The 72,089-nt window shown below is 43.4% G+C and overlaps 1 protein-coding gene across 2 annotated transcripts; it reads left to right on the forward strand.

Annotated features, from left to right (window-relative positions):
- Positions 1-310: 310 nt before the first annotated feature.
- Positions 311-58,214, forward strand: MTG1 (mitochondrial ribosome associated GTPase 1). 2 transcript variants are annotated; one of them, XR_011024271.1, is made up of 12 exons: positions 311-461; positions 10,616-10,680; positions 12,319-12,423; positions 15,214-15,294; positions 19,206-19,262; positions 19,388-19,478; positions 19,623-19,684; positions 26,656-26,752; positions 33,476-33,557; positions 41,021-41,133; positions 48,540-48,641; positions 57,768-57,846. XR_011024271.1 is itself a non-coding variant. In XM_068255327.1 (11 exons), exons 1-11 carry the CDS (start codon positions 377-379, stop codon positions 57,863-57,865), a joined length of 936 nt encoding a protein of 311 aa, XP_068111428.1. In that variant the 5' UTR covers positions 311-376; the 3' UTR covers positions 57,866-58,214. The 2 variants fall into 2 exon arrangements, 1 of the variants encoding a protein (XP_068111428.1); XM_068255327.1 differs by lacking the exon at positions 48,540-48,641 and having other exon boundaries at positions 57,768-58,214.
- Positions 58,215-72,089: the final 13,875 nt, after the last annotated feature.

Consider the following 72,089-nt stretch of genomic DNA (forward strand, 5'->3'; position numbering starts at 1 on the left):
GGATGCAAGTGGTCCTTTTTTATTAAGCTGAATAAATCTATATGATTCTGTATTAGCTCAAAATTATTTGCATATCATTGACCATCCCTACACCTGTTATTAGATTGTATATATAGCCATAAAGTGTATTATTACATCTAAATTAAGTAAAATATAATGTATAAGGTCAAGAACATTTGAAAATAGGAGAGTAAAATTACACATAACACTTTCTGCAGCCACAGCGAGAGACGTCATTTTCAGGTCACGTGGATGACGTTCTCGAACACGGAACCAAAGATTGTACTCTTTTTGCGCACGGACCATTTATCTTTGCGGACATTGCGTTACGTTTGTTCTTTCCCCTCTAGTACATACGCAAAACAGTTTTTTTGCGATGAGACTTTATCGTCTCCTTCGCTTTCCTTATGATTTCGGGGGAAGGGATGTAGCGAATTGGTTTCCTGGACATATGGCTAAAGGTGAGGCTGAATAACCCTCACACAGCATGATTATATGCTGCCTTATAATGATGTCACCTAATAAAACGTGGCTCTATATAGATATATGGTGTGACAAATAGAGCTGTTTATTAATAGCAGTACCCAGAAGAGCAGTGCCCACCCAGGTAGTAAAGACATAGTGATACTAATTAGAATAATTATGTTATATGACATTTTAGTTGCTCTGGGCAACTGCTTACAGTAATTTCTGCTCCAATTTTGTGTCCACCTGCTTCGATATTTAAAATACTTTTGCGTAACAATATTTGTTATAAAGGAAGGGATGTTTATAATGTGTTTCTTTCCATTTAGTGACATTCTGCTCATTTTAATTATCAGATATACTATCCATTAGAATAAATAGAAAATCTCCTCATAGCTAAAGCCGCCAAGTAAATATATGTTTAGCTTAGTGTAAAGCTAGATGTGTGTCACCCAAAATAATTATTCTCTGGGTGACAGTTTACCAATAATCACTGTATAGACAATTTTGTCCCTATTCACCTGAGTTTTCACCCAGTATATATATATATATATATATATTTATACATATACATATATATACTATTTTTTTCAGGGTTCTTTTCCGTTAGCCGGGCGCATCCACTAGGTGGCGATAAAACTCCACCAGAATTACATCTTTCCCTACTATCCTTGGCGGCCTGCAGGGGGAATAGTAATTAACGCCACCTAGTGGTTGCGCCCGGCTAACGGAAAAGTACCTTTTCCAGATCTTGGCAATGGAAAAAGTACAAAAAATCCATAAAAATAGTATTACAGTTATTTTGACTATTTTCTTTGCTGCTAGAGGCAGCGGAGGTATTTTATCGATAAGGTGTGAAGACATTGCTGGGTCTACTTGAGGTGACCCAGCAAGAACCGTTAAAGGGAAAAGTTCTCTAATCAAAGCCCTCTCTAGAACGCAAAGCGTTGTAAATGGCCTAATAGTGTGGGTGTAATTATTACAACAACCTATACAAAACCTAAAGGTTTGAGAGGGTGCTGTCCAGCCAATCACGTAGCCGAATTTCCATATGAGGTTTTCTGCTGGGTCCCCTTAAGTAGAGTATCACCGAAACATCTCCTGTGAGAAAACTGAGGAGGATAGGCAGTTGAATCCCAGACATGATGATGAAGACTAGCTGGACTCATCCTGTTGCAAGCCAGCTAGAAAACTTAGCGTTAACGGACACCTGAAGGAAGAGGGATATGGAGGCTTTCCTATTTATTTCTTTTTAAGCAATACCAGTTGCCTTTCTGGTGTGATTCAGACACTACTTTGTAATGAGGAGAAGAAAAATGCGTGCACCTTCCGTCCATAAACATCCTTGTTTATTTCAGCAGTGACAGTAAAATTTCACATGGGATCCTTCATAACAGTTAGATTAATAACATACCGACTTGTGAGGAGATGGTGGTGAAGGAGGTGGGTGGCGGGTAGGAGCGGTAGAGAGCGACGGCCGGTTCGTGTCACAGAGACACTTGGTCACGCTGCGTTCCACCGGTGGAACGCAGCGTGACCAAGTGTCTCTGTGACATGAAACGGCCGTCGCTCTCTACCGCTCCTACCCGCCACCCACCTCCTTCACCACCATCTCCTCACAAGTCGGTATGTTATTAATCTAACTGTTATGAAGGATCCCATGTGAAATTTTACTGTCACTGCTGAAATAAACACGGATGTTTATGGACGGAAGGTGCACGCATTTTTCTTCTCCTCATTACAAAGATTGACTACCTCTGTTCCTGTTACATGGCGGAGCACACGTCCTAACGGTGATCGACAGCAAGGTTTCAGCTGGAAGTGGTGAGAGTGGTTTTTGCTTTTTATTCCTTCCACTGTCTATTTGAATGGGAGTGCTGCACCATTTTCTTTCTAGTACAACAAGTTGATTCAGACACTACTGCAACCAAATAGATCAGCAGGGCTGCCAGGCAACTGGTATTCTTTAAAAGTAAATACATGTGGCAGCCTTCATATACTTATCACCCTTTAATCGGCCATGTATTTTACAGTTTTTTGAAGAGAATTGTGTCAACATCATGGCGCACTTATATGAATAGTATATAGAGTTTCACAAAAGATTATTTAGGATGATGGCAGTGTACCATGGCTTCAATCAGGGCCGAATTTCCCATAAGGGACTGTAGGCACGTGGCTACAGGCGCCTTAAAGGGGCAAAGGCGGACCCTAAATGTCCCCCAACCCTCCCGAAGCGCAATGCAACGTGTCCCCATATGGCTAGTGCCATGATGGGACCCATGCCTGTCACTCCTTGTCTGTCTGCCACCGCCGCTGGCTCTGTAGTAAGGATACCAGAAGCGACCGGTTCTGGTAAAAATGATAGCTGCCAGTGGCGTAGCAATAGGGGTTGCAGATGTAGCGACCGCATCAGGGCCCTTGAGTCAGAGGGGCCCTCTCTCTAGCACAATGTTAGCTCTCTATTGGCCCTGTGTTGGTAATAATCACTTCTATAGATGCTTTAAAAAGAAGTAATCATTAACAAACTGTTTCCCATCCCCTACTTGCACCTCTCACACTGTTGTCCTTTGCAGGTTTTGGTGCGCCGTATCAATTGTTATGTATAGAGTGCTTGGGGGGCCTCATGTAAAACTTGCACCGGGGTCCATAGCTCCTTAGCTACGCCACTGATAGCTGCACTGTGTAGGGTGTAAACAGCACATACCAACCCGTCCTCCTGTCCCCCTCCGTCTGCCGCCGTTCTTAGTGTATACATGCCGGTGTCCAGCGACCTGGACATACTGCACCCTGTGTGCGCAGTATGTCCTTCCCTCTTCACTTCTGGCTGGCGCATCGTGCGAGGCTCAGAAGCACGCTGACCCCTCCGTGCTGCATGTGCGCTCCACTAAACCAAGCGTCATGCTAATGACCCCTCTGGTCAGTGTGCTTCTGAGCCTCGCACTATGCGCCAGCCAGAAGTGAAGAGGAAAGGACATACTGCGCACACAGGGTGCAGTATGTCCAGGTCAAAGTTCAACAAAGTCGCTGGACACCGGTATGTATACACTAAGAACGGCGGCAGACGGAGCGCCTTAAAGCATATATATATATATATTATTAGTGCAATACAGAACGGTTTACAAGAGGTACAATGGGCAAAACAATAGAATACATGAGATTAAAATCTTAGTGAATTGTCATGCAGTTTATTGGTAAATTACCGAACTATTACCGCATGTGGGAAAATCTTAGTGAATTTGGGAGGAAAAAAGTCTAAAATACCGCATGAGATAAATTACAGAACATTACATTTTTACCAAACATGTCTTGGTGAATTGAAACCTGTTTGTAAAAAGCCAATTTTTAATGTAAGATCTGTAGAAAGCAGATATCCTATTTATGTACACAGTTTTGTGTGCGCCTTGTAAAATAAATCTTTTTCATTTCTTCTTGCAGTTCTTAATGTTTTGCTTGTAGCTTGGCCTTTTCAAGTTATTTACTATCACTGGATATGCTTACACTTACCTTTGAAGTTCTCTTTACCACACTTAGTAGGGATGATCAATGATATGCAGATACTTCTGAGTTTATGCAAATGTATGTACATTTTTATGCAAATATATGCAGCTTGAAAATAGACCAATCAAGTCCCACCTGGTTTAAATTGTTTGCTCCATTTGAAACTGCATATATTTGCATACAAAATGTACATCAATTTGCATAAACTTAGAAAAATGTTCATATTATTGATCATCCCTAGTGCTTAGCTCTCTATTCAATAGGGCTACTTTGTGTTCAGCTCTCCATTCCATGGCCCATGTTGGCTCATACACAAAATTACCTCAGCGCAAAACGCAATCACTTATCTCCCAGGCAGAACCTGCCCGTAGACAGTGTTGATAGGTCCAGCAATACAGTACCTTATCCTGCAGCTCTATTTGGATGATCAGTGCTCAAACCGCACTTCTGTGGTGTCGCAAACTTTTTTTAAACTTCCTGTAATCCCGACATCCCAGGGTAAAAACAGTGGCAGATCTCCGCTTAGCGGTGAGACAGCCCGGCTCAGCTCCCCAAGTGCTCTGATCACATGACTTCCCGACTTCCAGTCTCGCCTGCTATGCATTCCAGCGTGGTTGCGTGCTCAACGCTAGGAACAAGCGGCTGCAGCCTCCTGATAAGAAAAATAGTACAATAGCGCAGACTGCTGGAATAAAGGGGGGACACACGGGGGTTCACACTTACAAGGAAGCTTCTTTGTTTATTGCACATCAAAGAAAGTAGCCTCCACTTCCCGACTCGAGTTTCGGCCAATGCCTTCATCAGGGGGTGATGAAGGCATTGGCCCCCTGATGAAGGCATTGGCCGAAACTCGAGTCGGGAAGTGGAGGCTACTTTCTTTGATGTGCAATAAACAAAGAAGCTTCCTTGTAAGTGTGAACCTCCGTGTGTGGCCCCTTCTTTCCAGCAGTCTGCGCTATTGTACTACTTTTCTTATCAGGAGGCTGCAGCCGCTCGTTCCTAGCGTTGCGCACGCAACCACGCTGGAACGCATGGCAGGCGATACTAGAAGTCGGGAAGTCACTTGATCAAAGCACTTGGGGAGCTGAGCCGGGCTGTCTCGCCGCTAAGCGGAGATCTGCCGCTGTTTTTACCCTGGGATGTCGGGATTACAGAAAGTTTAAAGAAAGTTTGCGACACTACAGAAGTGTGGTTTGATCATCCAAATAGAGCTGCAGGATAAGGTCCACGGGCAGGCTCTGCCTGGGAGATAACTGATTGCTTTTTGCGCTGAGGTAATTTTGTGTACTTTGTCTTCCCTTTGGGCTTGGAGTCAGCCCCACCTAGTAGCTGCACTCATCCAGCTTGGTTTGCGCTACTCTTAGGGCCCGTTTCCACTATCGCGGTTTCCGCCGCGATTCCTCAGAGTTTCCCCGCACATGAATCGCACGGGGAAACTCTGCCATAGGGGATAACGGCGCCGCGGCCGAATCGCTTATATTCGGCCGCAATAGCAGCATAGGGGGCGATATACAGGCTGGGAACGCGAACAATCACTCGCGTTCCCATGCCTGTCGGCCGGTGACGGCCAAACCGGAAGTGCTCGCCGGCGGGTCCTGGAGCGTCAGAGCGGGGCTGCGAGGGCACTGATTGGCTGCAGGGGGCTGAGGGAAGCCCCAGGTGAGTTAATCTCATTTTTTTCCCCCGGCTTTAGGTTCACTTTAAACAAAACTGATCTTGGAGTAATTCCTTAGTAACCACTTACTCCATAAGTACTCTGCTGAAGGCTTTTTTTTTTTTTTTTTTAATTCATCAGACTTAAAGTATATCTGGAAAGTATTCACAGTGCATCACTTTTCCACATTTGGTTATGTTGCAGCTTTATTCCAAAATGGATTATATTAGTTTTTTCCCCCTCATAATTCTACACACAACAACCCATAATGACAACATAAAAAAAGTTTACTTGAGGTTTTGGTAAATTTATTAAAAATAAAAAAAAATTGAGAAAACACAGGTACATAAGTATTCCTAGTCTTTACCATGAAGTTCAGATTTGAGCTCAGGTGCATCCCGTTACCGCGATCATCCTTCACATGTTTCTGCAGCTTAATTGGAGTAAATTCAGTTGATTGGACATGATTTAGAAAGGCACACCTGTGTCTATATAATGTCCCACAGTTGACAGTTCATGTCAGAGCACAAACCAGTTATGAAGTCAAAGGTATTGTCTGTAGATCTCCGAGACAGGATTGTCTCGAGGCACAAATCTGGATAAGGTCACAGAAAAATTTCTGCTACTATGAAAGTCCCAATAAGCACAGTGGCCTCTATCATCCGTAAGGGAAGAAGTTCAAAATCACCAGGACTCTTCCTGGAGCTGGCTCGGCCATCTAAATTGAGTGATTGGGGGAGAAGGGTCTTAGACAGGGAGGTAACCGAGAACTCGATGGTCTCTCTATCAGAGCTCCAAAGGTCCTTTGTGGAGAGAGTAAAACCTTCCAGGACAATAACCATCTCTGCAGTAATCTACCAATCAGGCCTGTATGGTAGAGTGGCCAGACAGAAGCCACTACTTAGTAAAAGGCACATGGCAGCCCACTTGGAGTTTGCCAAATGGCACCTAAAGGAATCTCAGAGAAACAAAATTATCTGGTCTGATGAGACAAAGATTGAACTCTTTAGTGTGAATGCCAGGCGTCACTTTCGAAGGAAACCAGGCACCGCTCATCACCAGGCCAATTCCATCCCTACAGTGAAGCATGGCGGTGGAATTATTATGCTTTGTGGATGATTTTCAGTGGCAGAAACTGGGAGACTAATCAGGATAAAGGGAAAGATGACTGCAGCAATGTATAGACATCCTGGCTGAAGACCTGCTCCAGAGTGCTCTTGAACTCAGACTGGGGCGACGGTTCATCTTTCAGCAGGACAATGACCCTAAGCACACAGCCAAGATATCAAAGGAGTCGCTTCGGGGACAACTCTGTGGGTGTTCTTGAGTGGCCCAGACAGAGCCCAGACTTGAATCCGATTGAACATCTCTGGAGAGATCTTAAAATGGCTGGTCACTGATATTTCCCATCCAACCTGATGGAGCTTGAGAGGCGCTTTATAGAGGAATGGGTGAAACTGGCCAAGGATAGTTGTGGCATAATATTCAAAAAGACTTGAGGCTGTAATTGCTGCTAAAGGTGCATCAACAGGTAGTAGAAGTATTGAGCAAAGGCTGTGAATACTCATGTACATGTACTTGGGATTTCTCTGTTTCTATTTTTAATACATTTGCCTCAAGTAAACTATTCTCATGTTGTCATTATGGGGCATTGTGTGTAGAATTCTGAGGAAAAAAATGAATTTAATCCATATTGAAATAAGGCTGTAACATAACAAAGTGTGGAAAAAGTGATGTGCTGTGAATACTTTCCGGAAGCTCACCGTATGCCGTTTTTGTATAAAGCCGAGTTTTGATTGCCAACCAAAAAGTAGTATTTTTCAGAATATATTTAGCCCCCTACCTAAACATGTAGTCTCATGTTTAATCCAGGCACTCTCCTACCATATTGCTGAATTCAAACTTATTCCTGAATCAATTTGTTAAAACAAACTTGAATTCAAATGAAGACATAGTGAGAGATCATTGATTCCTTTAAAAATGCTACATTCTTGACTGTAGTGCTTAATCTTTGACACCACCACCAGGCATAGTACTTATCCAGATATTAGGTGCTGCTGAGTTTAGCTTTTTCTAGTACTAAGGGACATGTGATTCCTGGTCCTAGCATGGCATTCTGGGATTGAAGTGGATCCTGGCAGGAGTGTCCTGACTGGCAGTTTTGACCCTAGGACAAAGCATCACAAGCAGAAAGCAGAGCAGAATTCACAAGAGTGTGAATAAGATAGTAAGCAATTTAATAAACATGGAAATGTCTGGCAAAAACAATATACACTAGCCATGGCTCTTTGGGCACTACTGTGCACCTATATAGTCGCCTATTTCTGGTGAAGGGTAATAGAAATGAAAAGTCACAGTATAGTTTCTTGAATGCATCCTGGTTCCTAAAGCTTTTTTGAAATTTCAGATCAAAAGTTAGTGCATGCTAATTTGGTTTTTACTTTATATGTTTCATTCTCAACAAAACTTTGGCATAGGCAGTAAAGAGTGAGGCCTTACCTTGAGGCTCTTTTCACACTTGATCTGTTGCATTGCATATCTACAGAAATAGAATAGTACCACGATGATGTGATAAAGTTGCATCACACATTTTCAGATGTGGCATGTACAGAGCAGCATACAGTTGATAAACTTATACTTGCACCTGGTAATGCACTGCAGGCAGTGCATTGCTGCGGCAGGAAGTTCCCATTGAAATACATGTGCCGTGCATTTTGATGCTTTTATTTTTTTTATTCTTTGAACCACAATGCAACGAAAATAGACCCTTATTCAATTAGCTTTTTCTTGCAGGAGATGTTTCATCTTATCTATTATTATTATTATTATTTATATAGCGCCAACATATTACGCAGCGCTGTACAGTGTATATATATATATATATATATATATATATATATATATATATATATATATATATATATATATATATATGTATATATATCTTGTCACTAACTGTCCCTCAAAGGAGCTCACAATCTAATCCCTACCATTGCCATAGGTCTATATTATGTAGTGTAAGTACTGTAGTCTAGGGCCAACTTTTTTTTTTAGGGGAAGCCAATTAACTTATCCGTATGTTTTTGGAATGTCGGAGGAACCCACGCAGACACGGAGAGAACATACAAACTCTTTGCAAATAGTGCCCTGGCTGGGATTCGAACCAGGGACCCAGCAAGGCAAGGCGAGAGAGCTAACCACTACGCCACCGTGCTGCCCATCTAAATAATAACTTTTCAGCACTTAGCAATTGCATTGTTGGAGCTTTAAAGAGAATCCAAGGTGGGTTTTACAAATCCTAATTGCATACAGAGGCTGGGTGTGCATATAATGCCCAGCCTCTGTTGCTTTATTATCTCCCCCCAGGCCCCCCTGCGCTCAGCTATGCCCCCCAGATTAAACCGCCAAGCTAGCGACACACAGCGTGTCACCAGCAGGCTGTGTACATGTACACTGTCACTCTCTCCGCTCCCCCGCCTCCTCTGTGTCGCTGCTCCCCGCCCGCGTCTGTTCCTTCCCCGCTGATTGGAGGGAAGGGACGCGGACGGGGAACAGAGAAATAGAGAAGGCGGGGGAGTGGCGGAGAGTGACAGTGTACATGTAAACAGCCTGCTGGCGACACGCTGTGTGTCGCTAGCATGGCAGTTTACTTTGGGGGGCAGCCTCTGTATGCAATTAGGATTTGTAAACCCCACCTCGGGTTCTCTTTAACTGTAAGGAGCAAAAAAACTCACCACCAGTGTGAAACTGAAAGCAGGTTTGTCAGAGAAAAAAAGCTGAAAAGGTGAAATCTCTCCCACTCAGTGGCGTTAGTTCTAGGCCTAATTAAAATTCAGCCATGGATACACAGCCTTATGGGTAATGACAGTCACTCTGATTTTTATAATGCTGACATTTAAGCCCCAATACCTGATACCTCCTACACATTCCAAACTACCTCCTACACATTCCAAACTACCTTTGTGCAAAATTGCAGCCCTTCAGCCTGGTACACAAGATAGCTTTAATATACCCTATCTCAGGATGGGGGGCTGCGATTTGGCACAAAGGTAGGTCAGGGGGCACCTCCCCTACCATCAATATTTGGATATTTAGGAAGTATCAGTGCTGAGATATGGTGGCTTAAATATCAGTAGCATAATATAATACTATAGAAAATTTTAACAGATGCAAGATCAGACAATGCTCCGGCATAGCAGCCTAGTGGAGAGCAGAAAAATAGCAGGCAGAAATAGCAAAAGATTGCACATACTGAAAATTATCACAAAATTTTGCTGCAATTGCGTTTGCATTTCTCATTCAGGGAACGAGCATTGCTCCCTGAATGAGAATTGCAAAGGGAATTGCAGCAAAATAGCTGTGATTTTCAATGTGAAACAGTAGAAAAGTTAATAGGATGAGACCAGTTTCACACTGTATTTTGGCGTTGCGGCCAACATTTTTAAAATACCTGCACTGCCATAGACTTACATGACTTCCAGTCCGACACACGTTGATGCAGATATGAGTGCTAATGTAGTTATGGAGGCACATCAGATTAAGGACTTCCAGCGCATTGCACCGCAGGTAATCTGAAAGCACCCATAGACTTTCATTACCCTGCGGTAGCAGTGCGGTAAATTGCCACAATGCACTGCCACATTGTGAAAGGGCCCTAAAGGCCATAGTGCGAAAGGGGCCTTACTGCTACAGTGGCTTTTAATCCCAAAGCCAAGACTCCACTTTTCTTTGTTGCAGTCCTGTATGTGCAACTAGCTGACATTAGTTTCTGGGACCTAGTACTACCAAAAATAGAATCAGCGCTGCAATTTTATTTCCAGAAGTGAAGGTTGCTTCTGTGACCTCACCCTCCCTGTCTATAGAAACAAAGATCTGTGAGGGCGAGACGTATGGCAATGCTAAACTAGTCTGCTGTAGCTTAGTTCTACATTTCAACTTTAGATAACTTTAAATACTGTGTTGATTTATTCTTTTAACAGTGTTACTTTTTTCTTGCAGGACTTAAACAGATGAGGGCTAAACTGGCCCGGGTGGACTGTATTGTGGAAGTACATGATGCAAGAATATCCTTTTACTATATACTGCTACTGTTTTCCCACTAGCTTTTAAAGTGTACCCGAGGAAGAGTTGGCAGAGCAATTGGGAGAGAAGGAGCGCTCTTTGCAACAGAGGGACGCTCTCTCCAGCATCAAAAACGCCGCTTCCCCACCCATTGATAGCCTCTCCTCGCCCCTTCCCTTTCAGGTGATTGATTTAATGAGCAATATAGCCAGATGATCAGCATTGCCAGTGGTAATTTACCACCAGCCATAGTTGTCTCATAAAATATGTACCTAAAATGGTATGACACTCGGCATTTCTTCTTTGCTCTAAGACACGTGTCGAACTCCAGGCCTGGAGGGCCAGATCCATGCCAGTGTTTAGGATGGACTGAAAAAGAAAGGAATGTGTTCTACCTGATGGACCACACCTATCCTGATTCAGACCCATCAAATCATTCGAGCTGTATCAAAAATGTGTGAGGATCTTGGCCCTCGTAGGACCGGTGTGACATACCTGCTCTAAGATATTCTTTACAGCAAAAAAAGGTACTACCATAAAAAACACTGGTAGCAGAACAGCATTCAAACAGTAAAGCCTCGTATACACACCTGACTTAAGTCGGTTTAGGCAGCTCACAACATGTGTATGGCAGCGGCACCCGCCAACCTGCAAGTGATTTGCCAAGCGGATCTACTAAACCCTCGCCGATCCCATTGTTTGCGCTGCTCCCTCAGCCACCGCATAATGTTACGCAAGCGCCACCCCCACCCAGGCATAGCAACTCAGCGCATCATCAACTACACAGCTGACACACGTGTGTGCAGCCCAGCGAAGTTGCCCAAGGGGATTAGGTCCTGATCTCCAACAGGCGACATCAGTTGGAAATGTGTACGTGACTTTAAACACGGCACTTTCTTTTTCAGTGGGAAGCTTAGTTCCATTGCCAAACATGAGGGAATGTTACAATAGTAGCATAAAAAAAACAAACAAGATAATTTAAACACTGCTAGCAGTGTCGCAGCTGAATACAAGCCAAAAGTGCACGCAGGAGAAGACACATTCTCACTGAATACATTGTAATGTATAAATACAGCAGCTATGCAATACATTACAATGACAGCTTTCAGTGCAGATAAACTGTAGTTTGGGAACGATTAATTTGTAAACAGACAATAATTTTTGTGCGCAAAAGCAAATATAACTGTATGGGTAATAAAAAGTAGGAAATCGTGTTTTTCCTGAATGTTAAGAGAGAGCTTAGTTCCTCTTCAGGGTTTGCTAAATATCCACCATGTTGGATCTTTATACAGTGTCAGGTATTCACTGTACACACATTATTCTCACTTATTATGGATTCTTTGGTGAGACTGCCATTATCACCTGCCCACGATTAAAACGTTTAAACTAGTGTGTGGACATAGCTTTACTGTTGGTGAGATTAACCTACTTCATGCAAGGGCAGCAATGTAGGGAATTTCTCAAGGATGAGTTCACAGGAAGCAATAAAATCCTCAAAGATATTCAAATCTCTTTTCACAATGCCATAAAGTTATATAAATATGTTGCATGGAAATGGACTTTGACGCTGCACAAGCTTGCTTTTTTTGTATTTTACATTTTTCCTCCTTTTTAGGACTTACTGTCCTTAACTAAAATACATCCCTTTATCTGGCCGAAATCCTCTGTTTAAAGAATACCTTGGCATCAAACCTCACCTGCTTATACTAAACAAAATGGACCTATCAGATTCTTCCCAGCAAAATGTAATGTTTAAATAATATTGATAGAAGTTCAGTGTTCTTCCCAGAATGTTTTTCAAGCCGGGTGGCATGAAAACGTAGCCGGGTGGGTTGCAAGGGGGGAATGCAGAGGTGGTGCAACTCTGCTTAGAGCTGAGGATGAGGAGGTGAGCTGATGACAGTCAGGTGCTCGCCAAAATTAGCCGAGTGGAGCACCCGGCTAAAAGAGCCTGGGGAGAACACTGTTCCAGTTTTGGGTTTCACATTGAAGCAGAGTTTATGCATTGAACATTTTCAAGGTACAGTATTAGTTACATTCACCAGCAAAATGAATTGAATAGTATATGCTTTTTATTATGTATAAGGACTTTGAAAAGGTATGAGGTTTTGCTTTGGTGCCCAAGAACTATGCTGGCTGATCAGATGAACAGAAAATATCTTTCATGCAAGCCTCCACTAACACGGGCCCATCTATACAATTTGCCTAAGTGATATTTTCACACCTTGTCATAAAAGACCTTTGAAACCACCAACAAGCAAGAAAATACTCAAAAAAATTTTGATAGTACGTTTTCTCCAACTTTTGGGTATTTTTTCAATGGAAAAATGCTTAAAAGTTATTTTAAAGAGAATATGAAAAGTATCTTCTATGAGAAATCTCAGGAGAAAAAGTGAATTGCATATGGGCCCTGGGGCCTTATTCAATACACTTTTTCTTCAAAATTTTCGTAGGTGAAAGAGTACTGTCAAAATTATTCTATTTTCTTGCTTGCTGGTGGTTTAAAAGGCTTTTTATTGATAAGGTGTAAAAACATCACTGAGAAGAAAAAATGCATTGCATATGGGCCATAAGTTGTTGTTAGCCATGCTTGCAAAAAGAAAGCCACCAGTAGATTGTCAGTTTGAGGTTTGTGTTTGCTAGCCCATCTTCCTGCTTCAGTGGAGATTTGTATGTTAGGAGAACGTTTCCAGAAATCATTATCAGCCAGTATACTTTTATAAATGGCCATCATTTCAAAGCCATGTGATTTTACATGTGTCTGTTTAATCATGTATTGTTACAAATTTGAATTAAAAGATTCATTTTAATACAGTTATAAAGTAGTTTTAGACATTTTTTAAATGCATTTCTGTTTTCGTTTTAAAATGTGCTTTGGCCACCTTGGCCTATATGCAATTCATTTTTTTTCCTGAGTGATATGTTCACAACTTGATAATAAAATGCCCTTTAAACCACCAGCAAGCAAGGAAATACTCCAAATAATTTTTGTAGTACTTTTTCTGAAGTGCTGAAAAGTTATTTTAAAGAGAAGGTGAAAATGATATAGGAGAAAACTCAGGAGAAAAAGTGAACTGCATATGGGCCCATAAGCCATATGGAATTAACTTTTCTCCTGAGTTTTCTCCTAGGAGAAAATGTTTCATCTTCGATTTATAATAAGTTTTCAGCACTTTGTAACAAAGTGGCTGGATAGTGAACTGTTTAAAGAGAAACTAAAGTGAAAAGAATGTAATAAAAAAGTGCTTTATTTTTACAATAATCATGTATAAATGATTTAGTCAGAGTTTGCCCATTGTAAAATCTTTCCTCATTTACATTCTGACATTTACCACATGGTGACATTTTTACTGCTGGCAGGTAATGTCAGTGGAAGGAGATGCTGCTTGCTTTTTTGGCAGTTGGAAACGGCTGTAAACAGCTGTTATTTTCCACAATGCAACAAGACTCTCACAGTGTGATGTCAGAACCATGGTCCTGACATCACACTGTGGGAGGGGTTTCACCACAATATCAGCCATACAGAGCCCCCTGATGATTCGTTTGTGAAAAGGAAAAGATTTATCACAGGAAAAGGGGTATCAGCTACTGATTGGGATGAAGTTCAATTCTTGGTTACAGTTTCTCTTTAAGGGCCCGCTGACACAGGAGACCAGGGTTCAAATCTCGGCTCTTCCTGTTCAGTAAGCCAGCACCTATTCAGTGAAGATACCTTGGGCAAGACTCCCTAACACTGCTACTGCCTATAGAGCACGCCCTAGTGGCTGCAGCTCTGGCGCTTTGAGTCCCCCAGGAGAAAAGCGCAATATAAATGTTTTGTATCTTGTCTTTTAATTGAAAAAGTACCACAAAGGGCTCTATTCATAAAACATTTGAGTCGGAAAAAATCGTGGAGGTAAAATACCGCAGCGGTATTTTAGACTTCTGGGTGGTCATTCATAAAAATCTTGCCAGCTGCGATGCAAGTGCGGAGATCTCCCGCTGAAGGCTGGCGGTAAGCTGGCGGAAGGCATGCGGAAACACTTAAGCCGGCAGAGTCCCTCCGTGCGCTGCTCTCTCTGGGAGGTCTGTCCCATTCACTTGTATGTAATCCGCAGGCTTCTCGCTAAATCAGAGGAAGCGGTATTTCCCGTCCACATACCGCTTCCTCTAATCTTTATGAATGGCCATTTTATTACTTTTTTCTAGATAAATCTAGAAAAACACTGCAGAAGGCGGAAATTTCTCGCTCTGCTGGGGGATTGTAGATTTTCATGTGGGAACAGGTTTTATGAATGCCCACTTTGCTAAATGGTCGGGAAAGTCCGCTGTTTTGAGCGGAAAACTTGCGGTAAAGTTTTATGAATAGAGCCCAAAGTAGGAGAAAAAGAACTATCAAAAATATTTTGAGTATTTTTTATTTTTATTTTTTGCTTGCTAGTGGTTTAAAAGCATTTTATCGACAAGGTTGAAAACATCTCCTAGGGGAAAACCCAGGAAAGAATGTAATTGCATATGGGCCCCATGTGTCATATGTTTTCTTCCGTCTCTTGCAGAGGATTGTGAAAGAGCTAAAAAATCAGGGTCTGCAAAATGTTATCTATACAGATTGCATAAGGGACGTAAATATCAGACAGGTGAGTTCTCAGTTTGTTTCTGCAGAGATGAACATATTTATGGATCATTGACTTGGTAAATGTTTACTCAGGCTTCAATTCACTAAGACCTGTTTGGTAAAAAAAAATAATAGGTCGGTAAAATACTGTATTTTAGCTTTTTCCGAATTCACTGAGATTGTCACACGTGGTAATAGTTTGGTATTTTACCAAAAAACATTAAAGAGGAAACATAGTGACTTATGGTAGAATGTAATTAGTTATATCAAAAGCAAATGAATATTTCCTTTTAACCCATTCTCGTTCCGTCGTTTTCACTTGAGAAATGTTCACCTCCCATTCATTAGCCTATAACTTTATCACTACTTATCACAATGAACTGATCTATATCTTGTTTTTTCCGCCACCAATTAGGCTTTCTTTGGGGGGTACATTTTGCTAAGAGCCACTTTACTGTAAATGCATTTTAACAGGAAGAAAAAGAAAAAAACGGAAAAAATCATTATTTCTCAGTTTTCAGCCATTATAGTTTTAAAATAATACATGCCTCCATAATTAAAACTCACGTATTGTATTTGCCCATATGTCCCGGTTATTACACCGTTAAAATTATGTCCCTATCACAATGTATGGCAACAATATTTTATTTGGAAATAAAGGTGCATTTTTTCCGTTTTGCATCTATCACTATTTACAAGTTTAAAATAAAAAAAATAGAAATATATCATCTTTACATTGATATTTAAAAAGTTTAGACCCTTATGTAAATATTTACATGTTTTTTTTTTATTGTAATGTTTTTTTTTTATATTAAACATTTTATTTGGGTAGTTTTGGGAGGGTGGGATGTAAACTATAGGTTTATAATGTAAATGTGTGTTGATTTATTTATTTTTTTACTTTTAGTTGTAGTTTTACTTTTTGGCCACAAGATGGCGGCCATGTGTTTGTTTACATGACGTCACTCTAAGCGTAACATACGCTTAGAGCGACCCATGGGGGAGGTAACAGCCAGAAAAGGCGCAGCTTCCGAGAGAAGCTGTCACTTTTTCAGCGGCGGAGAGGAATCAGTGATCGGGCACCATAGCCCCATTCACTGATTGCCTGGCTAACGAACCGCGGGCCGGGAGCGCGCGTGATCGGCCGCGGGAGCGCGCATGGTTCCTGGTTTCTACGTCCAGGAACCAAAATAGGTTAAATATGGTGCCTTCAAATTCCCTATCACCATTACTATAAAAAGAATAGTTTTGGCCAGAGCCGGATTATCCACCAGGCAACAGAGGCAGTTGCTTTCATCTAGTGAAAGGTCAGGGGCCCCCGGCAGCCCCAATAAAGATGTATTGCCCCTGTTGATGTAACTCTTTATGGTCCGTTAAAAACAAAGTCTTCAGGAATGCTCTCCGATAATAAGACACATACAGACAGTGTTTCATCCTGAATTCCCCCCCCCCCCCCCCTCCTTAGTTTAGCTGCCAGACACAGGCTAATGTTATTTGTGTGATCTCTGTCCAGCCTCTCCACTAATAAAAATGTTTTGTAAACAGCAGAAACTACTTACTAGCCAAGGCTACAGGTACATATGTAGTTAACTTTTCTTCCATGATAGCATCATCATTTACCCTTAGTTTTATCACCCGAGTTATACCTGAGCGTGGCCACAGCCATGCTCAGACATGAATCCTGTTAGTTTGACACACTGTGGCATTACCTGGCAGCAAAAAAGATGCAATTTGCAGAGTGTGAGCAGAGGGGATCAAAGTATCTATTACAGGGGGGAAGGGGGTGATTTCCCCCAGACCACCTTTCATTCAGTGATTTAGGGCTTGTCCAGCTCTGGTGTATTCAGGTTTGTTGTTGTAAGGCATTGTGAAACACTAGACTAGCTGATAAAAGTGCAATTAGAGGGCAGGCAAGCTGGTAAATATACACAGCATGATGCAGAGCTTGCCTGGAGGGTCTGTGGGCAAATCTGTCTGGTCTCTTCCCTATAATGACTGCATGTGTGGATAAGGTGTTAAATAAGTTGAAAAGTTTTTGACAGTCCCTAGACTCTAGGAGGGCTGCTTTCTGACTTGTGTGAGAGACTGGCACGGACAGGAGTCCTATTACAGGCAAGTAGCCTCTGTGTGATGTGGGACTGCAATACAGATATGCTCTCTGCTCCATCTCAATCTATTCTCAGTGTCTCTCCATCCTCCTCTTTCTGGGCTAGTGCACGCCAAAATCACAATAGCAATCGCTAGCAATTTGCAAGTGCGATTTTGTGAAGCGATTTTCAAAGCAATTTTTGAATGAATTGCTCCAAAAAATGCTTACATGCAGCATGTTTGCGATTTTGAAAAAAAAAACACAATGCTGCTGTGGGAACACTCTCATAGGGTAACATTAGCCAAGCGCTTTTCAAATCACTCTTGGTGTGCACCGGCCCTCCCTCATTCACCTTTGCTTCCTCATTTCCCCTAGTGCTGGTTGTGTCTACTTGTGTCATACAGGAAAGCTAAATAAAAGTGCAATCCTGTTGAGGCAAATACCTTCTTCCCTCTCTTTCAGCTTTTCTCTCCTCATCGTTTCTCCCCTTCACTGCATAAGGGCTGCATAAGGGCTCAGACACACTATAAGCACTTTTCTGAGCGATTTTACCATGATTTTAATGTAAGTCAATTTGAGCGTTTTTTAAAAAGCTCTCAGAAAGCTCTGATGGCTAAAATCGCTCAGAAAATCGCTTATAGTGTGTCTGAGCCCTTCGTTTTGCTGCTATGGGGCTCATGGTTTAGGAACCGGTACTGAGTGCCGTGCACCAAAACCACCTGCTTTGACTTCTCTCTCCAGTCTTATTAGAAACCATAACCTAAAGCTGGCCATACATGCATCAATTGCAGATTCTTTCACTATGATCGAATCATAATGGCTTTTCCACCTCTCAGTGCGGAGTATGGAAGTGGCCTATAGGGTTTCATACTATAGTAAAGTGAGTTGTGTGCAGACAGTGATGCCACTGACCACCAAAAAGGCACGGATGTTGAGCAGGGATGGGGTAGGGAAAACAGTGATGGAAGGAGGGGTACCGAAACTTCAGAAATTAGCATTAGCAAGGCAGGGTGGGAGGTCACTAAAGATGTGTGACCTGACAGAGGGAGATGGTGGCAAAGAGGAGGACATAAGTGAGTGAGGGGAGGAATGAGCTTCGGAGAATTAAAGTGGCCATACATCTGTTGACATCTGGCTACCTATACTGGGGGGTGACAGCTGGCTATATATAATGAGGGTCATCTGGCTATATATAGTGTGGGGGGGGGTCACTTGGCTACCTATACTGGGGGAACATCTGGCTACCTTTACTGGGGGGTTGTCTTGCCTTCTATTCTGGGGGACATCTGGCCACTACCTATAGTAGTGGGACATGCAACTTCCTATACTGCAGGGACATCCGGTCACCTATACTGGGTGGGGGAGCATCCTTTCAACAGGGTGGCTGAGGAGGGGGGCCCTAAATTTATTGCTCTGCTTGGGGCCCTGTGTGGTCTTAATCCGGCTCTGGTTTTTGCACTAGGACTGCTATGGTCTTGCATGACCCAGAATAAAGCATACTGTTGGACTGCTTGTTAGCAGTGTTCCAGTGATTTCAGAGACTTTTTGAATTTGAATTTGATTTGTAGTTCTCCAAGTCTGGGCTCAGACTCGCTTTTACTGCAATTTACAGGTAGCAGAAGTACAGTTCTCCATTTCACCTCAAATGCACTTTGCCCAGAATATATTGTATTGGATTTCAACTGTATGTGACTTCTTTATTTACTGTATTATATGAATTGGTATGCTGTTGTATAAAGATAGTCCCATTTGCTGTCTGTTCAGGTAAAATGAATTGTAGACTTTCCAGTTCAATTCTGTTATAAAATAAGTCACTTTTCTCCTCATTTCTGTGTATTGCATAGGTTGTTCCCGCCATTACTGAACACATTGAAGGTAGTCCTCGATTCCACAGAACAGAGGTTAGCTGCTACATACTAAAAGCTAATATTGCAATGAACTATATGTCAATAATGCATAATGTTTGTTTCTAACTGTATAGACTATATGTTGAAATTGTCCTTTTTTGTTATTCTGAATCTTGTAGAACCCAGAAATCTGCATTATGGTGATAGGAATTCCCAATGTTGGAAAATCTTCTCTAATTAACTGTCTGCGTAGAATTCATCTAAGGAAAGGTACGATCCCAATGTTAAGGTTATATCTTATTTTGCCTGTTACCACACTTCCCCTAATGCATATGTATGGAATCAATCATTGTTATTGCTGTGACAGAAGAGCACTTGTGCACTCCTTTTTTTATTGTAACTCTTTGTATTTAGGGAAAGCCTCTAAAGTAGGTGGAGAACCTGGAATCACACGCTCAGTGCTTTTCAGAATACAGGTGAGTAGATAACTGGATGATATGAGTAAGTCATAAGCTAAGTATACTCTGTAGGTATTCCTTGACCTTCCTGATTCTTTCATCCAGAAATCAAAATTGTGCAAAGATATCACTGTCATCCTCTTCTGTGATCCACCAAGATAGATTGTCTTGCCTGGGGCCTCTTTTGTACTGCAGGAACTGCAAAGCAAGTTTCTGCAGCTTGGTGCTGCTTGTTCTTACTCCCTCCTTCTGACTTCATAGAAAAGGGCATACCACTTGGCCAGGAGCTGAGCAGTATGTCTGTACAGCAGTCATCCCAAAACTATATAGTATTATTTTGGGCAACCAAAGTTTAAAGTGTCTAACAAGCATTAGTGCCAAATGTACATGGGTGGTTGAATATCCATGCACAATAATAATAATACATTTTCACATTTCTGCTGGGCTCATAACATCCCACTGCTAAGATTTTTGTCATTACCATGTTTGCTTTTCAATTATTGTTTCCCTGTAATTATTGTTCCACAGTAAGCTTGAAATCACTAAATTATTTTCTGTATATTTGGATTTGTTTTGTACGTATAGAGCATCTTGGATCACTTGTATGTATATAGATAGATGTATGGTGGTATAAATATAGAATAACTCACTGAAATCCCACATTCTGAAACTTTGAAGGTATTTTTTTTTATAAAAGTTTTTTTTGCTGTCTGCGTTTTACCTCGGTGTGCACAAACTCATATTATCAACACATTTGGGCAGTCCAAATTGGTGCAGCAGTGTATAGATGTGAAAAGAAAGGAGAGTATCTAATAAAGGTATTACACACTTAAAGGACATCTGAGGTGAAAATAAACTGATGAGAAAAACAATTGTATCTATCTTCCTTCTCCTAAAAATGACATTTTTAGATATCCCACAGTTTAATTTTATATTTGAATCTAGTTTTTAATGTTTCATTGTCTCTACTCAATAACACTTTCACTGAAGTATGCCAGCGGTGAAATCTATGAATTATAGCCATTTACTGACAGGAATGTAGTTTATGGCTGTAATTACTTATCAGTGAGGGTTATGCTACCCTCTGACCCAACCCGACCTGGTCCCGACCCGGACAGAAACTGTGACTTGCATACCTGATGTTTAACCTCCCTGGCGGTAACCCCGACCTGAGCTCAGGGTAGGAAAAAAGTACGGCGAGCGGTAAGCCCGAGCTCAGGTCGGGGTAGGGAATTACCTTGTTTGCATGCTGTTTAGGAGTCCCGCATGCGATTGGCGCTGCGCAGTGGGACTCCAGCCTCTGTCCACAGCTGTCTGCAGCCTCTTCTGGCCAACGGGATCACCAGATCCTCGCTCTTGTTCCAGGGACCCGGCGGCCAATCATTGCTGCGGAGCGGCGGTGGCGGCATGACGTCGGCGGGGCTAAATTTAAAGCGGACATTAAATTTTTTGTATGCGCAGGAAAAGTGTATTTTATGTATATACGTGTATACATGTATATGCGTGTATGCGTGTATATACGTGTACACATGTGAATACGTATATACATATGTATACATGTATATACAGTGTGATGCAAAAGTTTGGGCAACCTTGTTAATCATCATGATTTTCTTGTATAAATCATTGGTTGTTACGATAAAACATGTCAGTTAAGTATATCATATAGGAGACACACAGTGATATTTGAGAAGTGAAATTAAGTTTATTGGATTTACAGAAAGTGTGCAATAACAGTTTTAAATAAAATTAGGCAGGTGCATAAATTTGGGCACTGTTGTCATTTTATTGATTCCAAAATCTTTAGAACTAATTCTTAGAACTCAAATTTGCTTGGTAACCTCAGTGACCCCTGACCTACATACACAGGTGAATCCAATTATGAGAAAGAATATTTAAGGTGGTCAATTGTAAGTTTCCCTCTTCTTTTAATTTTCCCTGAAGAGTAGCAACATGGGGGTCGCAAAACAACTCTCAAAGGACCTGAAGACAAAGATTGTTCATCATGGTTTAGGGGAAGGACACAGAAAGTTGTCTCAGAGATTTCAGCTGTCTATTTCCACAGATAGGAACATATTGAGGAAATGAAAAACCACAGGCTCAGTTCAAGTTAAGGCTCGAAGTGGCAGACCAAGACAAATCTCGGGTAAACAGAAGCGACGAATGGTGAGAACAGTCAGAGTCAACCTACAGACCAGCACCAAAGACCTACAACATCATCTTGCTGCAGATGGAGTCACTGTGCATTGTTCAACCATTCGGCACACTTTACACAAAAAGATGCTGTATGCAAAAGTGATGCAGAGTAAGGCCTTGTTTCCATCTATCTGCTTCTGTCTACTTTTTATCAGCACATCAATGTTACAGATTGATACATGTTGCTGAAAAGCGGACAGAAGCACATAGATGGAAACGAGGCCTAAGCCTTTTCTCCCCCACAGTACAAACAGAGCCGCTTGAGGTATGCTAAAGCACATTTGGACAAGCCAGCTTCATTTTGGAATAAGGTGCTGTGGACTGATAAAACTAAAATTGAGTTATTTGGGCATAACGACGGGCGTTATGCATGGATGAAACACTACACAGCATTCCAAGAAAAACACCTGCTACCTACAGTAAAATATGGTGGTGGTTCCATCATGCTGTGTGGCCAGTGCAGGGACTCAGAATCTTGTTAAAGTTGATGGACGCATGGATTCCACTCAGTATCAGCAGATTCTAGAGACCAATGTCCAGGAATCAGTGACAAAGCTAAAGCTACACCGGGCCTGGGTCATTCAACAAGGCAACAACCATAAACACTGCTCAAAATCCAATAAGGCTTTCATGCAGAGGAACAAGTACAATGTTCTGGAATGGCCATCTCAGTCCCCAGACCTGAATATAATTTAAAATCTGTGGTGTTCGTTAAAGAGAGCTGTCCGTGCTCGGAAGCCATCAAACCTGAATGAACTAGAGATGTTTTGTAAAGAGGAATGGTCCAAAATACCTTCAGCCAAAATCCAGACTCTCATTGGAACATACAGGAAGCGTTTAGGCTGTAATTTCTGCAATAGGACTATTTACTAAATATTGATTTCATTCCTTTTTTGTGGTGCCCAAATGTATGCACCTGCCTAATTTTGTTTAAACAATTATTGCACACTTTTTGTAAATCCCAAAAACTTCATTTCGTTTCTCAAATATCACTGTGTGTGTCTCCTATATGATATATTTAACTGACATTTTTTATTGTAACAACCACGATTTATACAGGAAAATCATGACAATTAACAAGGTTGCCTAAACTTTCGCATCCCACTGTATGTATATACATGTATACATGTTGCCGCCTGCACTGAATTCTGGATTTTGACTACTCTCTTCTTGCTGCCTGCACTGATGTCTGCCTGGATTTTGATTACTCTGCCTGCCGTCTGCACCAACGCCTGCCTGGATTTTGACTACTCTCGGCTTGCCAACTGCATTTATGTCTGCCTGGATTTTGACTACTCTCTGCTTGCCGTCTGCACCGACTTCTGCCTGAATTTTGACTACTCTCTGCCTGCTGCCTGCACTGACTTCTGCCTGGATTTTGACTACTCTCTCCCTGCCTTATTTGTACAATTAACATTTTTTTAAGTTTATTCATAAATTTAATTCAACAAATTCGTGTTCTATTCTTTTATTTATATGCAGAATGTCTACCAGGCTTTTATTCTGGCATATTTTGGTGAGTTATAACGTAAGAATTGGAGGCCTACAATTCTTGAAAAACAATGTACCGCTATTGACTCCTAATTCCAGACAGAAATGCACTACCAGGGAGGTTAACTCTTTCAGGCAGAGAAAGGAAAAAAAGGAACACAGCCTAGTTATGCTCTCACATGGTTATCTTCCTACCTCTCTGGAAGGTCCTTCAGTCTCCTACTCAGATCAGATCTCTTCTCCTCATGCTTTGTATGTCGGGGTTCCTCAAGGCTCTGTCCTTGGTCCCCTCCTCTTTTCCATCTACATGCACGGTCTTGGTGACTTAATCAACTCATTCAGGTTTCAATACCACCTGTGTGCAGACGATACGCAACTGTACCTCTCGGACCCAGACCGTAACTCCCTCCTCAAACGTGTTCCTGACTGCTTGTCTGCTATATCCTCCTTCATGTCCTCTCGCTTCCTAAAACTTAATATGAGTAAAACGGAACTAATAATTTTTCCACCGTCTCTGGCCACCTCTCTGCCTGAAGTAACTATAAATGTTAATAACACTCCCATAACTTCAGTTCCCAAAGCACGGTGCTTGGGGGTAATATTCGACTCTTCTCTCTCTTTTATTCCTCATCTTAACTCCATAACCAGCTCCTGCCATCTTCAACTCAAAAATATATTTCGCATCCGTCCCTTTCTCATTCAAGACACAACCAAAATGTTAATACATGCTCTTATAATTTCTCGTCTGGACTACTGCAATGTACTACTTTGTGGACTACCTTCTAACAAACTGGCCCCGTTCCAGTCGGTACTGAACTCAGCTGCTCGTCTCATTCATCTTTCTTCTCGATCTTCCTCTGCTGACCCTCTCTGTCAAGCTCTTCACTGGCTGCCAATTAACCAGAGGATACAGTTCAAACTCCTAACCCTAATCTACAAAGCTCTCCATAATCTCTTTCCCCGGTACATATCCTCACTAATTTCCAGATACAAACCCAATCGCAATCTCAGATCTGCACACGATCTTCTGTTGTCTTCCTCTAGAATCACCTCCTCACATTCACGCTTACAAGATTTTGCACGCACTTCACCCCTTCTCTGGAATCCCCTCCCACAACACATCCGTCACTCGCCAACCTTTGTCACTTTTAAACGCTCTCTAAAAACTCATTTGTTCCGACAAGCATATGCGCTACCTTAAGCCACTTCCCTTTGTCCTAAGACTAAATTGCACTCCTCCTAGGTATCCTAAAACACTGCCTCTATATATTTTATCGTATACTACCCCTCCTCGTTTCCCCCCATTCCCTTTAGATTGTAAGCTCGCAAGGGCAGGGCTCTCTCCCCCTTTTGTGTCTTGGAAATCATTATACATTTTATTCATCATGTTACTTTTACCACGGTCATTACCACCTCTGTATTTTGTATTCTGTATGCTGTATCATTTTTTGTATTTTGTCACTAATTATGTATCTTGTATATTAGTGCACACCATTGTCTGTATTATGTACCCCATGTTTGTTTCTTACTTTGTACAGCGCCACGGAATATGTTGGCGCTTTATAAATCAATAATAATAATAATAATAGTTATTTGTGTGCTTGGCACTATACATACAAATGTCTCTCATCATGTTGCATATTGTCACCTCGGTTGTAGTTTAAGTTAGTACTGTCCACAACGTATACAGTAAGTTTATTGCACAAGAAATCTTGGACACAATCAGTGTTAAAAAAAAAATATTAGGTCAATATGGAAATGCATAAATGTGAAATTTCTTTGCGCAGAAAGAACACGATTGAACATCTGAGGAGTATCGAGAGATCTCAATAGGCCCAGACAAGATGCAGATCTGGCTATGTATACCACCTAATCACACATGCTATAAAGCTATGCATACAGCAGTCCAACTTTAATGGCTAGTGCATGTGTAGTGTTCTCCGCTACCGGTAATTTTGCAAGAGGTTGATTGCTGACAGTATGGTACAAAAAATGTACTTGCTTTTTGGAGATTAACCTGTTTGAGATCGACCATAGTATGCGGCACTTGTGGTTACCTAAGCCTGATGCGGCGTAGTTTTAATGCCACCGAATCCCTTCTACAGGACGTGATTAAACATCCCCACTGGCACAAAACTAAGCTGTCTGAAGACAGCTGAGTTCCGTACTGAAGCCGATTTAATTGGCTTCTGGCCCCCTGATCATTGAGAACCAATCAAAGTCATCAGGAAGTGTAAAATTAAAAAGGCTCTGGTCCTTAAGGGGACAGAGCTGTGCGGATTGCAAGAAGTTAGTTTGATTGTCTCTCCCTCTCACTAGCTGTGGATACAGTGTATGCAAACCAGCTTTTTCCTGCATAGTGGATCAGGGTTGTGAGGAGGCGCCCAGAAGTGTGTAAAGTTGGGTAACTGGTATCAACTTATATGTATAAAAAATAGGTTTCTTACCTCTATAGAAGACTCACGAGAGTGGATTATCAGGGAGCCTCACACGGTTCTTTGGAAAGGTTGACTGTTCTCTAATGACCTGAAGAAGCGAGCATGGTCCCGTGAAACACGTTGTCAACAGTATAACCTCTTTTTTTATACATATAAATTGATGCCAGTTACCCAACTTTACACACTTCTGGGCGCCTCCTCACAACCCTGATCCAGTTACTGCACACCTCCCTCGGAGGTGACGACCTCGACCACGGTGGACCAGTTCCATCACAGACAGAGGACCCAAAGAGAGGAGCGACCGCCCGACTTATAATCCGGATACCGAGCGGCAACGGTCTTTTCCCGCATGCCTATACGGTGGTTGCAGGACTGCAACCCGTGATTGTGAGTACCCATTCTATAAGAATTTGAGCCATTTGGCGCTAATAACGATACTGCACTATTGGGCTCCCGGTCTTCCCTCTCCTAACAGAAAAAGGCAACTTCTCCTCAGAAGTGAAGGAAAAACCCTTGACCTGTATTCTTCTCGTCATGCATACAGTGCATGTCTGACCGTTTAGGACCTGATAACTTCTTTCTGAATGTGGGGAGTTAATCTTTTAATTGAGAGACATTTCCGTTATAATCTGATAAGTTGTAAATCTGGCTTTTGGAAAGATGCCTGTTCATAACTGGTTCTGGTTTTGTATCACTGTAAACTGCATGCTGTGACTTTTAATTTGTGTTCAGTAGGTTGAAGGTTACATGGAATGTAAACTGACCTTTCCCCAAAAAATGGCACAAGTAACAGTGAGGATGTCGCTTCCAATACTTTTTTTTTTTTTACTATCTTTGTTTGTTTGTTTTTTTGTCTTGCGGCAGGTGTCTGAAAACCCTCTCATCTACCTGTTTGACACACCAGGTGTTCTTTCCCCACGTATTGAGAATGTTGAGACCGGAATGAAATTAGCACTCTGTGGTAACAATCTTTGTTGTAGATCATTTAAAATAATCTAAAAACACACAATGGGTTCTCCAAAGAAAAAGTGACAGGGGTGACCAGAATATTGCACATTTTGCTACTTCAGATACATGCTTTGATCAGGTGACTTAGAATAAATTGCTGTAATCTGTACTGCATCTATTTTGTCCGTAGCTTGGCACACAGTATTCTTTCATGCGTTCCAGCATGTATCAATGTATGTCAACATTCTACCTATCCCACGCAGCTGTGAGGCTTTTTCACTGCACCATACATCATGTTTGGCTTATAAAAATGCTGTAGTAATGGCCTTCATTATATTTTGGCTCCTGACAAAGTACACCACATGTGGAGCTTCTTCTGCCTCCATCCCCTTCATTTTGAGCCTGCAGTGTTGGATGCACCATCACTGATCCGGGTATGTTATTAACTACACACATGCTACACACAAGCTCTGTCTGTCGTATATATTATGGCTTGCAACTATTCATTTAAATCTATAATATCTTAAAGACAAGAGATACTGTTTTTTTTTTATTAATATGTACAGAATGTATGTAAAGTATATTACCTTTCTGTAAAGTTATATGACTTATTACTGAAGTCTGTTATTGTAAAAATTTTCAAAAACTGTTCAATAAAAACTTATTGAAACATTAAATCTATAGGGGCCTATACTGCTCCACTCTCACAAGCAAATGTATAAAATAACAAAGTCTGTTTTGCAGCTAGCAGCCAGACAAATGTTTGCAGTCATTTGTACCGCAACAAATGCAGGCATTTTCAGAACAGCTGCATAATATTTAAAGGAGAACTGTAGAGAGAGATGTATGGAGGCTGCCATATTTATTTCCATTTGAGCAATACCAGTTGCCTGGTTATCCTGCTGATCCTCTGTCTCTAATACTATTAGCCATAGACCCTGAACAAGCATGCAGCAAATCAGGTGTTTCAGACAATTTTGACAGATATGACAAGATTAGCTGCATGCTTGTTTCTGGTGTGATTCAACCACTACTTCAGCCAAATAGATCAGCAGGACAGCCAGGCAACTGGTATTGCTTAAAAGGAAATAAATATGGCAGCCTTCATATACCTCTCACTACAGTTCTCCTTTAAGCAGGCTGGATATATTAGATTTAAAGGGACACTACAGCGAAAAACTGTAAAATGTAAAATATGTGCAAACATATACAAATAAGAAGTACATTTTTTCCAGAGGAACATGAGCCATACATTACTTTTCTCCTATAATGCTGTCACTTACAGTAGGCAGTAGAAATCTGACAGAAGTGACAGGGTTTGAACTAGTCCATCTCTTCATAGGGGATTCTCAGCAAGGCTTTTATTCTTTATAAAGATATTCCTGAAAAAGGATTTAAAGAAAACCTGAACTGAAAATTAAAAGTCAAAATAAGCATACACAAGTCATACTAACTTTCCATGTAGTCTACTCCTCACTGTGATCAAGGGAATTTTCCGTCCTCCATTTTGAAAATGGCCATTACCCCATAACAGCTTTCTGGTCAGCACACAGTTAAACTGTAACATCGCCCACTTGAGCCATAGGGAAACTTGGACATTACCTGGTACATCCGTTTTCCTCTCAGCTATAACTGACAGCAACTGATATTTTATTGACAGCAACTGATATATTTCAGATCTGACAAAATATTGTCAGAACTGGAAGGGATTATTGTCAGAAGAAAATGGTGAGCTTCTGAAATGAACTGATGGCAAGGTAACTATGGCCTCAATTCACTAAGCTTTATCAAACACTTTATCAAATGTTTGATAATTTACCTCATGGGTAAAATCTAATTTTGAATTCACTAAGGTGTTATAGATTTATCGAATGTTTTATTGATAAAATGTTCAATCAACCTATAACACCTTAGTGAATTCAAAATGACATTTTACCCATGAGATAAATTATCAAACGTTTGATAAAGTGTTTGATAAAGCTTAGTGAATTGAGGCCTATGTAATGTTCATTTGAAGTTACCTCGTGTTTATTTTAAATATTTTTACTCAGTACAGGTTCTCTTTAAACAATGATTCTGGCCAGCCTCCCTGCTCGCTACACAGTTTTTGGGCAGTTGGACAGAGCAACTGCCATTCACTAAGTGCTTTTGAAAATAAATATATCCCTGAGAATCCCCTATAAAGAGATGGACTAGTCCAAAACCTGTCACTTCTGTCAGATTTCTACTACCTACTGTAAGTGACAGCAACATAGGAGAAAAGTAATTTATGGCTCATTTTACTCTGGAAAAAAATGTACTTCTTATTTGTATATGTTTGCACAAACAGACCGAATGATTGTACAGGTAATAAATAATCACAAACTGTGTCTCAAAGGAGACCTGACCTTGTACAAAATTAGTGACTAAATTGGGTCATTGGTCAATCAGCTGGATCGAAATCGTATGCACCATTGATCAACAGGTCTAAAAGATCATATAGTAGGTATAGAGAAAAACGCGGTCAGTGTCATATCGCCATGCATCTTGATTTAATGTATCGCCCGCCCTGCCGTCAAACTTTGTTTACAAACAGACTGCAGGACGGCGAGCAACCAATCAGATGAGAAGAGGGGGCAGGATGTCACTCCTCCTCCCACACTCTGTTCAGCGCTGCGGGCCTCGCAAACGTTGCTATGACTACCCTCGGGGACCAATCACTGACGTCCTAGGCTGGACCTGCTGACGTCACTTCCCTTCCTACGATACAGCGTGGAAGGGCTGATGTATACACATATGCAGGGACCCCGGCACCTGGGAGACATGGTGAGAATATACTGGGGGGACTAAGGGATGACTGGGAACATGGTTGATTTAAGCGCTGAGATGGGCGGGGACATGTTCAGGTGAGGCTGATACAGCCATTTGTTGCTTGTATTTAAGAGCAAAGAGCAGCGAACGCTCCAGTTCTATTGTGGGCTATATTGCTGTGTTTTTTTTGTGGTGGGGGGAATGCTTTCTTTAATTTATACACTGTGTGTTCTATTTCCTGACGAAGCTCTTGTTTTATAGAGTGAAACTAGTCCTAGTCGAATGACACTTGCACTGTAATTATATTTATAGATCACCCTCTCTTACCCTGGCTTCATACCTTCTGTGAAGGCATTCCAATGGCTATATACTACTATGTAGGAGCATTTATGCTCACGTGCGAGTAATGGGGGTATTGTTACCATTCCTTTTCAACAGACGATATATGAACTATACTCCTACAGCCAATTGTAACTGCGTTCACTTTTGTAATAATTACCCTGCTGCGGTGTGAATAGCTACACCACAGTGCTTCTGACTGACTTTTAGCCACTGGGGGGGATCAGCAAGGACCTCTCACCCAGAGGCAGTGTATTTTAATTGTAAATTGTATATATTGACAAATATGAGATCTACCGATATGACACTGACCGAGTGTTAGGTTTTTCTCTATACATACTATATGATCTTTTAGACCTGTTGATCACTGGTGCATACGATTTCGATCCAGTTGATTGACCAGTGACCGAATTTAGTCACTAATTTTGTACATATAGGTCAGGTCTCCTTTGAGACACAGTTTGTGATTGTATATGTTTGCACATATTTTAAATTTTACGTTGTAGTGCCCTTTTAAAAAGCACCTGTACAGGGGTGCAACCAATGTTTTTGTGGCCCCAAGCAGACCATATTTTGTACCCATCCCTGAAAGCCATGGGGAAAAATGGGCGTAGCTATGGCATGATGCGAATTGAGCCACCACCATATAGCCACGTATAGGTACCGACTCCACCCCCAGTGTAGGTGGCCAGATGTCCCATAAGTATAAGTCCCTCTGGGATTGGTGGCCAGATGAGCCACCCAGTATAGTTATCCTGGTATAGGGGCACCCAGTATAGGTAGTAAGGTGATCTCAGTATAGGTAGTAAGTTGACCCCAGTTTAGATAGTAGGGTATCCCCAGTATAGGTGGTAAGGTGCCCCCAGTATAGGTAGAAAGCCCCTTTTCCTTGTCTAATCAAATTTGTTTAACCACCTTGGCGGTCAGTACCGCCAGGCTGAATATCTCAGCCCCTGGTGGGTCTTTTTTGACAATTTTTTTAAATGTGTTTTACTCAATCGCTGCCGCTACGTGCCGCGAAAGAGGGCCCCCCCCAGACCCATTGTGCAGCCTAGCCAATCGCCGCCAGGCTGCGCTAAGGGGTGGATCAGTACTCCCCCTGACGTCATGACGTTATCCCAATCGTCACCATGGCGACAAGGGAAGCCCTAACAGGAAATCACGTTCAGAGCGGGATTTCCTGTTGGGTATGGTCACCGGCGGCAATCGAAGGAGTGGGAGGGATAGCGCAGGGAGGGGGGAATCATGTAGCTAGCGCTAGCGCTAGGCTAGCTACATGATAACAAAAAAAGTGAAAAAAAACCCACCCGCGGCCGAGCGCCGCAAAACAATTAAACGCCAGGGTGGTTAATGCTCCGAAACATTTAAGTGTGACAAGCATGCAAAAAATCAGAAATGGAGGAGAGGGCACATATGCTTTATCATAGCACAGTAGCTTGTAGGTGTTATTTTCAGCCATTTTCCTTATTTGTAACCGTTTTTTTCTTGTTTAAATATGAATTATTGTATTAAAGGGGCAGTATGAAGAATTGACTTACTATAAGATCATTCGATATAAACATTTTCTAAGTGGAGCAATGTATTGAGCTTGTGTTGTTGTAGAATAAAAGTAGATTACAATAGTGCATTAGCCACATTCAGTGAAGAAGTGGCGTTGGGAGAGAAACCTCACTGACGCACAGTTAGCAGATACCATTGTGGAGTAGGAGGCAGCCCTGTCAGCTGTTTGTATTTTCGTTATTCTTCTCCCCTTTCATGATCCTGGAGAGGATTGCTCTTACTTGTAACGGCACACTCGTGCAGTTTTACAGCTCATCAGAGCCGCTGTGTGTCCCAGGACAGTGATTTACGGCTCTGATGAAAAAATGCTGCCTGCTGAAACACCCTTCAGAGAAGCTGGCAAAACCACGCTGTGGAGACCTGCTATTGCGCAGATTCCCAGTGGCTAGTTTTAGCAGGCACAAGTGCTATAGCTGTGTCCTTCATTCTGTACATTCCTATTAAACAGAGGCACACAGGGTTTTTTTTCTTTGTGAATTCTTTGCTTTCGGAGGAAGGTGGTAAGAGGCAAAAATCACTATCCTGAGGAGGCTCTGATGAGCTGTAAAACTGCACGAGTGTGCCGTTACAAGTAGGAGCGATCTTCTCCGGGATCATCAAAGGGGGGAAGAATAACAAAAATACAAACAGCTGACAGGGCTGCCTCCTCCTCCACAATGGTATATGCTAACTGTGCGTCAGTAAGGTTTATCTCCCGACGCCACTCCTTCACTGAATGTGGCAAATGCACTATCGTAATTGACTTTTATTCTACAACAGTACAAGCTCAATACATTGCTCCACTTAGAAAAAGGTTATATTGAATTATCATATAATAAGACAATTCACCATACTGCCCCTTTAACCTCCCTGGCGGTACAATAAATCCGCCGGATGGCAGCCGAGCACCCCTCAGCGCTGCCTGGCACTGATTGGCCAGGCAGCGAAAGGGGTCTGGGGGGGGGCGGCGCGGCAGGTAGCGGCGGCGATCGTTATGCACACGCAGCTAGCAAAGTGCTAGCTGCGTGTAGCAAAAAAAAATTATGTAAATCGGCCCAGCAGGGCCTGAGCGGCACCCTCCGGCGGCTTACCCCGTGTCACACACGGGATTACCGCCAAGGAGGTTAAACTAGTTTCAATGAATGTAAGAGAACGGTGGTATATGCGCTCCTCCTCTCAAACTTTCGCAAATATAAAAAATTAAAGTACACAGTACATATATTTGAAATCCAGGCAGCCAAGTACTTTGCACTGATTACACAGATCGCTGTACAACTGGGTGAGTATTCGCACCCTACTAGCGTTTGTAAATTAAAGTAAAGCGCTCTGTGTATCAGTCAGATATAAACTATGACACAAATCCTAATACAGAAACAGGCCTAATACATCAATATAGTCCACTTTCAAGTCCATTAGTAACGATCTCCATCCCAATAGTACATATCCTGCTCACCAGAAACGTTGGCTGACTGGTTAAAATCAGCGTAAACAGCATGTACAAATGGTTTCAATGAATGACTCTGCAGAATCTAACATTGTCTCTGTAGCTGGAAGACTCTAGAACAGGGTGTCAAACTGAAATACAAAGGGGGCCAAAATTGTACACTGGGACCTAGTCGCTGGCCAACCTCAACTGTCTACTGGCCAGCTTACTCCCTTATAAAGTTCCCTAGTGTCTAATGCCCACCAACCCCTATACAGTTCCCTGGTGTCTGGTGGTCCTACCTCCCTTATACAGTTCCCTGGTGTCTAGAGGGGCCACCCTCCCCTATTCAGTTCCTTGGTGTATTGAAGCCTCCACACCTCCCCTATAGAGTTCTCTAGTATTTAGTACTTTAACCCTACCTTCCCGATATGGCTTTCCTGTTGTTCTAGGGCTTCACCTCCAATATACGTAGCTTCCCTGGTGGTCTAGAGTTGGCTAAACATAATGCAAAGTTAGGAAACCACTTGAGGGCCAAATTAAATGGCTCTGAGGGCCAGATGTGGCCCGCGGGCCGGAGTTTGACATGTATGCTCTAGAATGACTGTTGCCCATCACATTTTGACATTTTTTTTTTTTATTAAGGAACAATCCTAGATCATTTGGTGGGAGAGGATATCATAGCAGATTATCTTCTTTATACCCTTAATAATTACCCACAACACAGGTAAGAAATGCAAAATGCAATAATCTTAAAGTCTGTATCCTTTGTACTTTAGTAGAGAGCAACATTTTAAACCATTAGTTCAGGCTTGTGTATTTAATGCCTATTCTAATTCAGAAAATACCACCATTCGGAATGCTCAGTCTTCTGCACTGCTCATAACCCTTTTTTTATATTATTTGTGTTTCATCACATGGCTGGCTAGATTTGCAAAGCTGTCTTCCTGTGTAAATGTAGATGCAGCTTGATTAGACAGCAGTCTATGAGCTGCCCAAACTCCTACCCCTGCTCCATCATTGCACATGTATGGTAGTTGGGTAGTAGCACCAAGTACATACAGCTAGTCTTTCACTATGAACATCCTTTCTGCTGCTATGAGAGAGAACTCTTTGTGGCAAGCGCTGCAACACTACAGCTGTGCAGAGTCTTATCATCAGCTACCAAAAACCAAGGACCAGTATAATTTGTTGCATGTACTACACTTGCTACAATTACAATTGCTTACTTTGCCATCAATACTTGTTATACTGCCAATTTGTGGTTAGGCTAAGACATATATGGTAATTGGGCCGTGTGGTTGGCACGAAGGCCCCAATTGAGATAGGCCGGTGCTGTACATACAGTACAATTAACCACTTCTGTACCGGGGGGGGGGGGGGGGGGGGGGGTTGCCTGATCGGTGCTGCGTGGGCTCTCCAGCCCGCAGCACCGATCAGCTAGCAGCCAGGGCGATCAGACTACCCCCCTTTTTTCCCCACTAGGGGGATGTCCTGCTGGGGGGGTCTGATCGCCGCCGGCTGTTTGCGCTTGCGGGGGGGCTCTTCAAAGCCCCCCTCCGCAGCGCTTCCTGGCCTCCTTCCCCTTCCCTCCCTCTCCCTCCCCCTGTGAGCGGCGCAGGACGGAATTCCGTCCTGCGCCGGATAGGACAGGCTTCAGCCTATCAGGTGCCGGCGATCCCCGGCCAATCAGAGGCCGGGATCGCCGATCTCCGCTACGGCGCTGCTGCGCAGCAGCGCCGTATACATGTAAACAGCGGGGAAGATCTTCCCCGTGTGTTTACATTTACCCTGCGAGCCACGATCGGCGGCTCGCAGGGTGTTCACGGAGACACCCTCCGTGAACTGACATGGAACGTTTCCATGGAATCCACTTCAGGATTCAGGGGCGTAGTTAAGCGTACGCCGAATCCTGAAGTGGTTAAACGTGTTGAATTGACCTGCAGCTGATGTGTAATACTGGAATCTCCAGCAAAAGTCTCGTAGCAGAGCACCATTTTTAATGGTCTTATCTTGCCTTTTTAATACATTCAGGTGATTAATGGATTTTATAAAATACTGTAGTTGTGCAAATTATACAGCTTGGATCTCTTTCCTGGTTTTTGTTAGTGTTGTTACCAGTGGCGTGTCTGGACAATATGGCGCCTATGGCAAACACTGAAATTGCGCCCCCCCATCCTTTTTTGCGTAAATTTGTTATGATCTGCAACAAGAGGAGAGGACACAAAGTCCTGCGCAGCGCGCTTCACATGGAGGTAGTGTTCTATGATATCACTTCCGCATCTGAAGTGCTCACCGTCCATGGGCACTGTAAACTCTCCCCTTTAGCACATGAAACTCCCTGTCCCCCCAGCACATGACATCCCTTCCCCTCTGTTCTCCAGCATGTCATGTGCTGAGGGGCAGGGGTGTCAAGTGCAGGGGGGAACAGGGTTATCATGTGCTGAGGGAACAGAGGGGCAAGGGTGTCATGCTGGGAGGACAGGGGGTATGGTGCTGAGGGACAGTGTTGTCATATTCTGAAGGGGATAGGTATGTGATGTGCTGAGGGGGACATGGATGTGGTGTTCTGAGGGGGACAGTGTTGTCATGTTCTGGAGATGATAGGGATGTGATGTGCTGAAGGGACAGGGGTGTGGTGTGCTGAGGGGGAAAGTGTTGTCATGTTCTGGAGGGGACATGGGTGTGATGTGCTGAGGAAATAGAGGGACAGGGGTGTCTTGCTGGGAGGACAGGGGGTATCATGACACCCCTGTCCCCCGAAGCACATGACACTCATGTCCCCTCCAGCACAAAACCCCTGTACCCCCAGCACATCACACCCTGTCCCCTCCAGAACATGACAACACTTTCCCGCTCAGCACATTACACCCATGTCCCCTCCAGCACATCACACCCTGTCCCCTCCAGCACATCACATTGCTGTCCTCCAGTATATCACACCCCTGTACCCTCCAGCACATCACACTGCTGTCATCTTCAGTATGTCACACCCCTGTCCCCTCCAGCATGACACCCCTGTCCCCTCCAGCACATCACACCGCTGCCCCCGCAGCACATAACACCCCTGTCCCCTCTAGCACATCACTCCGATGTCCCCTGGAGCACATACATACCTGTCCCCTCCAGCACATCACACCCCTGTCCCCTCCAGCACATCACACCACTGTCCCCTCCAGCACATCACACCACTGTCCCCTCCAGCACAACACCCCTGTCTCCCAAACACATCACACCCCTCCCCCCCCCCCCCTCCAGCACATCACACCCCTGTCCCCTCCAGCACATCACACCACTGTCCCCTCCAACACAACACCCCTGTCTCCCAAACACATCACACCCCTGCCCCCCCCCCCCCGGCAGCATATCACACCTCTGTACCCCCAGCAAATCACACCCCTGTCCCTCTGTGTCCCCAGCACATCTCATTCCTGTCCCCCAGCACTGACCTCGTCCTTCAGCCCAGGACCCCCCCAGCAGCTGGTACTTGAGTGCCAGCGAGAGAAGCATGTGGCTCCCATGGTCCCGGGTCCATCTGGGGGTGTGAAGGAGGAAGAAGCCATCTACTGCTGCACCAATCACCGCCTGCACCATGGACGGATTTGTAGAGGGAGCCGCAGAATTCCTAGCCGGCTGCATCACCTGACCAGCAGTGCCGCTCTGCACACCGGACTGTATCAGCTGATCTGAGAGCGGGGAGACGGCGGCATGCCTGCATCAGCTAAGAGCGCGGTCTGTGCGTGCGCGCAGAGAGCTGGAGTGACGTGGTCAGGGGGCAGCTTTACTCCCACGTGGCTTACCTGACCAGCAGCTGACGGCGCAGTGTCAGGGAGATAGCGGTTGCGGTGAAACACGGCTCTGGATACACGTCTGGTTGTTATTTCTTAGCTGTACTACACATGCAATTCATTACTTCGAAAATATAAGTCGACCTTGTGTATAAGTCGACTCCAATATTTGATTCTCTTAAGCTGGAATTTTTTATTGACTCAAGTATAAGTCTACCCAGCAAAGTTAATGGCTGCACTTGGAGACCAGGAGGGGTTAATGACTGCACTGCATAAAGTATTGCAGCCATTAACCTCCTTAGCGGTATGTTCACAGTAAAAAACAAGATATCCTTGCGCTCCTTCCTCAAAAGCTGCAGACACACTCTCTCAAACAAGTCTTCTTAACTCCTTAGTTTAATGTAATGTGCAGCTCCATAAATCGGGGCAAAGAATAAATCCAGCATGATGAACGTGTTATGATGGTGGTCTGCTTCTCAGTGGTGCTGCAAGTTGCTGTCCCAATCTCAGCAGGGTGTGTTCACAGAAAAAAACAAGATATCCTTGCGCTCCTTCCTCAAAAGCTGCAGACACACTCTCTCAAACAAGTCTTCTTAACTCCTTAGTTTAATGTAATGTGCAGCTCCATAAATCGGGGCAAAGAATAAATGTGGGTTTTTGTAGCTGCCCAAGGCCCTTCCTTATGCTGTCATGATTGTTGTCACCCTTCATCTGTCATAATCCTGCTTCTTCCAGAGGTTTTATAACTACATCCAGAGTTTTAAATCCTTCATATCGGACCTCTGAGGGGTGGCCAGACTGCTCAAATCAGAATGAATGGCCGACCCAGCCAGATCAGCAAACACGTTTTTGGCCTTGCCAGATAGCTCATCTCCTGCATCTGTCCTTCCAAGATCCTCAATACTCAGACTGATGTGCCAGGCTCTTGCAGCTTTCCCGTGCCACACTCTCCACTTGTTAGAGGGCGAGGGAGTTCTTTAGTCTAGATGACAGGATAGGCTGTGCTGTCATTGGAGAGGAGTAGCGGCTGGGGACACAGATCTTAGTTACACAGCCACTTCCACGGCTGTGGCATATAGAAAACACCCTGAAAATGCTGTTGTGGCTGTGAACAGTTCCTTGGAATCTGAGGTCAGTCCTGAGGTCCTGGTAGAAGCAGCGAAGGTCCAGGTAGAAGCTGCAGAGTGTCCTGGAATAGCTATAGATCAAGCCTTGAAAGAAGACTTGTTAACTGGATTTCAAGACATAAGACAAGCCTCAAGCCTCAACCAGGCTTGTCTTATGTCTTGAAATCCAGTTAACAAGTCTTCTTTCGAGGCTTGATCTATAGCTATTCCAGGACACTGCAGCTTCTACCTGGACCTTCGCTGCTTCTACCAGGACCTCAGGACTGACCTCAGATTCCAAGGAACTGTTCACAGCCACAACAGCATTTTCAGGGTGTTTTCTATATGCCACAGCCGTGGAAGTGGCTGTGTAACTAAGATCTGTGTCCCCAGCCGCTACTCCTCTCCAATGACAGCACAGCCTATCCTGTCATCTAGACTAAAGAACTCCCTCGCCCTCTAACAAGTGGAGAGTGTGGCACGGGAAAGCTGCAAGAGCCTGGCACGTCAGTCTGAGTATTGAGGATCTTGGAAGGACAGATGCAGGAGATGAGCTATCTGGCAAGGCCAAAAACGTGTTTGCTGATCTGGCTGGGTCGGCCATTCATTCTGATTTGAGCAGTCTGGCCACCCCTCAGAGGTCCGATATGAAGGATTTAAAACTCTGGATGTAGTTATAAAACCTCTGGAAGAAGCAGGATTATGACAGATGAAGGGTGACAACAATCATGACAGCATAAGGAAGGGCCTTGGGCAGCTACAAAAACCCACATTTATTCTTTGCCCCGATTTATGGAGCTGCACATTACATTAAACTAAGGAGTTAAGAAGACTTGTTTAAAAGAGTGTGTCTGCAGCTTTTGAGGAAGGAGCGCAAGGATATCTTGTTTTTTTCTCCTTAGCGGTATGCCTGACACTTTGTCGGGCATACCGCTCTCTGGCCTCAGGAGTCCCCCATGAATAATTTGTGATCAAATGGTTGCAACAGCTATAGCTAGCACTAGGCTAGCTAGTACAGGTGGCTGGCACCCCTCCCCCCAATTGCCCCGTATCTAGCCACTTAATACATTACCCAGCCTGGCTCCAGTGATCGGCACAGCCTCCCCACACAGCTCCGGTCTCTCTGTGGGGAGGATCGGGACTGCGCATGATGTGGTGATGTCATGACGTCATGTACGATCCCCCATAGTGAAGAGAGGAGCTGTGCGGGGAGGCTGCGCCGATCGCTGGATCCAGGCTGGGTATTGTATTAAGTGGCTGGATCGGGGGGTGCCGGCTACCTATGCTAGCCTAGTGCTAGCTAAAGCTGTTGCACCCATTGGATCACAAATTATTCATGGGGGACTCTACAACTGTAAAACCTCTCCTGTCCCTCAAGTGCAGCCAGTGGCGTAGCTTCAGATCAGTGGGCCCCGATGCAGAACTTAGACATGGCCCCCCCACCCCGGTGACAATTCCCTTGCCACCTAGTTTGGCAAACCCACCACCGTTTTGTTTCGGAGTACACACAGATTAGCATTCTCACTCACCTGTCAAGCGGGCGCGCTTCCACTTTCTTTCTTTAGTGTCCTTCTGTCTTCATCCCTGCAGTGTTTCTGTGACCAAGTGGCATGTATGTAACTTCTTGATCAGTCACAGGGATAGGGACGCCATATAGTTTGAGACAGAGGGACGCTGAAGGAAGGAGGAGGTAGTGCGCCTGCTGGACAGGAGAGAATTCTAAGCTGTGTGCACTCTGAAGGAGAGGGGGGTGCTGGTGGCCTCTGTTACCACTAATTTAAAGGGTGGGGATATGGGCAGCAGCACACAACACCGCAATTTGGGGTGAGGGGAGATGCTCTGATAACATTTGCCCAGAGTCACATTTTATTTTATTTAAAGGATACCAGAGCTGAATTAAAAAGTAAAAACGGGGTGAGCAGGCATAAATATGATTTATTCCACATGCCCACCACCACTCCCCCCATTATCCTCCATTCCCCTCCTTTATTGTGCAAATGCCCCCCGCAGCCACTTAGTGGTCGGCCGAGTCGGGTATTAGTGTGCATGTGCAGAGCGCTCAAAGGCACATGATCAAGAATGTGAGCAGCTGGGCCAGCACCTGTGCAGCAATAAATAATGACTAACTGGGCCGACCAGGAAGTGGCTGCAGGGGGCATTTGCACAGTAAAGGAGGGGGGGGGGGCAGAGGAGGAGAACAGTGGGCATGAGGACTACGTAATATATACACAGTATGTGTGTATATATATATATATATATATATATATATATATTTTCCCCCGTTTTTACTTGATGATTTCTGGGCAGCTGCACTCAAAGTTTTCCCCTTCACCTGTATTTAGCTAGGAGTTTTGAATCAGAACTCCTTGCTTTTACTGATGGCTTCCACTGTAAAACCTCTATTCTATTTAGCTGTAAAGTACACTAGTCTATGGCAGGCACTTACTGGCAGGCAGCAGACACGTGGACAGCTTGCACTCTGGGTTCTGGCTGGCTCCACTCACTCGAGGATGATTGGGAGGAGCCAGGAGAGCCAGAGATGACATCACTGAGGAGCAAACTAGAGGGGGCGGTGCAGAATGACAGGAGTGACTGTCGTCACTACAGCAGCCGCCCAGCTACAGGAGACAAGTAGGAGAGGAGGAGGAGAAAGCGAGAGGGGACAGAGGAGATTGGGGAGGAGGAGACCAGGCAGCAATCACTTGTCTGCGGTGCTGCAATGTAGTAAGTGCCTGACGGCCACTGCAAGCACACGTGCACAGGCAGGGAGGCCGCTCCTGCACACGCCCCCGGGCCCCATCAGGAGGCGGGCCCAGTCGCCATGGCGACCGCTGCGACCTCGGGCCCTACGCCCATGAGTGCAGCCAATAATGCCTCCAGACCCCCAAGTGCAGCAATTATTCACTTCCCTTCCTGCAGCCCAGTATTTTCACCCTGCCCCCTTCCATTGTTGTGGCTAGGACTTTTAGACCTGTGCTTTTTGGGCATTTCCTTTAACAAGAAAGTGACACTTAGCACTGGGTAAATTGCTGAAAATGGGAATGTCACTAATTGTACACACATTACTCAGTATGCACAGCGATGCTCGTGACTTGTGTAAAAGTCGACCGCTATACATTTATTTAGTGAGTCAGACCTACATTTCTAGACTTGTAGTCGAGTATATCATATATATACAGTATATCATAAGTTTATTTTCACTTCAAATCCCCTTTAAAGCATCTTATTGCAGCTGAGGGCATTTCATATGTTCTGTGACATGTTTCTGTACTGTTTCGGCTATTACTTGTTATCAGATATGTGAAGCATTACGAACTGGAAGGGCCATGTTCAAATATTGAGACACTTCTGAAGAAAATTGCTGTGAAACTGGGAAAGACTCAGAAAGTGAAAGCTCTGACTGGTGTGGGTAAGTTCTCTAAACATTTTAGCATCTTTTTACTTGATTATGCCAGTTTTCTTGAGGATCCATGCCTGTAAAACCTAACTCAATGCACATTAAAGTGAATGTTATTTTTTGGATTATTACATTTATCGTTAAGAGTTTTCGTTTTAAAATGGTAAATATTGCACGTGAAGGTAAATTTACTAGTGATTGGAGCTTCTGTAGAAAATCAATTAATAGCCCAACATTGTATTGCCTCCTGCTATATCTGTCTACAAAGACTGCTGACATGGCTGTACCTGCCTCTCAGCCAAATTGATGAAATTTAAAGTGTACCTGAGACGAGAAAAATAAAGTTATACATACCTGGGGCTTCCTCCAGACCCCTGTAGGCTGATCGTTCCTTCACTGTCTTTCCAGGCCACCTGGATCCTCCGCCAGGCGGCCTGGTAATTCTGCGGGCAATTGTGCTCCCGTGGCCAGGAACGTTCCAAACGCGGGGGACAATGGAGGGATAAAGAGCGGCGCATGCTTTACATCATCCTCTAGATTGTAAGCCTCTGGGCCTACCTGATCATGCACCTCCATTACTGTGAACCCATGCTAGGCATCTGAGTTAACTCAACTTGCCTAATCTCCATGCTCCCATCCAGTGACTGACTAAGCATTACCTTGTACTCATACTGTGCTGCGTGATCTGGTTTTTCTTGTATTCCTGTATTGTCATATTGCTGTATGTCACCCCTAAATATTGTCTGTAACCTAAACTAATGTCCAGCACTGCGTAATATGTTGGCACTTTATAAATACAATAAATAAATAAATGTAGCGGGCAGCTGAGCGGCACAAACAATGGGATCGTCAGGGGATCACGCCTGATTATCAGCTGAGGCAGTCGTTATCGTACATTCATAGAGATTCAAAGTCACATGCAATTTTATTGGTCTAATTCTGCAATATGTGATGGCGTGCACGACATTCAGAGAGATGGAGCGTGTATTCTTGCCCTGTGTAGCTCACGCCACCAGGTAGTAGTTAAATAAATAACAAAAACTGGGACATCACTGGGAAAAAAATCTTCCCAACACTGGATGGCAGTCAGATGAAATCCCTGCATCAATTCTGCCAGGAACTTCTTAGTAATTATAGCCTGGATATCCTTCAATGCATGGAAAGCGTCTAAGCCATTTTTAATAATACAACAGCTTTGCAATCCAAGTAACAAGGGCGTAACTAGGAATCACTCGGCTTCCCCGCGAAACTTTGGATGGGTAACCCCCCTCCCCCTGCTTTCTGTACAGGTAAACTGAGTACTAGTGTTACTCAGTTTACTAGTGCACACTTAAATATGTTTTCCCCATGCAGATAAAACAGACAGCAGTGAAGCACTGCAGGCATTTTCTCAATTACATTAGCTTCTGTGATAAAACATGCATGCATCTGCATGGTGTGCACAAAAAGCATACAGAAAAATGACAGATAAGTGTGCTCCCAGCCTCAGCTTATTACACTCACTCTGTCCATCTCTGATGGAGCAGAACTGGCTATGCAGACTTCTCCACCATCACTACAGTAGAGAGCACTTGGGGAGGGGTAGAAAGGTAGGGGGCTGTACACAAGAGCCTGCTGCACACTTAATAGGGACTGTCGACAAATCTTTGTCTACAAAACTTTGTATGATTCTTTATCAGTGGCTGAGCAGATGCAGTCATCAGAACAATTGTGCAGAGAGCAGAAAGATTTTTCTCTCCCTGGCCAGACTCCTCAAGCATCTCCACAGTACACAGCACTTGGGGAGGGGTAGAGAGGTTGAGGGTAGAGCAGCGCTGTACACAAGACCCTGCTGAACACTGAATAGGGATTGTCTACAAATCTTTGTACGATTCCTTATCAGTGGCTGAGCAGTTGCAGTCATTACAACAATGGCGCAAAGAGCAGAACGTTTTTTCTCTCCGTGCCCTTTGCCAGTCTCTCAGGACAGGGAAAAGAAACTTCTCCACTCACGGGGCCCCCGGTGAGTTCTGGGCTCCCCTGTGGCTGCATGCCTTGCAGGTGCCATAGTTATGCCCCTACTTAGTAACATGAGTCTGCCAGTTTTAAACTTTTTAAATGTAAAATTTTTATCACATACTGTATATCAGTACTTAAGCTTTGTAGTATTTTTGAAAAGGAGCGTAACAATGCAGCAGAATTCATCATGTACAACTTCTCAATGCTCCTCCTGCAGTTATTGATCACTAGTAATTTACAGTAATTGAGTATAATTACATACCATATTTTTCGGAATATATGATGCTCGGGCATATAAGAAACCCCTAGGTTTAGAGGGGAAAAACCGGGAATAATAATAAAAAGAAAACCTAGGTGTCTATGGTGCAGGGGTGTCTTGACCCAAATCCCCCCCCTCCCCCCCCCCAACTGTTAGCTACACTGACCCCTGCTACACGACCCTACACTTGACTTACCCCTGCTGCCACCACCAACTACACTACACTACATTATGCTTCACTAACCTTTGCTGCTGCCACCACCAACTACACCACTCTTCACTAACCCCTGTTGCCACCAGCAGCTACACTGCACAACACTTCACTAACCCCTGCTGCTGCCGCCAACTAGACTGCACTACGCTTCACTAACTCCTGCTGCCACCACCAGCTACACTACACTATACTTCACTGACTAACCCATGAAACACAATATGGGTGAAAGTGGCGCCCTGGTGTGTATAAAATTCTTTAAAAACAAATAAAAACGAAATAAAGGGAGGTAGCTTACCTCAAATAAAATCTTTGTAACAACAAAAGATTTTTATTATTAAGCACAGGCAACGCGTTTCACAGGTCTAAGCCCACTTCCTCAGGCCAATATCAGTGCCTAAAATAATAATAATTTGGACTCCTCAGTACAATCATATACAAAATCAATAAATAAATCAATACACAGTGGCCTCAATTCACTGAGCTTTATCAAACACTTTATCAAACGTTTGATAATTTACCTCATGGGTAAAATCTAATTTTGAATTCACTAAGGTGTTATATATTTATCGAATGTTTTATCGATAAAACGTTCAGTAAATCTATAACACTTTAGTGAATTCAAAATTAGATTTACCCATGAGGTAAATTATCAAACGTTTGATAAAGTGTTTGATAAAGCTCCGTGAATTGAGGCCACTATTGACTAGAAAACATATAGTTGGAGGAATTATGTTAAAACATTAGATACAGTACTACAGGATGGGCCATTTATATGGATACACCTTAATAAAATGGGATTGGTTGGTGATATTAACTTCCTGTTTGTAGCACATTAGTATATGTGAGGGGAAAACGTTTCAAGATGGGTGGTGGCCATTTTGAAGTCGGCCATTTTGAATCCAACTTTTGTTTTTTTCAATAGGAAGAGGGTCATGTGACACATCAAACTTATTGGGAATTTCACAAGAAAAGCAATGGTGTGCTTGGTTTTAACGTAACTTTATCCTTTCATGAGTTATTTACAATTTTCTGACCACTTATAAAATGTGTTCAATTGTGTTGAATTGTAAATGCAACCCTCTTTTTCCACTCTCCACACACTGATAGCAACATAGCAGGAGAAATGCTAGCACAGACTTCCAGTATCCATAGTTTCAGGTGCTGCATATCTCGTATCTTCATAGCATAGACAATTTCCTTCAGATGACCCCAAAGATAAAAGTCTAAGGGGGTCAGATCGGGAGACCTTGGGGGCCATTCAACTGGCTCTCAACGACCAATCCACTTTCCAGGAAACTGTTCATCTAGGAATGCTCGGAACCTGACACCCATAATGTGGTGGTGCACCATCTTGCTGGAAAAACTCAGGGAACGTGCCAGCTTCAGTGCATAAAGAGGAAAACACATCATCATGTAGCAATTTCACATATCCAGTGTCCTTGAGGTTTCCATTAATGAAGAATGGCCCCACTATCTTTGTTCCCCATATACCACACCACACCACACCATACCATCATTTTTTTTTTTTGTTCCAACAGTCTTGGAGGGATCTATCCAATATGGGATAGTGTCAGACCAATAGCGGTGGTTTTGTTTGTTAACTTCACCATTCACATAAAAGTTTGCCTCATGACTGAACAAAATCTTCTGCGTAAACTGAGGGTCCTGTTCCAATTTTTGTTTTGCCCATTCTGCAAGTTCAGTGCGCCAATCTGGGTCATCCTCATTGAGATGCTGCAGTAGCTGGAGTTTGTAAGGGTGCTATTTGTGAGTAGCTAATATCCGCCAAAGGGATGTTCAACTAACGCCACTCCTTAGTGACATGTGGGCTCTTGCTGAATAAAGCTAGGACAGCCACTGATGTTTCTTCATTAGTGACAGATTTCATGTATCCACATTGGATTTTTGGCAAATCCAACACTGAACCAGTTTCACAAAACTTAGCAAGCAGTTTACTAACTGTAGCATAGAGATGGATGGTCTCGTAGTGTGTCTTGCATTGAAATCTGCTGCAATGACCCGATTACTGCGTTCACCAGACATCAACACAATTTCTATCCGCTCCTCACGTGTTAACCTCGGCGACGACAAAGAGAAACTTGTAAATAACTCATGAAAGAATAAAGTTATGTTAAAACCAAGCACACCATTGTTTTTATTGTGAAATTCCCAATACGTTTGATGTGTCACATGACCCTCTTCCTATTGAAAAAACAAAAGTTGGATTCAAAATGGCCGACTTCAAAATGGCCGCCATGGTCACCACCCATCTTGAAAAGTTTCCCCCCTCACATATACTAATATACTAATGTGCCACAAACAGGAAGTTAATATCACCAACCATTCCCATTTTATTAAGGTGTATCCATATACGGTAAATAGCCCACCCTGTATTTACATATGCAGCTCATTAGAAATTATACACATATCCATGCATACATATATCTGTGTTAGAGAATATTCCCTGTTATACATAAAATCTTTTGCAAATTATCAATACAATAGTTTAGCATTCACGATATAAGTTCGAATGAATTGTGCTTTTCGCATTATAATTCACTGCTGCCATCTAGTGGGGACAAAATTGTTATATTTTTTTCAACCTCCTATGTTTTTAAACATGAGCACTGGCATAACCCAGTACTCACATACACCTTGCTCATGTCGTCATATGACATCACCACCAAACCGCTGCCCTCTTCCTGCCCCAACAGAGTCTATTTAGTCCTGACGGAGGGAAGTTCTCGTTTAATGAGGTTTTTCCATTTGATAAGTGTCATCTTTACCTATTCGCTCTCCATGATACTGCGGTAGTCAGTGCTCCCCCTACTGTCTTATTCTAGCACAATATCTATATATTGTTATACCATACCAGTGACCAGTCAGCTTTTAATATGCAGAATAGCGAGATGGACCAGATCCAGCGCTACCTGCAGCCTGTCTATTTGTTGCTCACTGGCCAAGTAATTATAGTAAGTTTTACATTTGTGTAGAAATACAGGTCCTTCTCAAAAAATTCGCATATTGTGATAAAGTTCATTATTTTCTGTAATGTACTGATAAACATTAGACTTTCATATATTTTAGATTCATTACACACAACTGAAGTAGTTCAAGCCTTTTATTGTTTTAATATTGATGATTTTGGCATACAGCTCATGAAAACCCAAAATTCCTATCTCAAAAAATTAGCATATCATGAAAAGGTTCTCTAAACGAGCTATTAACCTAATCATCTGAATCAACTAATTAACTCTAAACACCTGCAAAAGATTCCTAAGGCTTTTAAAAACTCCCAGCCTGGTTCATTACTCAAAACCGCAATCATGGGTAAGACTGCCGACCTGACTGCTGTCCAGAAGGCCATCATTGACACCCTCAAGCAAGAAGGTGAGACACTGAAAGAAATTTCTGAACGAATAGGCTGTTCCCAGAGTGCTGTATCAAGACACCTCAGTGTGGTAGAAAACGCTGCACAACGAGAAGAGGTGACCAGACCCTGAGGACGATTGTGGAGAAGGACCGATTTCAGACCTTGGGGGACCTGCGGAAGCAGTGGACTGAGTCTGAAGTAGAAACATCCAAAGCCACCGTGTACAGGCGTGTGCAGGAAATGGGCTACAGGTGCCGCATTCCCCAGGTCAAGCCACTTTTGAACCAGAAACAGTGTCAGAAGCGCCTGACCTGGGCTACAGAGAAGCAGCACTGGACTGTTGCTCAGTGGTCCAAAGTACTTTTTTCGGATGAAAGCAACTTTTGCATGTTATTCGGAAATCAAGGTGCCAGAGTCTGGAGGAAGACTGGGGAGAGGGAAATGCCAAAATGCCTGAAGTCCAGTGTCAAGTACCCACAGTCAGTGATGCCATGTCAGCTGCTGGTGTTGGTCCACTGTGTTTTATCAAGGGCAGGGTCAATGCAGCTACCTATCAGATTTTGAAGCACTTCATGCTTCCATCTGCTGAAAAGCTTTATGGAGATAATTTCATTTTTCAGCACGACCTAGCACCTGATCACAGTGCCAAAACCACTGGTAAATGGTTTACTGACCATGGTATTACTGTGCTCAATTGGCCTGCTAACTCTCCTCACCTGAACCCCATAGAGAATCTGTGGGATATTGTGAAGAGAAAGTTGAGAGACGCAAGACCCAACAATCTGGATGAACTTAAGGCCACTATTGAAGCATCCTGGGCCTCCATAACACCTGAGCAGTGCCACAGGCTGATTGCCTCCATGCCATGCTGCATTGAAGCAGTCATTTCTGCAAAAGGATTCCCGACCAAGTATTGAGTGCATAACTGAACATAATTATTTGAAGGTTGACTTTTTTGTTTTAAAAACACTTTTCTTTTATTGGTCGGATGAAATATGCTAATTTTTTGAGATAGGAATTTTGGGTTTTCATGAGTTGTATGCCAAAATCATCAAAATTAAAACAATAAAAGGCTTGAACTACTTCAGTTGTGTGTAATGAATCTAAAATATATGAAAGTCTAATGTTTATCAGTACAATACAGAAAATAATGAACTTTATCACAATATGCTAATTTTTTTAGAAGGACCTGTACATTTGTCCAAGTCAATTCTGTTTTTTAAGTTTGCATAATGCTCAAGTTTGTATCAACTGAATTTTCTGGCCCCTAACTTATTATTATTATTTATGATTACACTTAGCCTATTGCAGTTTGATCATCTTTGGACGAATGTATTTGTATTGATAATTTGCAAAAGATTTTATGTATAACGTGGAATATTATCTTACACAGAGATATATATGCATGGATATGTGTATAATTTCTAATGAGCTGCATATGTAAATAGTATTGGATCTAATGTTTGAACATAATTCCAACTATAATGTATGTTTTCTAGTCAATACTGTGTATTGATTTATTTATTGGTTTTGAATATATTTGTACTGAGGAGTCCTACCTATTATTACTTTAGATACTGTCATTGGACTGAGAAAGCTGGCTTAGATCTGTGAAATGCGTTGCCTGTGCTTAATTGTAAAAATCTTTTGTTGATACAAAGATTTTGTTATTTGAGGTAAGCTACCTTTCTTTCTTTCTTTCGTTTTTATTTGTTTTTAAAGAATTTTATACACACTAGGGAACCTCGTTCACCCATATTGTGCTTATACAGTGGGTTACAAAAGTATTCGGCAGCCTTGAAGTTTTCCACATTTTGTCATATTACTGCCACAAACATGAATCAATTTTATTGGAATTCCACATGAAAGACCAACACAAAGTGGTGTACACATGAGAAGTGGAACGAAAATCGCACATGATTCCAAACATATTTTTACAAATAAATGACTGCAAAGTGATGTGTGCATAATTATTCGGCCCCCTTTGATCTGAGTGCAGTCAGTTGCCTATAGACATTGTCTAATGACTAAATAGCGTGCACTTGTGTGTAATCTAATGTACAGTGGAGGAAATAATTATTTGACCCCTCACTGATTTTGTAAGTTTGTCCAATGACAAAGAAATGAAAAGTCTCAGAACAGTATCATTTCAATGGTAGGTTTATTTTAACAGTGGCAGATAGCACATCAAAAGGAAAATCGAAAAAATAACCTTAAATAAAAGATAGCAACTGATTTGCATTTCATTGAGTGAAATAAGTTTTTGAACCCCTACCAACCATTAAGAGTTCTGGCTCCCACAGAGTGGTTAGACACTTCTACTCAATTAGTCACCCTCATTAAGGACACCTGTCTTAACTAGTCACCTGTATAAAAGACACCAGTCCACAGAATCAATCAATCAAGCAGACTCCAAACTCTCCAACATGGGAAAGACCAAAGAGCTGTCCAAGGATGTCAGAGACAAAATTGTAGACCTGCACAAGGCTGAAATGGGCTACAAAACCATTAGCAAGAAGCTGGGAGAGAAGGTGACAACTGTTGGTGCGATTGTTCGAAAATGGAAGGAGCACAAAATGACCATCAATCGACCTCGCTCTGGGGCTCCATGCAAGATCTCACCTCGTGGGGTGTCAATGGTTCTGAGAAAGGTGAAACAGCATCCTAGAACTACACGGGAGGAGTTAGTGAATGACCTCGAATTAGCAGGGACCACAGTCACCAAGAAAACCATTGGAAACACATTACACCGCAATGGATTAAAATCCTGCAGGGCTCACAAGGTCCCCCTGCTTAAGAAGGCACATGTGCAGGCCCGTCTGAAGTTTGCCAATGAACACCTGAATGATTCTGTGAGTGACTGGGAGAAGGTGCTGTGGTCTGATGAGACCAAAATAGAGCTCTTTGGCATTAACTCAACTCGCTGTGTTTGGAGGAAGAAAAATGCTGCCTATGACCCCCAAAACCCCGTCCCCACCGTCAAGCATAGGGGTGGAAACATTTTGCTTTGGGGGTGTTTTTCTGCTAAGGGCACAGGACAACTTAATCGCATTAACGGGAAAATGGACGGAGCCATGTATCGTGAAATCCTGAACGACAACCTCCTTCCCTCTGCCAGGAAACTGAAAATGGGTCGTGGATGGGTGTTCCAGCACGACAATGACCCAAAACATACAGCAAAGGCAACAAAGGAGTGGCTCAAGAAGAAGCACATTAAGGTCATGGAGTGGCCTAGTCAGTCTCAGGACCTTAATCCAATAGAAAACCTATGAAGGGAGCTCAAGCTCAGAGTTGCACAGAGACAGCCTCGAAACCTTAGGGATTTAGAGATGATCTGCAAAGAGGAGTGGACCAACATTCCTCCTAAAATGTGTGCAAACTTGGTCATCAATTACAAGAAACGTTTGACCTCTGTGCTTGCAAACAAGGGTTTTTCCACTAAGTATTAAGTCTTTTATTGTTAGAGGGTTCAAAAACTTATTTCACTCAATGAAATGCAAATCAGTTGCTATCTTTTATTTAAGGTTATTTTTTCGATTTTCCTTTTGATGTGCTATCTGCCACTGTTAAAATAAACCTACCATTGAAATGATACTGTTCTGAGACTTTTCATTTCTTTGTCATTGGACAAACTTACAAAATCAGTGAGGGGTCAAATAATTATTTCCTCCACTGTAAGTACAAATACAGCTGCTCTGTGAGGGCCTCAGAGGTTGTCTAAGAGAATATTGGGAGCAACAACACCGTGAAGTCCAAAGAACACACAAGACAGGTCAGGGATCAGGTTATTGAGAAATTTAAAGCAGGCTTAGGCTACAAAAAGATTTCCAAATCCTTGAACATCCCAAGGAGCACTGTTCAAGCGATCATTCAGAAATGGAAAGAGTATGGCACAACTGTAAACCTTCCAAGACAAGGCCGTCCACCTAAACTCACAGGCCGAACAAGGAGAGTGCTAATCAGAAATGCAGTCAAGAGGCCCATGGTGACTCTGGACGAGCTGCAGAGATCTACAGCTCAGGTGGGAGACTCTGTCCATAGGACAACTATTAGTCATGCACTGTACAAAATTGGCCTTTATGGAAGAGTAGCAAGAAGAAAGGCATTGTTTACAGAAAGCATAAGAAGTCCTGTTTGCAGTTTGCCACAAGCCATGTGGGGGACACAGCAACCATGTGGAAGAAAGTGCTCTGGTCAGATGAGACCAAAATGAAACTTTTTGGCCAAAATGCAAAACGCTATGTGTGGCAGAAAACTAACACTGCACATCACTCTGAACACACCATCCCCACTGTCAAATATGGTGGTGGCAGCATCATGCTCGGGGGGTGCTTCTCTTCAGCAGGGACAGGGAAGCTGGTCAGGGTTGATGGGAAGATGGATGGAGCCAAATACAGGGCAAACTTGGAAGGAAACCTCTTGGAGACTGCAAAAGACTTGAGACTGGGGCGAAGGTTCTCCTTCCATTAGGACAATGACCCTAAACATAAAGCCAGGGCAACAATGGAATGGTTTAAAACAAAACATATCTATGTGTTAGAATGGCCCAGTCAAAGTCCAGATCTAAATCCAATCGAGAATCTGTGGCAAGATCTGAAAAATGCTGTTCACAAAAGCTGTCCATCTAATCTGACTGAGCTGGAGCTGTTTTGCAAAGAAGAATGGGCAAGGATTTCAGTCTCTAGATGTGCAAAGCTGGTAGAGACATACCCTAAAAGACTGGCAACTGTAATTACAGCAAAAGGTGGTTCTACAAAGTATTTACTCAGGGGGCTGAATAATTACGCACACCCCACTTTGCAGTTATTTATTTGTAAAAAATGTTTGGAATGATGTATGATTTTCGATCCACTTCTCACATGTACACCACTTTGTATTGGTCTTTCACGTGGAATTCCAATAAAATTGATGCATGTTTGTGGCAGTAACATGACAAAATGTGGAAAACTTCAAGGGGGCCGAATACTTTTGCAACCCACTGTATACCCCCCAACATATCCTGTTGGAGGGGTTCAGACAGACTGCATGTGGTTCACACCACAGGGGAAAACTGTCCATTTTTCTAAGAGCGACTGCCAGCGGGTCCAGTTGGACCACCCCGAGTGGAGTCGGGTTTATGGTCTCCACCTGCTTTTTGCGGTCGGTTGCCCCTCTGCAACCCGCCTTTGTGAGTCGTTTTCATTATACCACTTATATATTATACCATTATACATTATACTAAGACGTATTACGCGATTGGGCTCCCGTCCTTTTTGTGTTTCCTGTGTCTTCTTTTTCAGGGTGTCAAGACACCCCTACCAAACCCATGAAACTAGATGATCTGTATAGACAAGGGGTGGGGGGAATGGGAGGAGAGAGAGGAGAGCGCACTCAGAAGGGTAGCAGTTGTCCCTGGCAAGCCTGCCGGGGAATGATCTCACCTTTAGGACTGACTGACTAGCCCATATGGGTCTGTCAGCAGTCTAGCTTTGTCCCTCTCTATGCCGGGGACGCAGGCAGCAGTGGTGCTTTCAAACAGGATCGGTCACATCAGCTGATCTCCATAGATGGCCGCTCACTGGGTCTTGTTGGATGAAAAGCCTGGAGGCTATGTGTGCAAGTTTGTTAGCTGCACTCTGATCTTCCACTATGTGTGGGGATAGAGTGTGCTGCTGAAGGTTTCTGGAAGGTGCAGTGCGTGCAGAAAGAATACACGGCAAAGTCCGTGTTTGGTTGAAAAAATAAGAAAATGTTTATTACGCAACGCGTTTCTGGAGAGAAGCTTTCTCCTTTCTTCAGGCGAAAAACATTTGTACAAGTGTTCAGTACATTTAAATACAATAAGACAGACTGTGATTGGTTAACAAAGGTAACAAGCTGGCCAATGCATGTGGGTATGCAAATACAAATCCCAAAATCCTTTGCAGTCTTGGAGGGAAAAAAGTCCAAGTTTAACTATGATAAAATCAAGTTAAAAAATAAAAATACTGAAGTTAAAAGGTATTGATAAATAATGGGTGGGAATTGTTTTATACATATATATATGAAAAAATGTGATAAAATATAAGAAATTAATTAAAAACGCCATAACTGGCTTCATTGCAGTCTATAAAGGATATACAAATATATTGATCAGATTAAGGTGCAATAAGCACACAGGTTCTTTAGGTGGCAGCAAAGCACCCAAACAAAAAAACACAAAGGGTAAAAACAACCACTGGGACTATTATGGATACTCTGTGGTTGGATTAATGAAAGTAACATTAATGGTAATTATGAACGCATAATGGGAAAAAAATAAATAAATAAAAAATATATAATAATATAATAATAAAAAAAATTGCAATATAATCATATATACAGAAAGGCAGGTTATTTCACTGTATTCAACCAGAAAATTATAAAACTATAATACGGATTCTAGTTCACCATATTTTCAATTGCAACATTCAGACCATCTGGTGTTAAAGTTTCTAACTGTAAAATCCAAAAGGTCTCTCTATTACAGAGATTCCTAAAACGGTTGAATTTGTTTCCATCAAAAATTTGTTCTAAGATGGTGATCTTCATTAAAGATGGGTCTCTATTATGAAAGTCATCAAAGTGTTTAGAGACACTGTGTTTTGAATAGCCCTTTCTGATGTTTTCCCTATGCTTATTAATACGTTTATGCAATTTTTGTTTGGTGCGGCCTATATATTGTAAATTGCAAGGGCATTCTAGCAAATAAATTACATAGTCTGATTTACAAGTCAGGCACTGGTTGATCTGCCAGACTTTGTTGTTGATGGATGATTTATACTCCTTTCGGGCCATTTTGCATATTTTTGCAACATAGACATTTGTTTCCTCTGCAGCAGAAAGAGCTGTTCTTTGTTGTATTTGTTCTTCTGCTGCAGAGGATAGATATCACAATATGAAAAAAAGAGGAAAAGGTGGTATCTTACCTCGCTAAGATGTCTAGATTCTATATAGGGATAAATAAATTTATTGCACACTTTCAGATAACACATTTCGTGAGTCACGCGCTCACTTCCTCAGGTCAATTAAGTGCCAAAAGGGCTTGATTCAGGAACTCTGGGCACCTCGAGCTGAAAGTGTGCAATACACTAATTTATCCTTATAGAGAATCTAGACATCTTATTGAAGTAAGATACCTTCTTTTCTCTTTTTCATATTGTGATATCTACATTTATTACACAACACCTTTGGCGTCTCTCATTCAATCTGTTTACTAGTAGTTTGACCCTCCCGAGAAGGGACGGGCTGTTTGGCCCTAACTCATCTTTTTAGAGAGAGCGACCATTAAGATTTCATCTCATCCTACTACCCGAGTGAGGGATTAGTATTCCCCACACATGCAGAAGGTGGTTGCAATTGGCAACCCTTGTTTGTGAGTACCCAGTTCTTTCTCTTGTTACCAATTCAAGTACTAAACATACTACACCATATTGGGCTCCTGTCCTTCTTTTGAATTTTTTCCTAAGGTCTACTGACCAAATCCTCCATAACCCATGAAACATCTCACCTGATCCTGCCGCCATGATCCTCTCCTCCTCTGTTTTGCTCTGGTCATCCAAAGGGGCGTCGTCATTCAGGATGAAGATCCTCAGGATCGCGGCTGCCACACTCCTCTTTGCCACAGTCTCCGTCTGTGGACTGCAGCCTTCCAGTGTACATGCACCGCCATCCTCTCTGGTTACAGTGTCCTCCTTGAACTTTCTGGTTACAGTTCCTCTCTTGTGTGACCTGCGGTTCACGTGCGCCGAGGTCAGGAATGACTTGAGGTGCACGTGCACTGCAGGTCACACAGTAGAGGTACTGTAACCAGGAAGTGCGAGGAGGACCGGGTAACCAGGGATGAATGGTGGCAGCTCGTGTACACCACAAGGCTGCAGTCTACAGGCGGAGACTGCGGAAAAGAGGAGCATGGCGGCTGGGATCCTGAAGAGCTTCATCCTGAATGACGGCTCCCCTTTGGATGACAAGAGCGAGACGAAAGAGGATAGGAGCGCGACGGCGGCTACAATGCCGTATCTGTGGAATGTAAGATGCACCCCCCCCCCCCAGTTTTGGGGAAGAAAAAGTGTGTTTTGTATAGATATGGCTAGCAAAAGGTTTGGTTCGCGCAAACTTTCGCGAACCACAATAGACTTCAATGGGGATGCGAACTTTGAAAACTAGTAACATTTATGCTGGCCACAAAAGTGATGGAGAAGATGTTTCAAGGAGTCTATCCCCTGGGGGGGGAGGGGGGCATGGATGAGTGGGATAGACGCCAAAAGTCCCGGGGAAAAATCTGGATTTGATGCAAAGCAGCGTTTTAAGCGCAGAAATCAGATTGCATGCTAAATTGGAGGCCTAAAGTGCTTTAAAACATCTTGTACACATCAATCAGGGAGTGTAATTAGAGTACTGCTTCACACTGACACACCAAACTCACTGTGTAACAAACTGCAAACAGCTGTTTGTGTAGTGACGGCTGTGCTGGACTGGTGCGCACCATGGCGAGAGTGCAGGCCGTGGCCGTTTTCAATCCCATATGGTCGCCGGGCTGTTGTAGCTCAATGATAGAACAACAGTGACTGTCCAGCTGATCGAATTTTGTCTGGCCACAATGAAGCAACAATCTTATTATCTGGGGTGTGAAACCCCGAAACTCTCATATAGCCGTCGGTCATTGCTTCATTGAGATACGCAAGCCCCTTCACCGCGGCAAGGTAACGATCACGAAGGGGAATTGACACATGTACATGCCTTTTGTTTTGTTGTTGCAGCTGCAGTGCAGCCAGGAAAATTAGGTAGGCATGTACACGCACCAGAAAAATTATTATAGTGGCCGCTGCTAGCTGAATTTTTAAGGAATCCACCTGGAGTCCTGGACCCTGTTGGTGGTGGCGGAGAAGGCAGTCAAGCGGCCTGCAGGCAGAGATGCTGTGTGGGGACCGACTTAGTCATGGGGCAGGCAGTCACACGGCGTGCAGGCAGAGATGCTGTGTTCGGGGACTGACTTAGTCTTCGGATGGGCAGTAGCCCTCTGGGATCCATGCCTCATTCATTTTTATATCACACTGCGTGCACTCACGTAGGTAGGTGGATGCACTAAATAACAGATAGGTATATGCAGTGATGGGTATTACAAATGTGTACCTGTCACACACACACGTACCGTGAACAGGTACAGTTACTGCGTGCGCTCATGTAGGTAGGTGGGTGCTCTGAACAACAGGTAGGTTTATGCAGTGCTGCTGGGTATTACAAATGTGCACCTGTCACACACACACACAGGTACCGTGAACAAGTGCAATGACTGGTGGTATTAACAATGCGTGCACTCACGTAGGTAGGTGCACTGAACAGGTGCAGTGATTGGGATGGGATTACAAATGTGCAGCTGCCTGTCACACACAAAGGTAGTCACTGAATGTGCTGGGCCTGGCAGTGGCACAGTAGGAATTAAGGGGCCAAAGGCCAGCTGCAACTGACTGACAGGGCTGTATATAATGCAAGTGGGCCACACAAAAAAAAAATCGATCACAAGAACAAGATTAGCTCTCAAAAGAGCTGTTGAGGGGTGCTTTTTTAGCAATTTTTTAACAATCTGGCCGGGGGGGGGGCATAGTGGTAAGGGGGTGGGGCACATCTGGCTGCCCATAACAGGGTGTGGGATCCAAATCTGAAGGGGGGTGGGGTTGAAATTATTATTGGGGCCCATCAGGGTAATGTGGTGGGGGCTTTTATAATGGGGGGCACATCTGTTGGTCCTGAGTGACATAAATTAATGCTGGGGGCACATATGCAATAATGGGGTGGGGGCGCTAATCCTGGGGGCACATCTGGCTATAATGGGGAACACTGATCCTGGGGACACATCTGGCTATAATGAGGGGTGCTTATTTGGGATACGCAGCTGTATATATATATATATATGTGGGGGGTCGCAAAAGCGGGGACACATCTGGCTATAATGGAGGCTGATATTGGGGGGCACATCTGGCTATACTGGGGGGTCTGATACTGGGCACACATCTGGCTATCTATCCTTGGGGGACTTAATACTGATGGCATGTCTTTTACCTACTGTAGCACTTTGTATTTTTTAGTAGAATTGAAGAAAACCTGCGCAGTAATGCAATTTTAACGGTTTTCCCTCTTTTTTCCCGCTAAAATGCGCAGAAAAAAATTCTCAGGACAAAATATCCCCCAATGAAAGTCTAGTTTATCCTGAAAAAAAACGATATCTAGATCATTTAGGTGCCGTGAGTAGGGATAAAGTTATTGCTGATTGAATAGGGAAATGGCTAAAACGTCAAAACTGCTCTGGTCAATAAGGGGAAAACAAGGTCTGGATGCGAAGTGGTTAATAATGATGAACGCAAAACTGAAAAAATTCACCTTTATTTCCAAATAAAATATTGACACCATACATTGTAATGGGGACATAATTTAAATGGTGTAATAACTGGGACAAATGGGCAAATAAAATACATAGGTTTTCATTATGGTAGCATGTATTATTTTACAGCTAAAATGGACGAAAACCGAGAAATAATGAATTTTTTCAATTTTTTTCTTAATATTCCTGTAAAAAATGCATTTAGAAAAAAAATAATTCTTAGCAAAATGTACCACCCCAAAAAAGCCTAATTTGTGGCAGAAAAAACAAGATATATATCAATTTTTTTTGATAATAAGTGATAAAGTTATTGGCAAATGTATGGGAGGTGAATATTGCTCTGATGCATAAGGTAAAAAATTACTCACGGGCTGAAATGGTTAAATAAATGTCTCATACTCATACCTGTCATTTTTGTTTTTGATAGGGGATGTCAATATAACCATACCGGACTACAGTGCTGCTGCCTATGAATTCATTCGTGCTTTTCGCAAAGGAGTCTTGGGGAGAGTGACCTTGGACTAACAAACAGTATAATTTATCTTTATGGAACAATGAAAGAAGAGGTGCCTTTGGATTACATATATCAATGTGCTGTTAGTAGCATTATGACCATTTTAATTTATTTCATCACCAGATAACAGTTTGCCTTTTGTTTCATTTGTGTACGATGGCTACAGCAGGCTGTTGAATTTACATCGTCCAGATGGAATAAGTTCTAATGGCAGAGAAATCTTACATGTGCTTACATCAGCCTTAACTTTACAACCTGCAATGCGATCAGCAGTTTGATATTACACTGAATTCCAGGATTCTTGATAAATACATTTTCTGTCCTCAACCAAATAATCTGATAAATACATTTTTATAAATACTTTATGCTCTGTTTTCCTCACAATCCTGTTGTGCTACTAGTGCGGACCCAGTGCCCAAAATAAATGATACAGGGCCTCATATTTTCTTTTGATAGAGGGTGTGACCTAGGCTGCCGAACTGCTGGAATTTATCTGCTCTACATCCACCACAGACGTTGCAGTTTGTTAATCTAGGCGAGTGAGAATAATCAGCACGCTGGGGGCATTATGGCAAACTTGGGAAGTGGCAAGTGGCCAGTAATTTACAGTGGACATTAAATACACAGCATATACTGCAGGAGTCTAATATATGGCACAATCTACCTAAGGCAAATATTTTATTACTGCTATCACAGTGCTTCCTTATTATAGCTCATTACAGTGCCTTCATTAGTGCTTCCTTCATTATAGTGTCCTCTTAATGCTCCCATTATTGCCACTTGACTACCATGCCCCCACCCCATCGTGTCCCCATTATTGTCCTCCTACTTTGTGTTTGTGATGGCTGAGCATTTGAAAGATTTCTTGTGGTGACCTAGGTCACACAGTTTCTGCCCTTCCTCCACAGTCAATACTTTGAGCAGGCACATTCATTTGATGCCTTAATTCTTCCAAATCTGTTTCTTTTGTTGGTTTTTATTTTTTCTCATTTTAAAAATCAGTGTTCCTAAGCCAAGACAATAGTAGGGCAGTGCAACACTAAAAAAAAGTGGTCCAGATGCAGGAGAGCAAACTTGGTCAGTAGTTTTTGTTTTTTTTTACTTCAAAACCAAAATTAAAAACCAAAAAGAAGCTCTCAATGGTAACCAAGTTCTTAATATAGGCAACAAGTACTATCAGTCTTCAATAGAGATCCTGGCTAAGGCGACACTCCGACCTTCAAATGCTGTACACCACCACCACACCACAAAGCAGTGGTCACTCCCCGTTACAATATGACTTTTACATGCTCCTGATGAGCCACACCAGTGATGAAACTAGTCGAGCTGCACATTGGGGACGCGCAAACGAGGTGGCGTGGTCTGACAGGACGGCTTGAGGCAGAGAGGTCTACATAGGGGGTAGAACCCAATAAAACTGTGCGCACATGACTCCACGTGTGCCAATGGCAGTGTCATTCCTAAAGAATTCTGACAACCTTTAGATTTCAGTTAGCAGATCAAGTTTGGCAATAGTAGGTCTTCATGCAAGTATGCCGCTAGAAACTATTTGCAGTAATCAGTTGTAGGGTTGTTGTAATAAGGTTTCCTTTGTGACCTATCATGCGGTTCTTTTTTTTTCTATCGATTGTCACACACTTTACAACAACACATTTATAATGATGCCTTTCCTCTAATTCAGTGTTCTCCAACCCTGTCCTCAAAGCCCACCAACCGTGCATATTTTGTGGAAATCCCCAGAGGTTGTGTCTCAGCTTTGCTGAGACACTTATCACTTCACCTGTGAATGTTTGTGGTTTTCTGCAAAACATGTACTGTTGGTGGGCCTTGAGGACAGGGTTAGGGAACTCTGCTCTAATTAGCTGATATGCTACCACAATATAATGTATACATGTTTTTTAATATATACCGTATATACTCGCAAGCAAGCCGACCCGCATATAAGCCGACCCCCCAACTTTTGCCTGAAAAACCAGGAAAAAATGATTGACCCTCATATAAGCCGGGGGTAGGAAATGCTGGCCGCATGATCCCCCCCAGTGTGTCCCAGTATAGCTAGTATAGTGCCCAGTATAGGAAGGTAGTGCCTCAGTATAGTTAGTAAAGTGCCCAGGATAGCTAGTATAGTGCCCAGGATAGCTAGTATCGTGCCCAGGATAGCTAGTATCGTGCCCAGGATAGCTAGTATCGTGCCCAGGATAGCTAGTATCGTGCCCAGGATAGCTAGTATAGTGCCCAGGATAGCTAGTATAGTGCCCAGGATAGCTAGTATCGTGCCCAGGATAGCTAGTATCGAGCCCAGGATAGCTAGTATTGTGCCCAGGATAGTGCCCAGGATAGCCAGTATAGTGCCCAGGATAGCTAGTATCATGCCCAGTAAAGCTTGTAAAGTGCCCAGTATAGCTAGTATAGTGCCCAGGATAGCTAGGATAGTGCCCAGGATAGTTAGTATAGTGCCCAGGATAGCTAGTATCGTGCCCAGGATAGTGCCCAGTATAGCTAGTATAGTGCCCAGTATAGCTAGTATCGTGCCCAGGATAGCTAGTATCGTGCCCAGGATAGCTAGTATAGTGCCCAGGATAGCTAGTATCGTGCCCAGGATAGCTAGTATCGAGCCCAGGATAGCTAGTATTGTGCCCAGGATAGTGCCCAGGATAGCCAGTATAGTGCCCAGGATAGCTAGTATCATGCCCAGTAAAGCTTGTAAAGTGCCCAGTATAGCTAGTATAGTGCCCAGGATAGCTAGGATAGTGCCCAGGATAGTTAGTATAGTGCCCAGGATAGCTAGTATCGTGCCCAGGATAGTGCCCAGTATAGCTAGTATAGTGCCCAGTATAGCTAGTATCGTGCCCAGGATAGCTAGTATCGTGCCCAGGATAGCTAGTATAGTGCCCAGGATAGCTAGTATAGTGCCCAGGATAGCTAGTATTGTGCCCAGGATCGCTAGTATCGTGCCCAGGATAGCTAGTATAGTGCCCAGGATAGCTAATATCATGCCCAGTATAGCTTGTAAAGTGCCCAGGATAGCCAGTTTAGCGTCCCCCCCCCCCCCCCCGCTCCCCCCGCCCTCTCCCACCTGCTCCCCCCACGGCCGCTGCTATTACCTTAGCTCCGCAGCTTCCTTTTCCCCTGTCCTGCTCTTAGTTAAACAGCAGCTTGGCCCACGGTGGCTGCTGCGTGATGATGGAGGAAGTGCAGAGAGAGGTTCCCATAGTAACCAGGAAGCCGCTCTCTGCGACTTCCTCCGTCATCACGCAGCAGCCACCGTGGGGCGAGCTGCTGTTTAATTAAGAGCAGGACAGGGGAATAGGAAGCCGCGGAGCTAAGGTAATAGCAGCGGCCACGGGGGGAGAGGGCGGGGGGGGGGACGACCCTCAGGCACATCACTCGCAAGCAAGCCGACCCCACAACTTCGGCTTGCTTGCGAGTATATACGGTATATAACAATTTATGAACTTGTAAAATGAACATTTGCATGTCTCAAATAGGTACATGATCTGCATTCACGATAAAAAGTTTCACTAATCACTAGAAAATCCTTAGGGATTTGCCTAAAAGCAAGAGCATCTGCATCTTTGAAATTGATCTGTTCTGAAAATAACAGAAAACTGCTCAGCTGGGAAAGGGTTGTGTACAAATGAAGCTGGCCATAAACAGTAGATGAACACATTCAAAACATCAGTTTGCCATAAAAACAATAGCACCAACAGCAGTATAGACAGATTGTGCCCCATTGTTCCTCATATGACATGGGTACGGTCCTGCACACTACCCAGGGATGTGAAAGAATGTGATACTGGCAGATATGTGACACCCGGACAAACATTTACCAATAATTAAAGTGAACCCGAGGTGAAAATAAACTGGTGAGATAAACAATTGTATTTATCCTCCTACTCCTAAAAATGACTTTTTTTTGACATCCCAGGACTTTATTTTATATTTAAACATTTAGAAAGTTGATTGAATGTTTTGTTGTCTCTGCTCAGTAGCAGTCTATTAACCTCCTTGACGGTAACCCCGTGTGTGACACGGGGTAAGCCGCCGGAGGGTGCCGCTCAGGCCCTGCTGGGCCGATTTACATAATTTTTTTTTTTGCTGGACGCAGCTAGCACTTTGCTAGCTGCGCCAGCACCCCGATCGCCGCCGGTGCGGCGCGCGGCCCCCCCAGACCCCGAGTGCTGCCTGGCCAATCAGTGCCAGGCAGCGCCGAGGGGTGGATCGGGTCTCCCAATGACGTCCCGACGTCGCTGACGTCGGTGACGTCATGCCGCCCCGTCGCCATGGCGACGGGGGAAGCCCTCCAGGAAATCCCGTTCTTTGAACGGGATTTCCTGATCGGTGATCGCCGAAGGCGATCGAAGCGGGCGGGGGGATGCCGCTGAGCAGCGGCTATCATGTAGCGAGCCCTCGGCTCGCTACATGATTCAAAATTTTTTATTTTTTTTTTAAAACTGCTGCGCTTTCCCCTGGCGGTATTTTTCATACCGCCAAGGGGGTTAAGTGTCCCTAAATGAAAAACATGAACTATATTGACCCTTCTCTCTTCTCCTGCTCTCAGAAATATGTAGAAAAATTAAATATGTAGAAAAATTAAATATGTAGAAAAAATTGCTAAATTACTGTCAGTAATGTTTACTATATTCCTGACAAGCTCCTGACAAGACAGAAGCTGTCACTTCCATCCATAAAAATGTACTCTTTCAGGCAGCAAAATAAAACAAGTCATTGTTAGAACTAGCACACACATATGGAAACAGAGTAACAATTGTTTGCTTCGTGAATATTTGTTGTATTTCATTCTACTGTGTTTGAGGATTAGTAAAACACCCTTCTTCGTCTAGCAAATAGTAATGAGTGACAATTTGGTACTATATAGCTCACTATCCTGTGACATAAGTCATGTATATACCTTTTTTTCTTGGCCTGAACAATGATTTTGGCCCTAAATCGAACGTTTGGGCAGGTGTCCCATGAGGTTGCTGGCTCCCTCTGTAGTTAGCCACCCAGTTGGGTCAATGTCACCACATTTATTTTGTTACCCGTAGGAATGTCAATGTTCCCACAGCTTCCTGTTACTCAAAGTTCCTACTCACTTCCCACCTAGAGTAGTACAAGCTACTTTGCTGAAAGCCCAGCAATGTGTTTGCATAGTGCTTGCTTTAAAACTGACACCTGAAACGTTTTGCAAAGATTGCTTTGAATTTCTAGAAATGTGGTATAACAGTGCACAACCATTGCAAATCTATTGTACAAATAAGAAGTGGTATCAACCACTACTGAAACTTGTACAAAGCTGCCACTCTGTGGATTGAACTGTCAGCTTGTACTGTATGTGTTGTTTTATTTTCCACATGATTGAATTAAAGTTCTTTTTCACAGCTGTCAGTCACATCTCTACCTTGTAAAGCCCAGACAGCAGCTATACTATGAAAAAGGCAAACCACTTTTATGAAACAAGGGTATCTGGACTGACTGACATCATTCAGTTCACCCTATTCTAAGAAGTGCTCTGACTGTTCCAATTTTATTATTAAATATTTTTGTAAGTGCCCTTTTTCTGTTTTAAAGGTTCCACAGTATAGCTTACCTATTCAGAATAGTTACAGAAGAAAACTGCTACTTATTGAAATGTTTGAGACAGATTTGCATGATTTCTAGAAGCCCAAGGTTTTTCTCTCAGACACTATTGATAAATCTGTCCCACTGGATACAGTGCTCACAGGCTCTTGCAGTACAACGGCGCTGCGGCTACAGGCTGTTTTCTGATCACACATGTATACATTTCTCACTTCCTGTTTCTATGCATACTATGGGCTCGATTCACAAAGCGGTGCTAACCCAGTTAGAGACTTTAGGCGTGATAACCATTGCACCACGCTGGTGAAAAGCCAGTTTAGGCGTGATAAGTTAAGATAAGTTTAGATCGCGCGCAAAGTCCCGTACGCAAAGCAGCGCCATTAAACTCTATGCAAAGTGCACCAGACTTTGCAAGGGCAAAACTTTTGATTAGCTGTGCACTGCGGTGCTAACCCAGTTTGTGCTATAGTTATCACGCCTAAACTTATCACACCTAAACTTCTCATGCCTAAACTGAGTTTAGGCGTGATAAAGGGCTTTTCACCAGCGTGCTAACTGTTAGCACCCTATGTCTTCATTTTTTGCCACCATGAGACGACTGCTAAAGTTGTTGCAGATTGGCCTGAATGTCAACCTTAGTAATCTGAGATATTAATGGCCACTAACCTGTATCAAAAAGAGAATACGGAGACAGGTGGGTCGAGAGGATTACTTGGTGGTGTTGAAGGGCCCTGAAAGAAGGACTTTTTCTGCAAAAATCAGGAGTTCACTTACCTGGTAACGACATTTGAAGTAACACTGCAGGACAGGTACACATTGAGACTCTGCTCCTCCCAGGAACAGGAAATATCCATCAACCTCTCGATAAATTAAACAAGGACCGAGGGTCAGGCAGTATAATATCAAGGAATCGGGAACAGTATACATTAACCTAACCCACTATATTACATTAGAATACATATAACTTAACATGTACAGTGGGATGCAAAAGTTTGGGCAACCTTGTTCATTTTCATGATTTTCCCGTATAAATCGTTGGTTGTTACGATTAAAAATGTCAGTTAAATATATCACATAGGAGACACACACAGTGATATTTGAGAAGTGAAATAAAGTTTAATGAATTTACAGAAAGTGTACAATAATTGTTTAAACAAAATTAGGCAGGTGCATAAATTTGGGCACCACAACAAAGAAATGAAATCAATATTTAGTAGATCCTCCTTTTGCAGAAATTACAGCCATTCCAGAGCATTGTACTTGTTCCTCTGCATGAATGCCTTAGTGGATTTTGAGCAGTGTTTAGGGGCTTTGTCGCCGATTTCTGGACATTGGTCTCCAGAATCTGCTGATACTGAGTGAAATCCATGCGTCCCTCAACTTTGACAGGACACACAGCCCCACAGCATGATGGAACCACCACCATATTTTACTGTAGGTAGCAGGTGTTTTTCTTGGAATGCTGTGTTCTTTTTCCTCCATGCATAACTCCCCTTGTTATGCCCAAATAACTCAATTTTAGTTGCTACTCTTCAGAGAAACTTAAAATATGAGGGAAACTTGCAATTGACTACCTTAAATACTCCTTTTCATATTTGGATTCACCTGTGTATGTAGGTCAGGGGTCACTGAGCTTACCAAGCCAATTTGAGTTCCAATAATTAGTTCTAAAGGTTTTGGAATCAATAAAATTACAACAGTGCCCAAATTTATGCACCTGCCTAATTTTATTAAAACAATTATTGCACACTTTCTGTAAATCCAATAAACTTAATTTCACTTCTCAAATATCACTGTGTGTCTCCTATATGATATATTTAACTGACATGTTTTTATTGGAACAACCAACATTTTATACATGAAAATCATGAAAATTAACAAGGTTGCCTAAACTTTCACATCCCACTGTATATCATGCAATATATATATATGGGGGTGGGTACCCCCACCTGTCCTGAAATGTTACTTAAAATGTCGTTACCAGGTAAGCTAACTCCTGGTTTTTCTAGTAACACTCCAGGACAGGTACACATTGAGATGATAAACAAGAAATCAATCGCCAACCTCAGGGTGGACTAACTGCCTTTAAGACAGTTCTTCTGAAGTCTTGTTCGGTCTCCGTTATCCGGTCCAACCGATAGTGCTTCATGAAGGTTCCTAAACTTTTCCAGGTCGCAACTTTACAGATGTTCAGCGGTGAAGTACCTGCCCTGTAAGCCCACGTAGTAGCGGTTGCCCTGGTGGAATGGGCCCTTAAAGGAGTTATCAGGCATTTTAAAGGAAAATAAGTGCTACATACCCAGGGCTTCCTCCAGCCCCAAGCTCCCAGTATGTCCCTCGCCGCAGCTCCACTGTCAGCCGTTCGCCGCCGCTGCGTCCCGGTCCCCGGCGACGACGACGTCAGGCCGATCTACTGCGCCTGCGCGAGTGGCGCTGTCAATCACCGCCACGTGGACCGGAGCCACGGCGCAGTAGTTCTTTGCCTGCGCAGTACGCTCCGGTCCACGTGTCGGTGATTGACAGCGACGCTCCTGCAGGCGCAGTACCAGGAGGTCGGCCTGACGTCATTGCCGGGGACCGAGAGGCAGCGAACGGCTGACGGCGAGGGACATAAGGGACATGATGGGAGCTTGGGGCTAGAGGAAGCCCGGGGTGTGTAGCACTTATTTTCTTTTAAAATGCCTTGATAACTCTTTTAAGTTCGCTGGAGGATCCTTACCCATTATCTTGTATGCTTCCAGAATACGGTCCTTAATCGATTTGGCAATGGTTTTTGTTGATGCTTTCAATCCTTTGGATTTTCCTGCATAATTTATGAAAAGAGATTCTGATTTTCTGAATTCCTTAACTTTCTCCAAGTAAGTTAGAAGATTTTCCCGAACATCCAATTTATGTTGTTTAATTTCTTTATCTGATTTTGGATTCATACAGAACGATGGTAAGACAATCTCCTGTGTTATGTGGAACATATTACCCACTTTTGGTAGAAATTCTGGGCTCGTCTGGAGCACTACTCGATCATTAAAGAAGGAGCGATATGGTTACTTGTAGGAAAGAGCTTGGATTTCGCTGATGCGCCTGGCTGAAGTGATAGCAACCAAAAATACTGTTTTAAGAGTACACATTTTTAATGACTCTTCATCGAAATCATTAGTTGTTAGTGCTTGCAAAACTAAAGATAAATCCCATTTCGGGAATTGTTTTACCATAATAGGTCTGTTTCTCTTAACTGACTTCACAAACCTAATTATTAAAGGATCTAAGGCCAATTTTTTTATCCCAAAAAACTGATAGGGCTGAGATTTGGACGTTAATAGTACTCAGAGTAGCAATTTCTGTCGATTGAAAATTAGAGTTTTGTAACCACAAAATAAACGTTTTCCAATACTTTTGGTATATAAGTCTAGTATTATCTTTTCTACTTTTTAAGAGTGTATTAACTACTCTTGAGGATAATCCTTTAGCTTCAAGGACTGTCCTCTCAGAAGCCACGCCGTTTCCACTTTTCCAGGTTTGCTACTGCTTGGTCCTGGACCAATATCATCTTCTATGACACTGGTATTTGCCATGGTTGGTCTATCAACATTGATAGAAGAAGCGGATACCAGGCCCTTCTGGGCCAATTTGGAGCAATGAGAATCATCTGACAATCTGATCTCATCAACTTTTGAAGAACAAGAGGTATTAAATTCAATGGTGGAAAGGCATCCACTAGATTTTGATTCCATGTCTGAGCCAGAAAGGGCATCTATCTCTACAGGATTGTCCATCATGTTCAGGAAATAAAATTGTTTGCACTTCGTGTTGCATCTCTTTGCAAACAAGTCCAGCTGAGGCTGGCCCCACTTGATCACAATAATTTCGAACAGACTGTGATGTAGAGACCACTCTGTATTTGTTGTCTGTACTCTGCTCAGTTGATCTGTCAGAACATTGAGAGACCCCTTCAAATGTACTGCTGTTAGTGAAAGCAAGTTTTGTTCTGCTATGTCGAGGATTTCCAGGGTCAGAAATAAGAGTCCTGGACCTGGTTCCTCCTTGGCGATTCAGATATGCTACCACAGTTGTATTGTCTGATTGCACTTGAACATGGCATGGCAGAATGTGTAGAGTGCTGATCAATGCCATTTTCACTGCCATCAATTCCCTGAAACTTGATGAATGCTCCATCATTGACTGACTCCAGACACCTTGAACCTGGAAATTGTCTACATGTCCTCCCCATCCTGACAAACTTGCATCTGGTAGTGACTAGGGATGATTGGAAGGGGCGATTTCCGATTCCACCGAAATTCGGAATTCCGGCACAACGAAATTCTGTAACCGTTACATTCCGGCGGAATTCCGCGTTCCGGCGGTACAATTTCAGTAATCTCATTTGAAACATCGTTTTTGCAACATCGTAGGCCATGGGACCTAGTGTTTGGTTTTTTGTTGGTTTTTTTGTGTGTTTTTTTGGAGCAGCAGGAATTGTCGTAGGCCATGGGACCTAGAGGTGGTTCCACGGCGGTCATCACAATTTTTGTTTGGGAGCAGCAGGAGTTGTCGTGGGCCATGGGACCTAGAGGTGGTTCCACAGTGGTCGTCACAATTTTTTTTTTTGGAGCAGCAGGGCAGGAGTTGTCGTAGGCCATGGGACCTAGAGGTGACTCCACGGCGGTCATCACAATTTTTTTTTTGGAGCAGCAGGAGTTGATGTAGGCCATGGGACCTAGAGGTGGTTCCACGGTGGTTATCACAATTTTTTTTTTGGAGCAACAGGAGTTGTTGTAGGCTATGGGACCTAGAGGTGGTTCCACGGCGGTCATCACATTTTTTTTTTGGAGCAGCACGAGTTGTCGTAGGCCATGGGACCTAGAGGTGGTTCCACGGCAGTCATTACAATTTTTTTTTTTAAAGCTTAGGGTTAGTGATATTACGTCGGATTGCTGTAAAAACAGAATTTTTTTGATCTTAAAATTGCAAAAATATACGATGGTAGTGATAGGCGGCAGCGTTTGAGAGGGAGAGCTTTTGAGGCTTGAAAAACAGCACATTGTAATTTAGTCAGTGAGAGGGGCCTTGTAATTGTCACTGATCCATGACTCGTTCATTTTTATGAACGTTAGTATGTCCACATTGTCTGTGGACAGACTGGTCCGTTGGTCAGTGACCACTCTACCTGCAGCACTAAATACTCGCTCCGAAAGAACACTGGCGGCGGGGCATGCCAGAACCTCCAGTGCATACTGAGCGAGTTCAAGCCAGGTATCCAGTTGTTATGTTCAATAATGCATGGGGTCATCATTACTCTCCATATTGTCTGGAGCACTGGCCGACCCCAAGTAATCATTCACCATACGGGCCAGCCGCTGGTGGTGCTGCTGCTAGAAGGAGTATCTGGCATTGGCTGATAAAATTCCTTCAACATACTCAGCAGGTTCACAGATTGGCTATTGGTGCTGCTGCTGGGAGTGGGACCACAAGACCTTTGCTGAGTATGATGAGGCTTGGTAGCTTGGGCTACAGGTGCAGGAAATGCATCTTCTACCCAACGAAGAAGGGCATCCCGGATCTGGCTCATCCTGGCGTCTGCTTGGGAGGGGGGGGGGTATGAACTGCTGCATTTTCCCCTTGCTTCGGGTATCTAAGATGGTGGCCACCCACATGTCGAGCCTTGATTTTAGAGTTTTAATCCGGGGGTCCTTACGGAGGCACTGGAGCATATGGGCAGCCATAGGGAAGAGATGTCTGCCATTAATCACCTCTTCCTGGTCTTCCTGGCTGTCGGAACTGTCGTCATGCTCCAGCTCCACATCATCAGAATCTTCTTCCTACCCCCGGACAATGGGCTCTTCCACTTCCACAAGCTCTGCCTCCTCATTCAGGACTTGAGCATGCTCACTCACTCCCCCACTTGACTCATCATCACCACTGTTCAGTAGGGCTAGGGCTTCCTCCCCCTATTCGAGCATTTTGTCAAGAGCCTTGTCCAGCATGAAGGCAAGAGGGAGCACTTCTGATATGCTGCAGAGCTCCTCACTGACCACTTTTGTTGCCTGCTCAAATGGCTCCAACACTTTGCACACCTGTCCAATCAGCTGCCACTGGTCCTCAGTAATGTAGTCCATTGGCCCTGTTCTGGAGGAAGATGTCTGAGCTGCGGCAGGCTATGGCGGCGCTGCAGCAGTTTTAAGGCCGCAGTGGCAGTTGCGGAGCGACGGATGTGGGCTGACACTTTTCGTGCTGAGGCCACAGCGTCCTTCTACCCATCAAAAGTGTGTAAAAATTTCTGCACTACAAGGTTGAAGACGTGGGCCAAGCAAGGTAAGTGAGTGTAGTCACCTTGCGAAATGGCGGCCAGCATGTTGGCACCATTATCATACACCACTACACCTGTCTCCAGTTTTCAGGGGGGCCAGCCACTGCCGAATCCATGGATTCCAGTTTCAGCACTGCTTGGCATCGATGGTGCTGCAGACCAGTGTAGGAGCGGGACAACTTGCTGGGAGGCTCAGCAACGGCGGACTGGCCTTGGACAGAACAGGTAGCAGAGGGAAGTAAAACAGGCCTCCCCTTCAACCCACGTGGCGGCACCACCAGCTGAGATGACCCAGATCTTGCACCCTCCTCAGCAGCACCATGGAGGGTGACCCAATGGGCAGTAAACGTTAGATACTTTCCCTGCCCATGCCTGCTGCTCCAGCCATCCTTAGTGAAGTGCACCTTGCCACCGAAAGCGTGATTCATAGACCGGCCGACACACTCCACAATGTGCTGGTGAAGGGCAGGGATAGCATTCCTGGCAAAATAATGGCGGCTGGGGATACGCCATTGTGGAGCAACACTGTTCATCAGTCTGTGGAAGGGGGCACAGTCCACAAACTGGTAGGGCAGCAGCTGTTTGCCCAACAGCCTTGCTAGGAGCGCATTATTTTTAACAACAAACAAATCACTTGCAGGGAGCATCCGCTTCCTCTGCAACATTTCTGGCACAGAGGCCTGACGCTGGAACACTGGTGACTCAGAGGAAACCAACAAGGGTGATGATGAGGTGCTTCCCGAGGTCTGGAGTCCTCTTCCAGCCTTGCATGCAGAGGGATTTGAACTGGAATGGGACTGAGCAGGTTGGATTGGGAGAGGACGAGTAGAAAAAGAAGAGGAGGGACCTGTTGCTGCTGCTTTTCCTCCACCCATCTTATTGTATTTTTTTACATATTCGAACTCCCGTCTGTGGTGGTTGCGCAGATGGCTTATCAGCCCTGAAGTGCCGAACCCGGTGCCCAATTTGCCTCTGCTCACCGATTTACGGCACACAGAACAGACTGCCCTGGATTCATCCTCTTCCAGAACAGTAAAATAATTCCATGATGGGGATGTGCGTGCACGTGGAGCGAGTGGTGCGATCTGTTCTAGCACGTCCATGCTCAGCATTGGACTGGTGGGTACTCACAGACGGGAAAGCACTTGCAGGCTGCTGGCCAACCGTCTGCTCTGTTTCTCCATCCTGCTCACGCCTGCTAGTGCCTAACCTAAAACACCAAAAAATAGGACTAGCACCATCAAAATCATATAGGCCATGTAATATATCACAATAAAGCTGATCGTGTGCAGAAAGGACCAATGAACATGTAAATCTATAACCAAAAGAAAAGGACTGGTCCAAAAGAACCGCACCACGACCACAAAATAGCAAATGAACCAAAAACTTTATTTAATCCAATACATAATTAAAAACATAAAAACAATTACACAGTGATATTCGGCCTGTTATTATATTTGATAAAGGACAAATACAACACAGTCCTATAGTCTGGAAGTACTAGAGTGATGTAAAAATGTGTAGAAAAAGGACCCCATAGGAATGAATAAGAGAGGTCAAAATACCCTGCATGCCATCATACACGGGTGTGTAGAAGTGCAAAAGTGCTGCAGAAAGGGAAACAATGTGAAGTGATGAACCAGGTGGTGCGTCGCACCATGAAAAGAGCCCCGCAAGGTGTAGTGTAAATAGAGGTAACAATGCCACAGAAGCGGCGCGGTGAAAAAGATAAACAGTGACACTGAGGGAGACCAGTGAGAAAGGAGGCTTACCAGAGAGGGGCTGTGTGTGTAGGCACGAACGTGCAAACCGTTGCGATTCGCCGCACAGCGTGGCTTCTTCCGGGCATGTGACTAGCCGGCTGCCCGTCCAATAAATAATGCGCATGACGTACATGTGGGCGGAAACGGGGTGGAAGTCAGAGTAAGTTGAAGTGCGTGGCCACGCACTGGGAGTGGCCTCCACGTACCAAATGACGTGGTCGACCATCCCCAACTCCTAAAACGCCCCCAGTAACCGTTACCAGGAAAGGGGGAACAGGCAGCCGGAATTAAAACAATGTATGGGACAGTACAAAATATCAATTGATAATTCTAAATATAATGATGAATATACATCCACAGGATACATGAAGCCCACAATTCTATAGATACATACAAATATCACAGAATATTTGATAAAATAAAAAGTATGTAACTTTATGAATCAGAAAATTGAGTACCACTGACACCCAGTGGCCAAAAAAGGGTAATACAGTCAAGTAATATAAATGAATACAAAACACACAATAAACAAGGAAATGAAAAAAAATAAAAATTTTGAAAATGAAAAGCTGAAAACTTGGTCACTTGACC

Source organism: Hyperolius riggenbachi, chromosome 10 (assembly GCF_040937935.1).
Source record: "Hyperolius riggenbachi isolate aHypRig1 chromosome 10, aHypRig1.pri, whole genome shotgun sequence".
NCBI classification, from domain to species: domain Eukaryota; kingdom Metazoa; phylum Chordata; class Amphibia; order Anura; family Hyperoliidae; genus Hyperolius; species Hyperolius riggenbachi.

Excerpts from the sequence above, each read along its gene's own strand:
- MTG1 (XM_068255327.1), top strand. The coding sequence starts at position 377 with ATGAGACTTTATCGTCTCCTTCGCTTTCCTTATGATTTCGGGGGAAGG. Across the intron at positions 12,424-15,213 it reads CAGATTCTTCCCAGCAAAAT|AGGATTGTGAAAGAGCTAAA; the intron begins GTAATGTTTAAA and ends CGTCTCTTGCAG. Across the intron at positions 19,685-26,655 it reads CAGTGCTTTTCAGAATACAG|GTGTCTGAAAACCCTCTCAT; the intron begins GTGAGTAGATAA and ends GTCTTGCGGCAG.